A 71,909-nucleotide genomic window follows, 5' to 3' on the forward strand; every position below is an offset into this window, starting at 1 on the left:
ATCAAAAACTTTCATCGTAAAATCAATGCTAACGCATAGTAATTTACGTCGCTACACCGAATATGTAAATTTGCAATCCGACTTCGTAAATTGACAATAATTTTTAACGGTGTAAAAACTCGAAGTGTATATATCGTACAATACATAAAAAGCACATCCGCCGTACATCTGCAATATATGCAGGTATTCGACGAAGCGTTAGGGCACGTAATTTCGGTACAGAAACGACGAAAACAATAAAGAATATGTCCTGTAGTGAAATATTGTTCGGAAAGTTCGTGGTTGCCCATGGTAAAGTATATAGAGGCGAAAATAATTTGCTCGTAACTTTGGAGCGAAGACGAGCGCTCGCAGTCAGAGTACCACGTGCACATTTCGCACACTAGCTTGCAGATGGGGATGTGTGTGTGTGTGTGTGTGTGTGTGTGTGTGAATGCACGTACGTGTACAGACAGACGATATGTATAATATAAAACGCGGAAAGCCCCGCACGGACTTGGTACTTGTGGCTAAAGCGCCATTTTGTGTTTCATCGGCTCGTCTCGGGTGTACAAAGCGGCTCGCGTGCGGAGTAACTAATGAGAGTAATCACTTAATAAAGGCGGTGCAGATCGCGTGACCATCTTACCTCGGCGCTTTATAGGTAACTCGGAATCAATATTTGCTTTCAATGCCAAGTATTGGGGCCGCGGATACCTTTTTTACGCGTCCGTTTATTCCACGCCTTTTCTTTCATTCCAACCGCACAACAGAAATATCGCACGATACCTTGCTGCTTTCACGTAAGTTTAATCGCGAATTTCTAATACCAAATGCAGAATCGCTTCACCGCAAACGCCGCAAACGTACGACTGCGTCATATTCTGCAATTAGATTTCATCGATAGGTGCAGCGTGGCATACTTGATTATTACAATATGAGACGAGACGGCGATTCCGCTTCGTGCAACAAGTTGGTGAAAAATTTATTTCAAATAATTTTACGATCAGGTCTGAAATTTTTTCTAAATATCCGTAAAAATTTAAATGCAAATACGTTCCAAATTTCTATCTATGAGAATTCTAGAAACGATTCAGATACATGCACAGAAGAATTTTTTATTTGTTACAGTAACTAGAAGAACAGGTATCGTTAAAAAAACTGTATGAATATTGTTGGAATTGCGAAATACGCGGTACACGTAACCATTTTGCGCTATCGTCGATCCTTTTTTGGTAACTGCAACGCAAAATCAGTTTCTGAGGTTTACTCTACTTTTTTAGTTAAGCGAGGCTTTAACGTCAATTTATTGTTGCACAAGCATTAAATTTTCGCAAAAGTTACACGAAAATATAGTGATAGTGATGGTAACGAGAAAGAATAGTAACGGATACTAGAGTTTCCGGTAACAGCTACGAAACTAATTTTCATCTTGTACCTAGAACTATATTTTTCGATTGTGGTAAAAAATGAAAATAGTTAAGGACTGAGCGGTAAACGGAACTACAAATTTCTCTCAGTGTGTTATTTTATACGTTCGTGAAAAAACTGTTCTGAAAATTCGCGAAAATTTTCAAAACTAGACAACTTCCAAGTCTTTTTTTTTTTAAGTTTATTAGAAAGTGAGAAAAAAACCAGGATTATATTCACACGCCTTCTACGTAAACGATTTTGAAAAATTCTTCGTTAACGTTGAGATGAATATTTGATTGAGATGACTGGATTACAACAGCTGACTTCAGAGTCAACATCCAGGCCAAATGATACCTACCATAAAAGCTGTATTAGAACGAGTAACACATAATTGGATAACCAGTAGTAAAGTTGAGCAATAAAATAAGTACGTGCAATTTAGCTATTTTAAATTGAATTTTTAGTTTACAGTCATACTGATGTTAGTTGGTTGATATTATGACCAATGATGATGAGTCGACTGTAAAAGTTTCACAATAACTGTGGGACTCAACTACAACTGAAATCATTGAAAATTTTATCGAATCAACTATGCGCCCTAAAACAGCATAGAAAATATAATTGTAACTATTGAGGACATACTATTTTATGCCCTTAACTCTGATAGAAATCTTTTGGATTAGTAAACCACAATATAACAATGAGGACATAACGATTTTTCAAGAAACATGTAATTGCACATTTCTTAGTGTCGTGGCAATGATTGGAATTCTTGTACAATCGATTTTCGAATTACTTTACATCTGACGAATAACTATCGACAAAGCAAAAGTATGCACAGTAACTTTTCCCGGACGCACGATATCTAGTTAATTTTCAATTCGGTAAATTATGTGTATCGGTAGGTATACGAAAAACAAATTATACAGGAGTTAAGTGAATTTATTCCACGCTGGGGATCATAGACAAGTTTTATAATTCTTTGGTATGGGGACCGAGTTAATTAACCGTCGTAATTAAATTGTGTCGCGGAAGTTTTTTGCCGTCATCAAAAGATCGGTCGCTCCGAGCAGTGGCGTTCGAAGTTTCTTCGATCCTCATTTTGTTTCGTAGTTCATTTGTTTGTCGAGGTTTGAATTCCTCCTCCGGGGCTGCCGCGGACGCCGACGTACGAACCATTCGGAATTCGATCAGAAATACTTAAGATGGCGTCCACCTCCGACCGCCCCACCCTTGCCCCCCTTGCCGCCGCAACGGCCCATCTATGTTTCTCGGAACCAGGGCGTACATAAATTAATTTTTAATTGAAACAAATTTTACGAGCTAAGAAACTGCCGCCTGATACAGTGACGAGTAGTCCCTACAGTCCCTCTGTGCTGCGCCATACCGGAGCGGCATCTGTCAGCAAGAATCGGACTAATCACTTGAGCCCGCTCTTTTTCTTGCCCTTCAAAGTCGGTAACAGTGAGGATATTTTTTAGGCACGCTCGTACGGTAGCGAGTCGACGCTATTTCGTTGGTAAGAACGCATTCTAGATTGCAAAAGCCGATCACTTATCGATCGTTTCGAAAACATTGACGCCACGCAGGTCTGCTACCTTATCGGCCTATCGGGCCGTCTGACGACCTTGTCCTCCCCTGGTACTTTGCTGAAAGCGCAATCTACGTTATCGACGATCATCTGTCAGACTTTCGAAGTTGAGCATTGCTCACTATTAAATTTAAACCTGCGAATAGGATCGCGTTGAAAATTGAGGTGAGATTAGCGAGTTTTAATTAGTACTAGGAATTCTGTTTGTAAGCTTCATTTATTTAATCGGGAAGTTGTTGTAATGCAATTTACGAGAAAGGTAGGAAAGGAACAAATTATAGAACCAGATTAGATTTAATAAAATAAACTCATCAGGAACGTGGTAACGAAGAAACGAAACGATTTACGAATAAGATCTCTAACGACACGATACAATTTATAATAATTACGTTATGAAAGAAAGACGAATAAGGAAGCACAGCTCACATGAACCCGCTGAAGCTAACTCTTGGGGTGATTTGAGCGAGTTTATCACTCCAATCGCCGGGAACCGCTCGAGGCGTTCCGTGTCCGTGTAAGGGAATGTTCAATTGCGAGAGCCGTTATAGAGTATATAAAAAAAAATGTGCACAAATGGTATAACGTACCGCAAACAGTAAAATCGCGAGGCGTTTGTATAATCAGAAATGTGTAGAAAAACGACAATTAGATAACGACGCATTAATACAAAAATAGTAACTTGTACAAAGTCAAATGAGTATAACGGCAATAAGTTGTGTAATGAGTAAAAAAATGAGTAAAAAGAGAAAAAATGGTATAAGGACAATTGACACGTATTGCACGTAAAAAAATTAGGTAAAATAACGCTGCAATAAAGTGGCTTACAGGCTTCGACAATTTGGTAAGCTTAAATTCTAATTCGCGTAAAACAGTGAGGTGTTTCAATTATGATATAAAAACGACTCGTAAACTCGCATTTGCGACTGAATGTTTTTGCGAACACGCGGCGAATATGCGGTATACAGCGTACAGCTCAAATACGGTGGCATCCGTTAAATTGTACTGCATGCGACTGGACGATTAATCGGTGATACAAGGACCTTGATTAATTGCACAGCACAGAAACGCCTCGTGATGTATAGGAATCGAGATAAGACAGTCCTGTCGGACAGAAGCGAAGCGGAGTGCAGGGTGAATCGAATGAGACGTTAATTATGATAATACACAAGAAAATAAGCGTTAAGAACAATGCTAAGTGAGCAGGGGAAACAGGATACGATTAACTTACCCTTTTTGAGCGAGATGAGAGTTGCACCAAGATTTTTAATGCGTGAATTAGAATAAAAAATAGTATACACATATATTAACCCTGGGCTGGGTCGAAAATGTGCTCGTTTAATTTTCCGCGTGTTAATTCGTTTGAAAAATCAAAGAAAAGACGAAAGAATGTGAACTCACCGCGATTGTTTGAGTACAAAAGTTATTATATTTTATACTATACATCGGAATCTGAGCGGAAACGCTAGGAAAACGTGTTTTGGCTTGAATTTCAACAATTAAAAATAGCGCTACACGAAAAAACAAATTAGCATGGATTGTCGTCATCGAAACTCTAATGTTCAAGAAAAACCGGGTTTTGATCGTTTCTACTGAAAAAAGGGTAATTATTGGATCGCTTGGAGATGCGCAATTTCAAGGAGAGAAAAATCGAGGGTATTTATGAAAAATAAAGAAACGATTGTTTCTACTGCAAAAATACTATTGTTTTTATGCAAACAAAAGATTCAGATAGTTAAATATTAATTGACATACTTTAAGGCACCACCGAAAACTTGTAAATGTCATCTTTTACTCACGCGACTCGACAAGTTCGCATCGCTGTAGCTCAAGGACTAACCGGCAAAGGACGGCCAGACGACGCCTGCAGGATCATACCTGTACTAAGTTTTTTTAAAGACGGAAGCCGTGCTCTGCTCCTTTTCGGTTTGCCGGGAATCCCCAAGTGTAATTTCGCTTGAGACGAAATCGACCCAGTGCGACCGCGAAAGGTTAACGAGCTGGTATAACGATACTTGTCCGGCACTGAGGACGTTTCGCCTAAATCTGAGACGAGTGACAACACTCTAACAGTGGTCACCAGTACGAACCGTACAACGAAGAGGGGGAAACTCGTGACGACGTATTTATATACCTATACGTATGTTATTCAGCGATAGCTTGAGAGGCATCGGAATCCGTTACTTGTTTTGGTTAAAGCTGTCACTCAAAGTGAAATGAAAGTTCCGTCATTTTACTCGACATGAAATAACTTTCAATAACTGGCTGCAAGTATTGGAAACGATCGTAGAGCCATAAAAAAGTCGTAAGTGTGTCAACTACGTTTGTCAAATACTTCACAAGCTTCTTTTCCCCGAACACGAGGAAAGTCAGTACTTGACTGAGGTTATTTAATATGAAAAAAAAAAAAAAACAGCGATTATTTCTTCACAGTTTCGAAATGAATCTTTTTTCACTTTGAACGTAATTCCGTGCGAGGTTTAATTTAGTTTGCATCGAAGCGGCAACGCACGGCTCGGCACTCTTGGTGAAACAAGGAGTCAATTAGAGATCGAAATAGCGTACAGGTAGGTGATTAACGCTAATAGGACTATCGATCGGCGTATCATCCCGCGATCCAGATTCCGCAGAGTGAAGAGGATGCAGGACACCGCACGGTGACCCGATTCCCACAGCTCTTCCGCAGCGAGGCGAGGGTGGAACTTGAACCGGGAAACTTGGTCGCCGTGGCCCGAGGTTCAACAAGTTAACGGAGGAGGGTGTTACACACGGAGAGCGTCGACGAGTCGCGGCGAGTGGTTGCGGGGACGAGTGGAAGGGTGAGGGGAAGGGGTCGCGGGTCATGAATGAACTTTCATTCAAAGTTCCGTCCGCTAGTTGCCGTGCAGGTTGCGGGCATCCGGGCTGCGCAGGCGCAGATTTATTTTAAATCGATCGCGCGCTCGGCCGCGTTCGGCCCTCATCGGTCATTCAAAACTGCTCGATTCTCAACGGTCCGCAAAACCACCGACCCTCCGGACCCACGCAAAGATCCCACGAGCGGTTCGCGCACACGCGCCAATGTCAACACTTTTTACCCTGCATGCCAGGCCAAAAATCCTTGCATCCCGAAATCTGGCTCCGCTGCCGGGACGCGGACTCCGCCTCGCTCTCCATCTCCGGAATGCCGGGTCGATCTCGATGTGGATTTCGCATCGTTTCCCCTCTCCGGCCGCAATGAGCTCGATTCGCAGCCTTCGACTTCGGCCCTGGGAAGAAATTGCAGGCCTCAAGTTCGCTAATTTCAAGGCTCAATCGGGGGCGTTCGAGGCAATTCGAGGCAATTCGAGACGGCTTGGACTCGTCCGTTTCCGAGTCCGCGTTTTCCCTCCCCGAAGGTCGATATAATAACTGTTGGAATGCCGGGGCAGCGATTCGGAGGAAGTAAAATTCGGCAGGGTAGGCAGGCAGCGGAGGAGAGAGAAGAGCGCGCATCAGTCGTCAGAGTCGGCGGGTTCCGTTCGGGTCCGCCGCTCGGCCGCAAATATCGAATCGCGAATCTTCGCAAATTTTCGGTACGGCTCGCGCGAGTCCCGGGCTCAGTGTCGAGTGGGCTGCCTGGACCGCAGGCGCCTCTCCGTCAGCCTCGCGCAGCCTGCGAAAGCCTTGAGGTGATGCGATACCCTTGCTTTTCGAATAACCGTTGATCCCGGTATTTGCAGGGGTACGGTATAAACGTTGAGTCAAATTCCACGCCGCGACGCGATATTGCATCTCCGACGGCGAGTGAGTGACGACGGACGTTTCGCGGCGCACGCGATTACCTGTCGCGTTCACGAGTGTACGATAAAGAGGGAAATAAGCGAGTTGGAAGAAGACGCAGCCACATGTCGTGCCGAGTAAAGTGATCCGGGATCGGGATATAGTGAGGTTTTTTTCCCCTTAACCTACTCCGTAGTTCGCTCCAAGTTTTTCCCTTTTGTTTTCTTTAGTCTTCTTTATTTTTATTTATTTATTTATTTCTTTGTACGTTAATAATGAAAACGAAGGACGACCAGTGCACCGGTGAGAAGATGAAGACGGACGAAGAAGGAGGTCGCGCGGAAAACGGAAGGCTGCCAATATTCGAGGAAACGTGCTACACCGTAGCTCGGAATACGCTTAAGCTTCCGAATTAACCGCCGACGATCAAACATCGACGGAATAACAATACATACGTAGAGAATGAAAATTTGAGTGATTTATTATTATTGTTATCATTATTACCATTATTATCACCATTATCGTTATCGCAATTATTTTCTCGCGGGACGGACACAGCGAGAAAATTGATTTGATCTATCTACGCGTATTATTGTATATATCGTACGACGATGTTTACGTGTGATAAAATTAGCGTTTGCGATAATAAATCATCAAAGTTCACCGATTATTGTCATCGCGGTACGATAAAAAGCCGGAGATCGAGTAGCAATGTCGTTTGATTTCTGTACGTCTAGAAATCATTGATGTATACGTATTATACGGTATATTATAATGAATATCGGCGATGACTACTTCGCTAATTTTCACGCAATTGACGTTATTGCGAATCTAGACTCGTATAGGATATTACACGACAATTAGGGAATAATGATTATGACAGATTTAGTAGAAACAAATGAGCACGTTGGCACAGCATATGGACTATTCCAAGTGAGTATGTATACATATATACCAAGTACTGTAGTAACCATTTGTAATCATCGATTTCACACTCCGTTTCACCTTCTCATTCGAAACCTTATCCTAATCGCTTCGTGATCGTTTCAAAGTACCAGCGTCAAATCAAACTGCAGTTCGAGACCCTTAAGATTCACTTACAACGGTCGCAAAGAAGGGGTGAAAAATGGTTTGTCGGATGATTCGAAGGTACGTCGAACGGCCGTTGCATTATGCGTAATCGTAAATCGAGCCCACCTTTTCTCACGCCGGGCGTATAATTCGACATTTTGCATGATTGGAGGGGGGGAGGGGCGATTTGCATCAAGGGGGTGCGAAAAGGTTCCGTATACCGATTTGTTACAGGCGCGAGTCGTCGCAGGTGAAAATCAATCGGAGAATTAGTGAAATAGCGAAGAAGAAGAAATGCTTATGACGTAAGGACTATCGTTTAAATAGCAACGGCGAATAAGAGCGATAAGCGAATCGCTCTTATTTCATTCCCTCAACTATCGCACGTACAGCGGTGTGTATATGTATGTATTACATTTCAATACGGCAAGCCGCTATGCCGCAGTTCCTGCGGGGATGAAAACAAAAGGAGATCCGCAGCGTCAAACATTTAAATTAGAAACCTCCGCCACTATGCCGCGAATTACCTTTAAAGTAATATTTTCAGCTCCATTAAACACGCGTGTGCGTACATTAATGCACGCGTACACGCGGCCTCCTAATTTACGAATCCACACGAGTACCAACGCATGTCAACGTGCGTGTATAATTTATACGCTGACACCGTGCGTATCTATACATTTAAGCGTACGTGCAGTCCTGCGCACGAAATCTCACGCGAAGCTCGTCTGTAATAGATTGACTATTGCTGTATATTACACGTACCTAGGCTTGTACAGGTATACACAAAATTTACGCAGCGGGTGAAATTTCTATAAGCGTGTTTTAAAATTAACCCTGGCGAGTTTGACACGTGTTGAAAGTCTCCTGCCTTACCTTGCATACTTATATAAAACTTTGCGTAAAATTTCACGCTACATCCTTATCGCTAAATTTCCCCTTTGTTAATTCGCACGGAATTAAAACAAGCTTAAACACGCGTACGATTCACGGTATCGAAATATTTTTAATATCGTGTATATGATTATTGCAGGATCAAAGTTTATTAGGCTGAAGCTGCTCTAGCGCGTGCCTGAATCCGGCTAACAACGAAATGCGATTGAGGGTGAGTTGCTGAGCGAAGTATTTATATTTATTAAAATCTCAACGTCGATCCGCAGTAAGCGAAACGGTTTCGTTCGTATCGTGAAACTGACGGCAGATTACACCGGCTTCGTAATGCTCGGAGCTCTGTAACTCAACCATTTTTCCGCAACGTCGCCGCTGGCTTTGGAAAACGAATGACGTTATCAGGATCTCTACGGAATGATAACAATTCTCTCGTGATGTCTAATAAAACGGGTGATACGTTTCTAACGAAAAGTTTCGCAGATACCTCACTATGCAGGTCTCGCATTTCTGGACGCGCGGTACACGGAGGCACTGGATTTAGTAATAATGACGACGTAATAGTAAGTTTAATTAAAACGGAATGTAAAAAGTTTTGCTCTCCGTTATAATAATCTGCACGTATGAAAAGAGCAAAAAAAAAAAAAAAATGCAGTCCGTATCTAATTCAGAATTTAATTATCTCCCCTGGTGTGTACGTCACCTGCGCGTATAGGTATAATGTAAGTACTCGGACATGGATGTACCAGAGAGGAAATAATTACCGAAGCACTCGCGATTCAGAAAAGAGGACAGACGCGGGCTCCAGCGAAAGAACCGGAAATACGAAAGAACGTTGTACCTGGGGAATATAGCGCGTATACCTTTCGTCAGATTAGCCACTAATCTTGAGAGGTGGAGAGCACTTTTCTCGGCTAAAGTATACCATGTACATTATTACATGCACATAGGTATACCTGTAACTCGAATGCGGGGATAATGATACATAGGTACGTAAATTTCTATGTAGAGTGGATATATATTGACATTGTTCGTATACATCCAGCGAAATAACAAAGGCCGCGTTACGTTTCCACTGAAAGGGAAACACACCCCACAGTGAAAGATGAGGAATCAAGTTTCCATGTACCTACACCCGCATCCACCGGCAAACTTTTGAAGGTGGGAAAAAAGAAGTACCTGGGGGAAAAAACAAGGAAACGGTTATTGGCACCAGACCAGCAGCCAATTAACAATTACAAATCCGCTTTCGTTAGCCTGGTGCAGGTAGATGGAAAGCATGTATTGGCTACTTTGGCAAACTTCTCTATACCCTGTAACGAGGCAATGGCACGATAGTTGAAAACGAATTTAAAAGCGGTTTGAATTTCCTGACTTTTTCCTCAAAGACGGTGTTAAAATCAAGAGTTGAGCAAAGAAATATTATTAGTCAAGTATCGCGTTAAAGTTCGATTGAAAATAAAGCCAATTATGCTGCGAAAAATACCTAATACTGAAAATTATTAAAAAAGAACCACCGGAGCAAATATTTGTTCCGTGATTTCCTAAAAATATCATCGCAATATTTCCTGTGAATTCGTAGAAGTTTTTCACTAGAATCCCTTTGATTTTACCGATTTTTCATTTCCCAACAAGCCAAAGTTCAGCCGAAAGTTTACGACCAGGTCGCAAACCGTGCGTCGTTCCTGAACTTTGATCTGCACATCAGCCGTTGGGGATTCTCTTGTCTTATAAGTATGCAGATACACGGCTGTGGTATAAGGCACATATACGTCTCTTTTCCGTACAGGGGGAAAAAAAATTTTCAACCGAATTTCTTCAGGCTGTAGGTATGTACGCGCATACCTATATACACATATATGCGTACATATAAATATACGTATATACGTATATATATATATATACGAAAAAGCAAGAGAGTAAGTAAATATATACCAAAGTATCATTTGTACCGTTCAAAAATTCATCGTATAAAACATCTGCAGGGCAATACATAGGTACATATATGCAAGTACGGATAAATATATACAAGGGTTGTACGTATATACCTACGTATACCTGCCTATATAAGATATATTTTTCATCGTTCGAACGCGTAGTAAGGAAATTAATTTCCGCGCCGTCCTTTATCCGATATCTGCAGTCGTTAGGCATTTTGTCGGAGTATTTTCGCAAGTCCTCGGGATGATCTTCGGTGGGGTAAATTCTTCCTGGCTGGTCAACGAGGGCGGAACCTTTAAAGCTCTCACGAGACATCCGGGCATCGACTTATCGCCGTCTATCGCGCTCCTAAATCAAATAATTTTATTTTTCTCGGCCCCCTCCTCCCCCGCGACACCAAAGAAAAACCATTCGAGGTAAATCCGTAACAAAATATACGAGGCAGCCCAGGTTTCGGCGGACCACCTCTGCAGCCGTTTTCCCCCTTTGGACGACCCAGCCTCCCGCGGACCCATGTGCGTGACTGCTATAGCTGTATCTCTGCCGCCACCGTTGCCCGAGGGTACAGTCACCCAAAAAAATACACTTTTATTATTTTTCCGATATCCCCTGAGCGTCGTGCCCCGCCCCTCCTCTGCCCGTTAACCCAATTTCAGATTAATTAAATGAGATTCTGTACTGTGGCTGAATACACGCACGTATACCTGCTAATACATATTATATATACATATACACATATATGTATATGTATTTATACATGGGTGGAACGCGTTCCAAAAACTGAGAAACAAGATGTTCGTTCGGCAGCTCCCGTGCAGCATCTACGTGTTGTATCAATATTACGTAAGTGTAAATGTCGGTATTGTATACATAGATTGTAATGATACGTTAGACTATGTGAAAAAAAAAACGACTACTTTTTTTTCTCAATATTCAAGACGAAAATCTTCTTCGAAATGACGAAAAAATGATACGGTCCAAGTTTTGGCTCGCAATATTAATATTCAGAGGCGCCTCGTCTCGATTTTTCATTTCTTACTTGAATAACAAGGGAAAACTTTTTTTTTTGAACTTTGGAATTTTACAACTCGTCAACGCATTAGTGTACCGATAAGACCGGAACGTGTTTTTGTAGGGAATTGAACTCTGTACAAAAAAGGTCTCCTATCAATTTATGGTAAATCTACTCTTTCGAAATTTACTTAAGGTCCTTTGTTGACCTTTGACAACAAATAACTTTTGAAAAAGTAGATTTATCGTAAAATGGTAACAGATCTTTTTTTTGTAGAGCGTTCGATACCCTATAAAAATACGGTCAGGTGTTGTCGGTACACTACTGCGTTGACCAGTTATAAAATTCCAAAGTTAAAAAAAAAAAATTTCCCACGTTACGTAAATGGGAAATTGAAAATCGCGATCATGCACCTCTAAATATTAATATTAAGAGCTGAAACATGGACAGTATCTTTTTTTCGTCCTTTCGAACAATATCCACGACTTGAAATTAGAAAAAAAAATCGTCGATTTTTTTTATACAGTATATATATTATATATAGATACGTATATGTAAATACGTATAATAACGCATATTCAACAATTTGAAAGGCAAGAAAAACTTTGCCTCGATTTGTTGGCCTTATACTTTTCTTTCAACGTTAAGAATAAGACTTATACATATAGTAACGCCCTACCCTTGTTATTTCCTTTCACCCCCGCAAAAAACTTGTGTTTTATACCATACATATTATTGGATTTATTTTCCTTTCCTTTTGCCGTTGTACCTATATGTAGAATGCGTGCAGTGTAAGATAAATATACGTTCCATTTAAATTTTACGTCGAAAAATATATTATTCCATTCCGAATGCCACGACTAACTTTTTTTTATTTATACATGATATCACGGCAAATCGAATATTACGTTATCCTAAGATAAGTTCGACCCCGAAGTAAAATGATTAAGTACATTTGCTTCCTCTCTTTTTTCGTGTATAAAAAAATAAAATCGCTGTTTAACCGAGATTGCGTGATTAAATTTTTTGCGGGAATATCGAGTAAAGAAAAATTGGATACATTCAATTTCCGTCTGTGAAATCTACTGAATTCTCTCATGAATATGAAATGCAATGCAACACCTATACTTCGATCTTTCGTAAATTCAATTAGATTTTACAATTCCGGGTACAACCAGGGATATAATTTTATCGGTTCAACTTAACAACGCACTGTTTCATTACTAATCGACAAGGGTTGAATCTGCGACTGTAATTTTTCCATCAATTCCCGAGCGCTCATTGTAAAGCCGTTGTATATTATTTACCAGAAATAATACGTATGTGACACTCGAATAATTACAGGAGAATAGCAGTCGAGTTTAAGTAACTGGATCAATTTCACCAAAGTATTGAAAATCTGAAAAATTTAATAACGAGACGAACCAATACCATTTTTCACAGTGAATATCTGTGGAAACGAACGAATTGACATTTTCCAACAGCGTAGCTCAGTTGCCGTAAAATCCCAAATAGGTCCGGAGATCAATATCGATTATCGATCCTCTGATCCGTCGGAGAAGAGATCTTCTCGCAGGGATATTTCAATTTTGGAGGAAAGATGCGGGTAATCGTACACCAAGAAAAGTCCTGCTTCTCCGATGATCATGGCGTAGGAAAAAGGGATGCGGTGAAAGAAATAAGAAATTGAAACTAGTTTCAGTAATCCGAAACCTCTGGTTGAAATAATTTTTGTTATCGACGCGAAACCAATTTTTAATTTTCTTTCAAAAACCTCGACGTTCTCGAAAAAAAAGTACCGAGGCGCAGCTTATTTTCTCAACAGTTGCAGCAAATTACTTTCCGATCCTTCCCAGCGGTTTTCTATTTTCTTTTCGTTTCGTTTAAAAACCCTTTCGAAATCGTTCGTAACATCTTTCTCAAATTTCTGAGGAACCGATGAAACCTCTCGATCTTAGAACGCAGCAGTTATACGCGTATAACTTGAAGGGTCGTTAATTATACTCCCTGGCGTACTACATTGCCGGTTGAGCGCGGTTGTTTGCGAGGAAAACATAGCCGGAAGACCAGTTCACAGGTGTTCTCGTATGGTCAAAGTATGAAGTTACACCGTAATTAGGAAATGTCCGAGACACTCGACCCCGAGGCCGAGATAGTTTGGTACCATCGACACGAGGCACTAACCTTCGTTAGAAACTCTCCTCGTCGTTTCCGGAAGGCATCGGAAGGTTTCCTGCTGCTGCCCAATTCTCTCAACTGTGTTCGAGACGACACGTAGAATACGGGAGCCTTGATTTCTTGTCGAATTCCGAAGATTGAATAGTGCTGGAACGTTAAAAAGCAACGAAATGCTAAGATAAAAACTCGCTGTTTTACAACTTCGTAATGAATTTGAACAAGGTGCAAGTTTGTAAGGTACAAATACGGTCCGCTTTGTTACGGTTTACCAAATTTCACACAATCCTCAAGCATGGCAAAATAAAAATTTTCCATAAAATTGCATCGTTACATTAACGTTTCGAATTTCAAACCTAACATAATTCACCATACATATGACAATCGTTACTTTTGGGTTGAAAATCGCAATGCGAAAATGAAAAAAGGTTAATTCTACTTCTAAATGTTTTTCTCCGGACTGAAGGTCACAACTTTGATTTTTTGTTTGTTTCTTAAATCGTTATGCACATTCTCCAGTAATACGTCAAAATTTTCTCATGCACACAAATGTCGCGTCTCCGAAAGTTAAAATTTTTTTCATATTCTCAGTTACATCCAAACGAAAAAGCTTCAAGCGTGAGAAACATATTTTCAAGAAGAGAAGTGGGTCCGATATGCTCTCTACAATATTAAAGTATCCCGACCCCAATAAGGAATGGCTGCGCATCTTGCGGAAGATGTCAAAAAAATTTCGCGAACAGAGAAATTCACCATACTTGAGTATCTTCGCCGGAAAAGCAGCGATAAAATATGAAATGTGCGAAAGTGTTTCTACAACGACGCATCGAATTTAATGTAGTAATATTTGCTCAAATAAAAATAATATCGATAACATGCAACTGTTATTTGATGATATTCGGGGTTTCGTCGAATGTTTTTATTTTTTCAATGTTTCGTCGCAACAGTATCCAGTCATCCATTTTGCGAAAATACTTGCTTCGAGCTTTAAAAACCTTTCAGTAGTATTAAAAATATGCACAGTTGCCAAAGTTTTACACATACGATATTCATTTTGTTCTTGAAATTTTTCCAATCGATTAAAGAGGAATTGGGCGTTTGTTTTAAATTTTTTTTTTATCAAGTTTCTCATCTCCTCAAGGTTTTTCGTGACAAAGTCCACTGCAAAACACGAAAGACTTGTCCCTCTGATCAAATGACACGATGCTAAACCAAGTCGAACCACCCAGCACCATCAACTACTCTGCAGGATGAAAGATTTTTTCAGCCTTGTTCCACGTAGTTCCGATTGAAAATTATCCCCTAGCCAAAGTTTTTCGGGCGCGTTCTTCTCTCAGGGTAGCAGATGATAAAGGAAAAAAAAAAGCACGACACTCACGCACGTACACAGAGAGATCCAAGGGGCGAGGGGGTGGAAAAGGGGCATCCAGTGTCTGCCAGCCAACCTATATTCTCATTTTTTTTCTACCGCCGCGCCGCTGCCGGCGTTATTTAAGCCTCGGCCCGATTCCACGGTTCCTGGTTCTTTGGATGGCTGGCTTGTTCGTTCGGCCGTTTACCTCAAATTTTTATTATTATCATTGTTATTATTGTTATGTTTTTTTTTTTTTTTTGCTTCGTTTTGTTTTTTCCATCTTTCATTTCTCTTCTACACTGTTTTCCCCTCCTTCGATGCATACGTACACAGGCACGTTTGGTATACGTGTAAAGAGCCTCGCATGGCGAAAGGTATGTATAGAAGTTTTCACGAGCACTAGAGTATCTGCAGTGGAAAAACGAGAAGTTAAAATCGACCGAAAAACCTTTTACTATCCATCTGCCATCGCCTAACCGCGTACATTCAGCCGAGGTGGAACCTGCGGGTTGCGACTCTTTTTGGTCTGAAACTAGTTCCGAATTTCCGAATACCACTGCAGGGTTATTCAATACAGCTGTTATAGACTGTTATTCTTTACTCAGGTTTTATGTGCTTCGGACGATGTTGTTCGCACTACAAAATAAATTATTATTATCAATTACTTTGAAATCTGTGAGAATGCAACCGCGACTATTTAGTTGGTTTACAGTATGTAGATTGCGTAATACTTTGCGTTGATCGATTGGATGATTGAAACTAGAACAGGAAACAGAAGCAAGAAACGTTTCCAAGGCGGTGTTTTTGAATGACCGGTGTTGCCAACATTGTCCCAAAGAAATTCACTTGCGACACAATGATACTTTGTTAATTCGGAATAGAGGCACGAAGAAAACACGCATTTTAACGTTTCAATAACACTTCTTATCTTCGTTTCCCTTGAATTTCTCGTCGCGATATCAATCCGGGTTTAAAATTCACGCGAGTCCACGAGGGTTCGTTGATTAAAAGATGCCCGCGTTCCAGGGTGTGAAGTTGGTCTCATCGAAGGTCACTCGATAAGAAAATTATACGCGAGAGTCGAGTGCAGGGACGAGAATTCGCAAAGGTTATGTTCAATCCGACGAGATGTCACAGGTGAAACGATTCTAAATTTTTTCACAGTGCCGAGCTCGAGATGGCAAAAATCAAGTGTTATTTTGAAACTGATCTCAAAGCATGAAACGGAACCGGAACCGTACACGGAACGAAGGAAAAAACACTCACCGAATAAAACGAAACAAAATAAAGTTAAGAAAAAAAAGAAATAAGTAGTAAAAAGAACGAATAGACGAATCGAAACGCTAACGATACTCGGACGAGATCCCATAAGACGATTTTGCGTCCCGCGATTGGATCTTTCATGGCCGGCTCGACTGATTGGTTGTTCGGGGAACGACCGAGTCGGTTTCAGCTTCCGCACATCCGGCCCCATTTTCGGCCCCGACTTCGTCCCTTGACTCCAACCCGGACCTTCGCGTCGAGGGATTTCGGTAATTTACCTTCCCAGAGTGCGCAGCTAGAGGCAAACACTTTGCGAAATTAACGATGAACTCTGATAGGGAAACGCGCGGAGAATCAGTGATTCGAAGCGCGTTTCGCATCGCGCTAAATGCTCAAAGCATTCGGTCTCATCTGAACGACATATTTCGTTGAAACGGTATTTGCATGTAAATTATTCGTATAATTATAGGAAAGAAATATAAGCTGTTTGTGCAATTCTTCTACGGACTGACTAGACGACGTTTTCACTTTGAGAAATTACTAATGATGTCAGGAATAATAACAAAAGAGAAAAGTAAATTTCCTGCCAAAACTGCCAACAGAATTGATTTGTTAACCAGGTTCTGTCGGATTATCACGGCAGTTCGACCGAGTCGTTTTCTTTCGGAACGCAAAATTGCCATCACCTCGATTTCGTTCTCCGTGCAGATATGAATGCGTACCAATATCTTGAGAAGTCGGAATCGAAATAATCAATCGCTCGTACATTTGTAACGTAAACCTAGATAATACATCCTCCTCGAACGCGGGAATAGCCGAGAAACTGCAGCACAACGCGACAGATATCCGATATTCCAAGTAGGAAGTTCGCGTTGAACTGTGTGCATCGTGTACCTCGTATGGATTATTCCTACATGAAAACGGGATGTAGTAGATGACAAAAGGAGAGAATAAAATCATAAATCGTAGCAGACGTTTGTAGATCACTGCAGCTGTACTCGAACGTTCGACAGGCGGTTACAAGAATCGGGCACGCTGCAATTCGGATGGAAAATTTAATATTAGCAACGTTTTCAAATCGATGCAGTTACGTGGGCAGTTATAACAAGGTGTATACACGATACATCGGAAGTCTTGGCCAAACGGCCAGTTGTCCTCGGGGGACAAAAATTTCCAAACAGTCAGACTTTTAGACGTAGATGTGGGTACCTAAGGTGTACATACGTCACCTACCGCTCGCAGAACGCTAGCCGCATCGTCGGCGAAAGTCGAGAGTCGCGGAAAGGACTCTTGAGATGAAATTTATTATTTCATCTGCCCGCTGTGCGGCAATGATATACCGCCGCTGCCGCAGTGAGAAGGTAGTCGCGAAGTCGAGTCGATTGGGGGGAGGGGCAAAAGTAAAATGACCAAGTTTTTATAAATATCAAACGAATGGTACTTTCATGATTGTATTTTAAACTTTCACACCTTCTGTTTTTATACTTCAAATCTAGGTTTGCCCCGACAAAAATTATTTCTCAGTGCGTGGTACTAACAGCCTTGAGCCAAAAAAAATCTACCAAATCGCTCCGATCTGATTTTTCAGTCAAAAATTCATATAACAGGCAAAAGTACTGTTTAAGTAACTTTTGTGAGATTATTAAAAATCGCTCGTCTACAGTAAATTATTGCGATTTCGTAATCCCTGAACAGCCAGTGAAACTTCAAGGTTTTTATCGATGTCATGTATGTATTTAAAAGTAATGTAAACTCAACAATGAACAATTTTAGACAATCAATTTTGAAGGTTCGGTTTCATGAAGCAGTATATTGCAAGCAATTTTTTTTATACTCAATTAATTCATTATTATTTTATATTGTTGAGATAGTTTTAAAAAGGCCATAGGAGAAAAGCAGAGTAAAAATGCTTCTCGCGAATATCTCAATGATATTTTATAGTAGAATATTGCATGAGTAGGTACTAATAAAATACTAACATTCTGAAAGTATCAGACTTCAATCTCAATTGTATATGGAACAAGGAAAACAAAACAATAATAATAATAATAATAATAATAATAATAATAATAATTAAAAAAAATACAAAATAAGTTTTCCTAGGGATTGACTGTACCAATTTATTTGAAAATTTAATATGTTATTGAAAAAGTCAAGAGTTTCTACAGATACAATGGACAAATTTTGAGCGTATTAAATTTGTGATACAAAATTATATTCAATGAAATTTTTATTTCTTAGGTACTGTGAAACTTTTTGAGCATAAAGATCAGTGACCTAGAAATCTGTCCATTGTGTCTATAAAATCTCTTGACCCTCTCAATAACAGATTAAATTTTCAATAAAATCGGTTATACCAATGATGTAAAACAAAATTCTTTAATTTTTTTTTTTTTTTTGCAATTTTTCTTCCTCAAAAACCTATTACAAAAACTCAACAACATGATAAATTTTGAATCAAATCAATTATGTCAATACTGAGAGAAAAATTGTTTCATTTTGTGTTTATAATTTTTCTACTTCAAAAACACCTAGGTTAAGGTCCGATACTTTTAGGGCCGTAGTATTTTAATAGTACGCATACAGGAATTGATTCTGCGACTGTTAATTTTCCTCCCTAACCAGTTACGTTGGCAATGAATTACAATTGAAGAATTTCAGCCCATAGCGTGCCGCCCAGAAAGTGATAGGAAAAATTATCTGTCGCAGAATTAATTTCCGTAATGGCCGTTACTTTATTGGTGTGCAATGTTGTTAGGTGCTGTTAGAATAGTAAAATAATATTTGTCGCAATATTGCTGATTTGTCTGAAAGTCGAAGAAAAGTAATTACACACATTCGAGACTTTTTTGGGGGAGGGGGCGCGCCTGCGTGCAATAGGAGCGAGGAGAGGTTTGGCGAATTCAGGGAAAGTACATACGTTATATACATATGGTAAGGTGTAAGTTGTATAAAGGGATGAAAATTTCTCACCAAACTGGGAAGCAGGAAACGCGTTTCACGCTGTTTCACCTTTCCGTCGCTAACTTAGCGCCATTTCAATTTCAAAGGACTTGCTGGTTAATATCTGTGTCGTTTTGTCTCTTTTTCCAACTAATTACATATCCATATTCAACGACGTTTATACGTATACAGTGAGCTTCTTCATCTACGCAACGATGCGCGCACTTTTTCGAGCAACCGGAGTTGAAGCTTTTACGATTCGGTTGAGTCACGGCCATCCCAAAACTTGTAAAAACAAATGATATTCTACGTAATCGAAACAGTGGCAGGATACGATGTTCAACCTGAACATGAGCTGTAACTTCGGTTGTGTGAATAAGACGCACGAATCGTTCCACAGATAAAGAAACTCAGTGTACGTGGCTGGCAATGTGGGTCGTATGTTTCTAGGGTTCGTATAACATTCGTGTAACGATACAGATGCATCAGGATATACTTTTTACGGGGGCATTATGTGTATGTATGATGTGCCCACTGGTTACGGACGTTGGAAAAGATCCTCTCTTTTATTTTCATTCAGAAGACGAAGGAAGAAGAAGGAAAAAATTGTACTACTTTTTTCGAGCCTGTGGTAGACCCATGTCACAACTCTTCGATACAAAAAGAAAAAGAACAAGATGATGAAGAAGAAGAAGAAGAAGAAGGAGAAGAAGAAGAAGAAGAAGAAGAAGAAGAATAGAAAGCGAAACAAAGTGATATAAAAAAAAAAAAAAATAATGAATTACAATTTCCCATTTCGACCGTGGACGGTTTGATAAATGATTGTTATTGCAGAGACGGGATGAAAAAAAGTATTTCAAATCTAGAAGTATTCGCGGAACTCGACACGTTGTACGTACTATCCGCGATCATAATTGAGAATAACCCGCGGAAAATTGGAATCGTATTAATAAAATTGGGTTAGGAAGTATCGATTGGCTTCATTCTATAAATAAAGACGAGATTTCCGGATGAAGTTACTCGGGACCGTGTTATAAATCATGTATGTATACGGAATTTCCCTGCACTGTCAACCCCGGTTAAAATAAATCTTTCTCTCTAATTAGCACATATATTCACATCGGATGAGCCGGTACGCACGTAAACTCTCCATTCAAATCAATTTATTCACGAGTTGTACGCCTGGCGAATTAACCCGCGTTTAAAAACAATAACCGTCTGAAATAAAATACGCAACAGATGCGTAAGACCTGTTTCTAATTTTACTGATCAATTGCAGTTTCGTTGATCAACAAGTTAACTACGTTGGGCATGATTTCATTTCAAGTTTACATCAGGCAGAACCGCGGAATATCTAAAACACCGCAAAACTTATTATTCTTGCCAAAGTTGCTACGGTGGCAATTTCTACATCACGAATAACGCCTACGATTTCATTTCTCACATTCAGCTTCGTGTCGTGATCAATACTCATTTCATTTATCGTTAGATGATGTCTCGTTCCAAATTTACTGCTTCGAATCCCGGCGTAAAAACAAGTCTAGTCAAATTTAGAACAACGCTTATAACCAAGAAGAAACTATTGGGATGGAGATTTTTTTGTAGATGTATAAAAAAAAAAAACAACCTCCTGACATTATCAAGTTTTCGGGTGAGAAATTGCTGAAATTTTCTATCGACTTCTAGGCCACAAGTATGGTAAAAATAAACTTGTAATAAATTCTAGTGCAGGTTGAAAAATTATGCGCCTCAAGGCTGCAGAGGGGATCAATCTTTTATCGTAGCGACGTTTTTGCCCTTGGAAATCACCTGCTTGCAATAATTAATAAGGAAGAACTGCGGTATAATCGCGTAGAAACAATTTCCCAGCCGTAAATTCTACCTGTTTCTACAACAGAGTCATGTTCTCGGCTCTTGGTTCTTCACTCTCCACTCTCATCTCGGTATATTCACCCTGGAATGTACTTACGGTACGTCAATTTCCCGCGGGACCCAGGCTGGCTTTTACCGGGCTAATAAATAAGGCGACGTGAAATATTGCGGTGAAACACATTAGCGGGACCGGAAGTGCCCGAAATTCGAACTGCATCACAGGTGCAGGGCCGAGGGCCGTGGCCGACCGGAGATTTTTAAATTTGCGGTATGGCCGGATACTCGAAGCCTGCATCTTGCACACTTCGGTGTTAAACTCTTGCTAAAACCTCTGCATCCACTGCGAGGAAGCACGTGCGACACACCATATCCCACCATCCCATAAAGACGCCCGTAAAACATTTTCCCATCACGAATCTTGTACGATACATGCACACGGCTTTTAAGCTAACCTCGTGATAAACTGCAGCTGCAATCTAACATGACGTAAAAATTTGACGCCCCTGAACTTTGAACAAAGTTAGGTAGCTGGTATTATTCCACATTTCCACAGCTGCGTCGGAGAGTTTCCCTGATTGAATATCTTGGGGGACTGTAATTGTACCTGGGCGATACTGTAATTGAATCAGTCAGTTATCTTCATCTCTGTGTATTTCCCATCACTTTAAACACCTCGTTTAACTTACACTAACGCTAAATTTTCACCCCACGAAAAGCTCGTATTCGCGTTTTAATTTGGCCTGCAGTAGCAGATACGCGCCGAGCTTACCGTTCACGTTTATTGAATTCTTGCAGTGATAAAGATCCGGCTTTTCGGCGCAATAATTAACACGGAACTGCACGAACCGCGATATTTCGTCTACGCATAATCCAATTCGAGGGACGAATGTCGCGCGGAAATACGCACGGTTACAATGGAACCGATCCACCTGTTTTTACCTGATCCTAAAAGGCGTGCGGAAACTTTTCCCTGCTCGTCGGCGAAAGGAAATACTTATTACAAATTACGAGTGCAGAAAAACGAGAACGGGATGTTACGTTGCAGTTTCAGCACCCAAGAAACTTATTTCACTGCTGAAAATTGCTCTGTACATGACAATGAAATTATTAAACGCTGTATTAGTTTTATACTCCGAGAATGTAATCATGCAGTTGTGAAATAAAATATGTTCACATTACGGCTTGAAATAATCGTGACACATTAATTGTTCGGATTGAAACGAGAGTTATTGTATACGAATATTACGAACCTCCGATATTTCTTACGCTTTTGCGATCACGAATTAATGCCTGTAATATATTCCGCGAGTTAATGATTTCTGTTCTACTACATGGAAAGCAAATTTTCTATAAAGCAAAGTATCGCTTCTGCTCTATCTTGATAAATTTTATCACGTGCCAAACGACGTCGATGTGATGAATTCAACACGGCGTCACGAAGCAGGTACACGTTTATCGCATTACCGAAATTACGCATAGATCGAGTGCGCGAACTCTGGTGTTTTTTCTGCAAATAACCGTGATTCAAAATCTGCGCCTACCGGCTCGATTCAGATTTCAAATCAGCTTGCTGCGATATCAGGAATAGATTCGTTTCTATAACGACCGTGTACAAGTATTGGACATACGTGTTTTACACGCATTTTCACAAACACTATATTATTCTGACCGATACAGCTGCAGATCTGTGTGCGGTTGAAACCATTATCGAATATCAACCGCTGATCCGAACGATAAAATTTATATTTTATACATATGAAAATTCTCTCTAGTTTTGCGTAATTGCGTATCTCGTAATTTCGCGTATCGGAGCCGGGCTAAAATTCCGCCAAAAATCGAGTTTAACGTTTACAACGAGTACAGTGACGCCGTTTCACTCCACACTGCACGTTCAACGAATTAACAAGCGAAAATTATACGTTCACCAAAGAAACGCGATCGGTTTTCATGCAAGAACTCGAGACTGATCGAGTTATTGTCAAACGAACGATGTATGTGTAGGAAAAGAGGAGCGAAGATAAAACAGAGGAAACCGGTAACAGTACTCCCAAAAGCCGGGTATAAAATGTTACAGAGGTACGGAAAAAGCCAAGTTTCCAGTTTCAACGACCCGTGGAGTTTTTCATTTTTCAATTTCCCCCAAAAGCACCCGAGAGAATCTGGGGCGGTACGTTTTGCCCGCCATGCTCGACCGTAAACAAAAATGACACGAAGTACAAGGGGTACTCCGCGTAACTTATTGCGCGCTAACTTCCCGCTCTCCCATGCTTTAAGGTGCTCCTACACGTCCTTGCGTAAGGCCGAGCAATCGCCTTCGTCCAACTTCGCGGTTCGTAGGAAATTAGTTTCATTCACAGGGCACAAAGTTATGAAAAGACAAGAACTAATTTCAGATTATGTAAACGCCAGAGTTTCAGGATTTCAAAGATTTCGCTACGATTTAAGGACGCGAAACGATCTTTAAGGATTTCATTCGATTAACCGTTATTTCATCAAATTCTTCTACATCTTTTCGTTGAAAAAGGAAACTCCGCCATGATTGTGAGAGATTTCGTACGTTTCAAAGCTTTTAAAAAAAAGTTTCATGTATTTCATACTCTCGCGGAGAGATATTTCAGAAATCTTATACAATAAACAAATATAATTCGGCTCTGTTTTCGAAGCCTTCAACCGGAGAGGAGTTGAAAGTAGTTTAAACGCGCTTTCAAACATCCAACGATATATTTTAAGTGCGAATTTTGAAATATTCCTCCGACGGTTGTGGATCAGATTTCAACCGTGGTTAACCCGAGTTCGCGGAGAGTAGCAACTGCGCAAACTGTAACACGTCCGAAGCGGCGAAGTGGCCCTGGTTTCGGCCTCGTGAGCCTCCCCCTCGTGCCTTCGCTGACGAGTACGTGTTTCGTATATTTGCATTTAGTTGTGTACATCGGCCGTTTCCACTTCCAAGATCGCGAAAGCGGCGGAGAGAGAGAGAAAGAGAGAGAGAGAGAGGGTGCGACTCTCGTCAAGTTGGTTGTTCGTAGGGGAGCTTCGGGAGAGGGGTGGAAGGATCGAGACTTAAAAGCGATTCTCTCGGTTAATTGTTCGTTAAACAATGAAGGAGGCCGCGAACGGTGAATGAGAAATGGGGCGATGCCAGTTTTCGTATACATTATAATTATTTCAACGCCGTGTTTCGAACCGCCCTTCGGTTCTTACCCGAATAAATCATTGGAGGTTTGTCCTCATCGGACATCGTCAGGTGAAAATTTCGAGTACGCCGCATCGCGCCGCTAGCGCTGCTTTGCCGAACAATGTACAATCAGTGTATGCAGGATATGATTAGAAGCTGGTTTCGGTTTTTGGAACGCGGGTCGTGTTTTCCCGAATTCACAAATTGACTGGAATGAGTTGATTTGATTTTTGTTTTTTTTTTTGTTTTTTTTTTTTTCCACTGTCATTATATCAACGAACTCGTAGCCCGTTCACTGATCAAATTGCTCGATGTACGCATACTGATAGCGTACATTCTGTTCGTTTAAAGTTATTTGGAAATCAGTTTAGTACGGCTCACAAAGCGGTGTTTGATACAGCGATTTCAGGTTTGTTTCAATGAATTAAAATGAGTTTATACCTCCAAAGTCACAGAGACATGTTTTAAAAGTAACTGTAGTATTCATTTCTATCGCCTCAATCAAGCTAATTTGTAACTTCTGTACAGCTCGCTATTCGAAGCGAAAATTTCCAGCGATATTTGTAAATTGAAGAAATTTTTGAGAGTTCAAAATTTCCAAGGCTATATAATTACTTTTATACGTGTATTATATCGAACGAAACCTACGACATTTATGATTCGAATGAATTTTCCCTTCTTGATAAAAACGAACCTTGTAAAAAAACATTTTGAAACCATGAAGCCATCTTCTGTAATTTTGTTTTGATTTACCGTCCTTTGCATATGACAGAAGCCGAGAGACAGTAGGGTAAAATAATAAGTTTAATTTTCTAAATTCAACGCTCAAAATAGTACCAGAATTCATGGATCACAACAGAAGAGAGAACATATTACGCGAAATTTGAATCTTTGAATCTTTTCAAAAGTAAGGCTCATCAAAGTTCGTGTTCAAAGAAAGAAGATTAGGCGATAATTATTTGGGGGGGGGGGATTTGAAGACTGGACGCTGCATCGATTTAACGACTAAACAATTTCGGCTGAGCACCGCGGCAGGTTTTTGACATGAAAGTAAAGGAAGAAGCGAATGAATGCTGCTGGAAAATTCATGAGAACCCGAGTCAAAGATGCAAGTAAACCCGCTAAGCCGCGTACATCGGAGACGAATCTAGAGGGTTGTATTAAGGGAGGGCTAGGTGGTGTAAAGACAAAGTTTGAACGAGGGAACTCTTCCGCAAGTTTTCACCCAAAATTATCTAAATATGAAATGATGCCCCCGGTGTGCTTGGGTACAAGGGTCTAAGCTACATGCTTTCTTCTATGTATTATAAGGTACCTACCGAGTGGAAATATGTATCAGCAGGGTGTTAAAACGGGGACGCGAAGCTTTTACTGCAGCCTGAAGCATGCGGGATGAGTGCGATAAGATGGTCAAGCGAAAGTTACCGCTTGGAGTATGTTTTTTTCTTTTTTTTTTTTTTTTCTTTCACGAACGATAAAAATTGGTAGACGTATATCCGATGGTAAATATGCATGTGTTGCATGTATTATTCAGCGCGGTAAGCATTTTTCCAATCAACCGTTCGACGTACCTCGAAGCCAAACAAAGCCAATTATCGCCATCGCGCACCTACACCCTTAAATGAGAATTCCTTGAATTATACTGTAATAATTTATATGTACGTAGAATTGTGGCTCGATCAATATATTGCTCAGCTCGGAGAAGAGTCGTGGACGAAAATTAAACGACGAAGGATTTTGACGCTGGTCTATATACGTAGGCATTTCAGAATATTATACCCTACAACTTACTCGCGTATTTCATTATTTACAGGGTTATTCGATTTTATAACTCTGTCATAGTCGACGACAAGTTTACTAGTTACAGTTCTTGAAATTGATCTGAACCGAATTCCCGCGGGTGTTATAAATAAATTACGAGAATGCAAAATGGTCGTCCTTAATCCGATCGATTTTTCACTTTTAGCGACTGCAGGTCACGCAGGTCGTAAAGTATATCAGTTCTTTTTTTTTTTTCATTCCAATACACTTCACACGATGAACTGTGTTTCTGTAACGTGTAGTTTTGTATACACTATATATATATATATATATATATATATATATATATATATATATGTATACTGGAGTATTTCATACAAATTTGTTCGGGTGCGAAAAAGCAACTTTTACCTACCGTCGTGTATTTTTATTTTATATGTGGACTGGAATTCAATGCGAAATGTGCAGGGATACCAAATCCTTTCATATAATAACATTGACACTGCAGCTTAGCCAGTTATTCACAGAAAATAACATGAATTTCGTATTGTAGTTGCAGATACACGCGTACAACATTTTGTTCGAATATTCTGAACTTGGTAAACGGAATATTCTTGCTTTAATGCAAGTGTTGGGATTTTAACTTAGTTGCGTGAATTTAACTATGAAATTCTTTGCCGATTTCCCATGAAAATGGTGAAGATGCAGAATATTCTTCACTGATTGTGAACCGGAACTTTATTCTTAATCGGTTGAAATACCAGTGATATTTATTATACTAAAAATTCCGGGGAACGATACGTTTTATACGCGAATGAGTGAAACGAAAAAGAGTATGAGGCTCAATTTCCATTCTCTGCAATTGATATGTATATGGAACATTGCAATTAGTTAGGCTGCATATAACGGTATGTCGGTGTGCTGAATTTGATTCACCAATCCTCTCGTTTAATTGGACCATTTTCAACCGGTGATCTGACAATATTCGTATACAATATTCGAGTGGACGTACATTGGTCATTAAACGCGGGGTGAATTGTTAGAAATACGAAATTGATTCGCCCTCGGAAGACAGTCGTCTGTGAACCCCCCAAAGCAAACCTCCGATAATTTCTATTTCGAGACACTAATTCTGGTATTTCAATTAATTTTAGACTCGAGAATTAAAAGCATTTTACTTGATTTGTAATTCTAGCTTCTACTCAGTGGCGGGTAAATTCGAGTTTTAAATTTGAATCTAATTCTTTTTCCGTATTCCCTGTCGATGTCGAATAGAATTAAAGAAGTTCGATGATCGGATCGACGGTAGTAATGAATTCCAAGGTCCAGTGTTTGCGACTTTGCTGTCAGCTTCCTGCACGATTTCGTATTCATAAATTTCACGCTCAGACAGAGTAAAAAATATTCAGTGAGAGCTAAAGTAAATTTTCTCACTTCAAAAATAATCCACAATTTCTCGAATATATCTATACGTACCTTAGTAGAACCAATTGGGAAATTCTTGAAATGTAACGAACGTACAAGTAAATATGAAGAATGGATTTATATTTATCCACCGTTTCAAGGTAGACACTGTACGTACACTCGGTGGCAATGATTCTGAGACCTCTAGTTCTTTGTCGAATCGGCTGTTGGCAACGTAGAATAAGCATGCAGCGCCACCGCCGGCCGGTCACGAAATAAGCTCAATCTTTGAAAACATAACGTTATCCATGCCCGTCGAATTTTATACTTTTTTTAATATTACGTTTACAACGAATCTAACCCAAAAATACAAAATTCAACGGTCATGGATCATGTTATTTTTACAAAGATTGAGACTGTTTCACGGATGGCCGGCGGTCACGCTGCGGTTTGAATCTGCATTGCCGACGTAACCGACCGGTCGATAAAATTAGCCGTCTTCGCGATCGCTGCGGTCACATGTACCGAATTCAATCGAGGGAGCGATCTTTTTTTCTTATATCTATATATCGTAAATGTGTATTTAATCTTGAGAAACGATACGTAATGAACCGCCCTAGGCCGACATCAGAATTAATTTGATATTCGTGTGCATCAGAGATGTAAGGAATGATCACGTGGGTGATGGTCGGGCTGCTTCTGGCTGCGGAAACGACCTGCGGCAGAAACGTCCAATCCGGGAATGGAAATGAAGACTCGAAACAAAAGAGCAGCGGTGTGAAGGCGACTACCGCTGATGACGAGGAGATATATCGTACGTGGAGAGTATATATATATATGCACATACATACAATTTTATAACATACACGAATAGAATATAGTACGTATATAACAGAGGGGTACATATTTATTGTTCGCGGGCTCGTGGATTTGTGTACACGTGACGAGAACGGGTCCGAGTAAACTCGCTGGTTAAATATCATCACGGAGCCGGCAATGATCCGTCGCGCGCCACAAATTCGCGACGTTATTATACCAAGCGGCGTACGTGCAATCGTCGTGAATCGGAGATAATTGATTAATTTCACTTGGCTCCGCGCACGGTCTCTGTACAGCTGCGTTTACAACCAGCGATTGAAGTTGCGCGAATGTTTAGGACGCCTAAAGCTCGATCCCGCGAAATCAGGTGGACAGCGAAAAAAAAAAAAAAATAGAGAATGAAGGATGGAGGCCCGAAGAAAAAGAGAGAGAAGAACGGTAAGGGGCAAATAAAAAAGAAAGAAAGGAGAAAAAAAAGAAACGGTAATGAGAAAACAGAAAAAGAGCAGAAAGTTCGCAATATTCTGCGGGGGCTGGCCGAAACAAAAGAGTACCTCCGGGGTATTTGGTACATTTCGAAACAACTTAATTTACCGGTATTAACTTTCTTTCGCTTCGTTTATACCCCCGGTTTTGCTGCGCCCGCGGAGAAGAGCGCTGTTATTCGGTCCGTTGCAGGTTTTTTTCTATTTTTCATTTTTTTCTTTCTCTTTTAAAAAAAAAAATTCCTAAAATATTTATACGTATATCTATATATATATATATATATATATATATATATATATATATATAAGGGTGGTCCTTGTTTAGGGGGTTGACGAATTTTTACAGCCCCATCACTGAAATCAATTTCAAATCATTTAAAAAGAGTCGCCAAATTTTTTCAGATTCTTACAACAAGTCTGAGATAGCCCGCATTGTGATCGAAGTTTCTTATGGAAATGACGTGAGAAAAACTTTTTTTCGCATTACATATTTTATCGTGAAAGTAATAATGTTCCAAAAAATCTGTAACTGCGAGGTTTTAGTCGGCATTAGTGATGCTATATGAAAAAAAATACACATCATCGTACGTGGCAATGTAGACGATTGCACTTCCTCTAAATAAAAAAAAAAGTCAGGTTTCGAGGTTGTGCAATTCGTCTAGATTGTATCGTACGATGATGTGCATTTTTTCCCAGATAGTAGCACTAATTCTCACCAAAACCTCGCGGTTACAGATTATTTGGAACATTATTAATCTTGCAATAAAATATATATTGAGAAAAAAAGTTTTACCCATGTTAATTTCCATAAGAAACTTCGATCACAATGCGGACTATCTTAGATTCGATGTAAAAATCTGAAAAAATTAGGCGATTGTTTTCGAATTATTTGAAGTTGATTTGGGGGATGGTCTGGCAAAAATTCGTCAATACCCTGAATAAGGACCACCTTAATATACATATATATATATATATACATATATGTACGATGCACGTCAAGTAAAATTTCGCGGATTTTTTTCTCGCATTTTCCTGCTACACACACACACGCGCGCACGCACGCACTTTGTATATTATTCCGAGAAATGTTTTTTACCAAGCTCCAAGTGTCACGCGGTTTCGTATGACAAGGGGTTGATGGCGGTTCCGTCACCGAGTTTTTCATACAGACTTATTGGTTTCACATCCTTATAGGTACAATGAGCGTATAACAGAATAATACAAGCGAGTTGAAATAACGCCGTATATATAATATAAACCTTCGAAATGCACAGCGACGCCGGCGCTCAGATAGGATTAACGTATTATCTCTATGGCCGTACAAAATCGTTTTGTTCATATCGTCGAGCTCTGGCGAAGCTAGGCGACCTACCTGCTCACAAACAGATCATTGCCTTTAGGTCTAGCAGCTGCGTACCGCGGTAATTTTACTTCATTACCGCTCACGGTATATACACATACACGCCCTATACATGTATACCTCGACGTGCAGAGAGTGCTCGAAATAACATTGTTTAATTTTCTGTTCGTTACCTAGGCCTGACCTGCTACACCTGCGTCAACGTCAGCGACAACCAGGTACGTATACGTGGTATATCATTTTTGAACATTCGATCTTGCCTATGATGGATGAATTTTGTAGATCAACAACAGACTCCGAGAATATGAACTGCAAATTTTGTGTTGCCAAGCCGTTTGCCTGCAGTTGACGGGTTTCAGATAAAGGAAAGAGGAAATGTGGACGAACAGATGCTGATCGAGTATCTCCGATCACTGTTTCAAGTCCATGCGAGATGTTAATTATTGTCAACTGCACAAATTCAATCGCACTGAAATTTTACAAACCCGACGAAATGACGCGAAATTAAAGACGAGCAGATCAAAGTTCCGGGGGGTTACAAATTATTTAATAAGCGATGAAATCACGATGAGAATTATGTACGCATAATACGTGCAGAGCGTGGATCTGAGGACACACTTCCTTTTTTCGTGACAAAATGTTATTCATATTGAAAAGGGTTCCCGGTGGACCCTTCTCACGATAGATGCTGCAGGGGGATAAAAAATGATACCTGCACGCATCGCATATACATAGATATAATAATCACTAGAGATAATGACGATATTACCTAATAAGCCTTTTGTAACCGAAGCTGCTGCCGCGGGACGGTGGAAAGATTGAGAAAATATAACCTAAAGGCGGTCGATGGGCGTTTTTTTCTTTTCTTTTTTTAAATCTCCTCTCAAAAAAGCTTCCTGCACCGCAGCGTTTTTGCCGGGAATGAGAAAGAAAACAAAACCCGGTCCCTAAAGCCCTGCAGAGGCCAAGGGCTTCTCGATCGAACGACCTCTGCAAACTGTAATTCCCATTTCAACCCCACTGCAAGATACGCGTTCGAGTTTCTCAATGTATTATTGAGGGGTAGTCAAAATTCAGCCTAAAAGGAACGATCAATCTTATCAAATGACCGAAGTTCCATTCTCTCGGCACCCGGGTGTAGAAATTTTTCCACGAACTTAGAGCGGCGTGACCAAGTCCTCGACACCCTGAATAATTCTTTATACCGTTCGTATAGCAAATTCCCAACAAAAGTATTGAACAAAAGAAACGGTACTTTTGAAACGACGAATTTCGATGGATTTCACTTGGAATTCTCAAATTTCAGAGCTTCAACTTTACAACGTGCGGCTTCTCTGCGATACGATTTCAGGTATCTGAGAAAAAGTGAAGAAAGTCCAGGCTACTCACCGTGAGTTAGAAGTGACGAAAAAAGAACTTGGAATACCCAATGAATTGCTACGAAAAACACGTCGTTGATTGGAAATTATATTCATTACCTTAGCCAAAATCACGATACGTGTGCACGTGCATGGTTAGAATATTGATCGTTCCACGGAGACGATTCGAAGTATAATTAATGTACTTGTTGTAGAAAATCGGTTGGGGGACGAATTTCCTTTTCTAACGACAAAATCAGATACGCGTGCGGTGGGAGATCCTTCGTTCAAAGTTCGGAATTTTTACACGGCAGAAAAATACATCAAAGATGCTGTGCAAAAGAGAAAAATGAAAAATGAAAAATGAAAAATGAATGAGATTACCGCAATGATATACGTCAGATTTGCGTATATGTAAATGCGCGTGTGTTTCCGTAATATCGTCTATCTTGCGGCCAAACTATCCCCCCAGCCGGAAGTGACGTTCCGCGTTCTGCTGTTTTAATCAATAGGAGAACGTAAGAGGGTTGGACGCGGAGCCGCGGAGTTGGAAGCGACCTGGGGGCCGGGGTTGACCTGGGAGCGACCTGGAGCTGCGCGATGTCAGGGACGGGGGTGGAATACTATTGTAACCGTATTAAGTCTCGTTGCACGGCACGAGCCACCGAGGGAAGTCTTTTACATCCATCCAGTTCGAAGTGCTGTAACCGCGGGGCGCAATTTATAATAAATGCATGCATTCCAGGCAGCATTGCACCCAGATTTGCATCCTGCACTTTGGATGCTTCGGATGCTGCCAAGAATAAAGTACGGCGTATTCGTTTGATTTTTGCCGGAAAAACTGAGCAATGAAAAGGAAAAGGGTTCGGAAGAACGGAGACCACGATTGTTGTTTCGAATGTTATTCCTTCACTGTTCGAAGTACAATGGTCCAGTCGTTTTATGTAACATGAATATACTTGTGTCAAACACCAGACGTTTGAAAAACCATGACCATTTGATACAATCGAACTAAACTTACGACCTGTTGCCCTGTATCTTTATTTACTACGATATTTATACCTTAACGATATACAATTGAAATTTATAAGTTATTTCCATTTCGGTTCGGAACAAAGGTAGCCAAATGTTTCAAGCGACTTCATAGTGTTATCCATTTTTATTCTCTGCAGAGTCGGAGTATTATGACGAGTTAGGTCGATTTTTGTACATCACAATTCGTATAACGCATCGATTGATTTATATCAATGCTACTTGAAACTAACTCCATGCCGCTGTACGTAATTTTCGTGCAAACATTCTTGCAAATACAGTAAATAAGTCGCTTTAATTCCTTCCGATTGCAATTATCTCGTTATAACTCAGCGATGCCTCAAGGCTATAATACGATCGTAAGGATTGATTAGCGAAGAAGACGCGGTAACTTCGAACCGTGAGAGTTCAGATTACCGCACGTGGCGAGTTTTTTATAATGTACGTAACACGAGCACGCGAAACACAGACTCCGTATTATCCATTAACGCGAAATTATGCCACGTGCTGAGGTGTACAATGTAGATTGAAATTGATTTTCCACCATCGGTGAAGCGTACACCGCGCAATTTCAAGCTCAGCTCCGGGCGCTTTTTCACCTGATTGCAGTTCTTTGTCTTCTTCTCGTTAGAGGCAGCAACACATACAAGAATCCCAAAGTTTCAATGACCCGTATTATTGCAAAAGAGACAAAGTAACGCCTGCTCTCCACAAGCAGTGTAATTTATGGATCAATTATTGGCAACAAATTTAAATTCCGATCGTCCAGCAGTACACAAATATTTTTCAGAGATTAAGGTATATAATATTGAAATGAATTCACGCTGATACAAACTGAGACTGAGTGGAATGATTGAATAAATTGAATTAACTAATTCCCTTGTTAGAAGCTTACTGAAATCTGTGTATTTTAAACCAGAAGCAAGCTGTGGAAAATTCCGTGCAAAATATCACGACGGTGAACATGCGTTTTTCCTCAACTTGGGATTAACTGAGACGATCAGCGGAAAAGTTAAATGCAACATCGTGAGATCATGCGATTCGAATATTATGAAAACAGAGGATTTTCCAAACAATAAAGATATTATTGATGATTGCAGTTATGCGCGTAATGAAAACTTTCTCGATCCTATGTGCGTGTAATATGTACATGTAGTACATTTTTCGGTTGTTATGATAAGGAAATAACAAAAACAAACAATAAACATAAAAAGAGAAACAAAAGAGTGTAGGGAAACGAAAATAAAGGACTGCGAACAATGCGAGGGAAAAGAACAACAAGAAGGAAAAGCTCAGCGGTTGTATTGTCCTTGAAAAGGGTGGTACAACGCTGCGATATTACATCACGTATACCTTATACGCTTGTCTCACGTAGCTCTATACACACACACACACACACACACACACACACATAATATATGTACGTAGTATGTCTGTATGTAAAGGTATACGTACTAGCGTAAAGGGGAACAATTTTTGAAGAAACCGTTATACACACTGGGCCTTGGTACAGCATCGAAATATATTCGTACACGCGTATCATTTCCGGTAAACATATCATACAATATACACAACTCGCATACGTCTGAATATCCTCATCTTCTCGGCACGATTACAGGTATTGTGGCCAGTTAGGATCCCTGAAACCTATACATAATACAGGGTGTTTCCGAGTAAGCGTCGGATTATGTTGGGTTGCCTACCACCGAGGAGAACAAATATCGGTAAAACAGACTACCAAGTCATTATCACTTTGGTAAAGTCAATTCATACGATCACTTTAACGTGGCTCTGGAGTTCGATCACTGAACCCTTTGTCGTAGGTCATAAACAACGAAACAACTGTTTGGCCAAATCCACACAACTTGGCAACACGGGCGGTTCCAGCTTACTTGAGAAAATTTTATATCGCGCTACCTGCCGGTAACTCGTACCGATATTTGTTCTCCTCAGTGGTAGGCAACCCAAAATACTGGGTTGTTTACTCGGAGACACCATACTTATGTATATGTACGACGTTTCATACACTCCAAAGGAACAACGAACTCTTTTGATGCATTATACGGATACGTAGAGAACATGCTTTGTGTGCTGTAAAAAGAATTTAAAGTCTGTGCATCTGCCTGGTAATCAGGAATCGATTCCCTAGCTTCTGCTATCTTTAGAGAGGACCAAACGGGGAAGAGGAAATAAGAGAAAAACAGAGAGACGAGGGAGGGGGGGGTGGAAGCTTCTTTGACGATTCTATTTTCATAAATTTTTTCCTTCTCTTATTTTACAGATGTGCAACGAATGGGCGATAGACACTCCGTGCCCAACGGCGGGCCGGGATTTTTGCCGATCTTTGCACGTTCTAGACAGTCGTGGAAACAGCGTACTGGTGAGGAGAATTTATCGGTTTTTCCGGAACTATAACCGTCGAGTTGCTGAGTTTTGGCATGCTTTATCTTTTGATCATTACTAGCACACTGAGGTCCCCCAGCCTCCGAACAGTTTGACGGTTTTCGAATTAATCTATTACATTATCTTTTTTTGTACAAGGTCTCGTAATTTTCAGAAAATTTTACTTTCGCTAATGACAGTTTATATGAGAAATTTAAACTTCGTTCTGAGTTTCAGTCTGCTTTTGAATTTTGAATAGTTCGGAAAAAAGAGCTCCTATTGAATCGGAAGATTTTAATCAGTCATTACAGATGTCGTAGAGCTTTGATTAGGGAGTCGCTGATCACATGAACTTGAGCTCCGCGACTCAAATTATTTGTAAATAATAGATCAACGTAGATTGAGAAACAGGAGTAAATTACAATTAGACAGAAGCGGACGTTTTTCAGTATACCCAATTTAATTCTTCATTCCAAGATTATCACTTGGAGGAGAGATTCTTCAAAAGTGCTCAAAAAACGCTTTCAAACCAATTTTTGTCACAGTATTTTTTTTCGGATTCCATTTTACTCTACATTGAACTTATCAGGTTTCATCTCGGAATTGCAAAGTCATTTTTTTTCACGCACACACGGCGAGCCATACAAGTTTTGATGATCGCATAAAACGCAAGACTTAACTTGTGAAACCCATTCTCCTATGAATTTTGGAAATTTCCCCAATTTTTGCCCGACGAACTGTTTCCGCTGTTTTGAACTTTAGTCATACGAAGATCGGACCCGTAATCATTGATCCCAAAAACTTTTGAGGAGGTTATTCTTGCATTTAGAATAATTAAGGCACAAGGTTTTAGCATTTTTCATCTTTTCAGCACTAAGTTCTCAGCATCATGCCTTCCTCTCGACATGTTTGCGCTATGCAACACGCACAGTGATTTTTTGATACGTACGAAAATCGTTACGTAATTACGAAATTGACGTAATGCCAAATTTGTTTTAAAGGTGAGCAAGAGCTGTGCAACGAGCGACGAGTGCGGCCCAGCATCGGTGGGATGCGTACCGATCGACACCCAGAAGGTACGAAATAGCGAATTTGTCCAAAAATCGACTAATCGATCGATCAATAAATTCGGTTATTTCGTTCCAGATATGTATTAGCTGCTGCGATGTTAGCTACTGCAACGTCGAGTCGCCAACGAACGCGACAAATGCTATTTTCTCAAGGAAGAGACGTACGAAATCGAAACCTAAACGTAAACCGCCACGGAATAGCGCCAACGGTAAAACAGGAAGCGGCGTACCCTCGTGCAGTCCTGTGTATCTCTTGGCCGCGTCACTTCTATATGCATATCACTCATGAAACGGAAGACGAATGTAATTAAATCAATTCAACCGTGAACAAATTAAAGAAGATTGACAACTATATTATATTATAAATATAACGATTTCTAATGCCGTTTCAAAAAGTAATTAAGTTACACTATGCGAATCAAGGTTACCTTAATCGATTGAAAGAATATTATTATAATAATAAAAATAATAATAATAATAATAATAATAATAATAATAATAATAGTAATAATGATAATTATAATAATAATTCTATATCTTGGAAGAACGCCGAATCAATGAATGTCTACAAGAATTATAAACGAGCGGCATCGATGCGATGGAAAGATAAATAGACGAAAGTTAGAGAGAGAGAGAGCTAGATAAGAGAGAGAAACATGCAGATAATTCTTTCGACGAAAATGTAGAATGACAGGGAAAAGAATTCAAATTATTAACAATTAAAAAGAAATGTACCTAATGCTAATTATTATACCATTGACTCGCCTACTAAAAAAAAATTTCATTGCTATTATACATGATATATTATATTATAAAGATATAGACATATTAAAATTGTTACCGCATAATGTAAAACTGTTGGTAATAAAATAAAACAGATTATACTTGTAACGCCTTTCACTGTACGTGTGCCACGATGTTCTGCGACTCAGTCGGCGATAAACTCAACAGTTAATTTTCAGCTAAGCTAGTACCAGCCATTACCTATTTTCCGTTAACGATAGGTGTAAGTTACATCGTGCAAGGTTATGCAGCCGTAACGCGAGAAAATGTATTCAAATCGGGGAGATTACGATATACATAAATTTCCCGAATTAGGTACTATTAATATTACTATCGCCTTGATTTTTCAACAATGTGCTCCTGATCGGAGCTATGAAGTACATTTTCTTTTTGACATTCAACGATTTAAACATAATAAAATGGCATTTGCAACAGAGCTTGATCTAAGTTTGAAGAAAATGGTTTTCTCTTTTTAACAACAAAAAATAATGAAAAAATCAACTAATTTGCAATTGCAATCAATATTCAAACATGGCAATCGCCGTTCTGTAAAATTTGCATCGTCGAACGGTCAAAGGGGATCGTGTTTTTTTTCACATTTTTCTAGGGTTAAATCTGATTATTGCCGAAAAGTACCGCACAGCGGCTATTTTACGAAAGTTGACTCACACCGTGCAACGTATACCCGTAATTAAAAAATTTCCGGAAAAATTTTGTCCCCCTCAACTGTCGAATTCTTGGGAAGCTCCGTCGACAGGTGTGTTCTCGAATTGTTTATGTTTACATCGCGAAGAATCGCGAGATATATAATCAATGTATACCAAATTAGAAACAAGATCGTGGTGAGCGAACTGCACTCATTTCACATCCCACGAAATAGTAAACAAAAACGATCGACCTGAACGACATTCTTGATATACAATTGATGTTAATTTTCTTTCAGAAATAAAAAAAACATTTTTTTTTTGATAAAAATAATATGACCGACTTTGAATCAATTAAATAATATCACTGCTGTAAAGAGTAAAAAAAAAATTTTACCCATGATTTGATGATTCAAATTAAAATTTTTGCTGTCGGCGACAAAGTTTAATTAATAATGTAATGCAATTTTGAGTACAAACTTCGATACAAACCTTGTAAGGCTTGAAAACTACCACTTTTAGATAAGTAATACGGTAGATAACGCAACTTTGATTGTGGGAACGCCGTCTCCTATGCTGCTAAAACGCGCTTGCAAAACGCTCCCTTCTTACCACCCCTATAGGAAAGTAGCGCAATCATATAAACCGGCATGCGTTTATTACAAACCACATATTTCTTACACATGAGAGACGATATTGGATAAAAATTGTATTTGCTTCGGAATAATAATTGACGGTAGTTTTGTGTAATCGAAATTTATCGCCGACTACAAAAAGTTCAATTTGATTCATCAAATTATGATTGAAAAAAATTCTTTTTCTCGTTTCAGAGCATAGCCATATTGTTTAATTATTTTGAAGTTAGTCATATTTTACTGTCAATAATTGTTTTATTTGACACTTTTAAGTTTCTTTTTTTTGGCTATATACCTGTAGATATATATTTCAATATCGGCAAAAAAAAAAAAAGATGCGGCTATGATGGAATGCGAATTGAGCTTTTCCAGAACTGGCTATAAATGGACTAGTACCATTCTGAAAATATCATCTGGCCAGCAGCAGAGCACAAGCTTTCAGATTAGAATAAAAATTCGGCGAATCTGTTATTATGCGTAATAGACATGAAATTATTGAAAATAACAGTAACATTAACCATAAGCAATACCAGTATCATTTTTAAATTTTAACGGGACCACCAAGGGAGCAAGCGTTTTCAGATAAAAAACAACCATCCAAATCGGTGCATCCGTTAAGGGGTTGTGCAAGAACGGACATGACTAATAAAAAAAAAAAACAAAACATACGCCACGAATTAATAACCCTAGTCCTTTCGTACAGTCTGGCAAAAAATAGATCATTTTGTTTCGTTTGACTGAGTCTTATAGTCCGATCGAACACTTCTGTATATTAGCTAGTCATAAACCCACAAAGAAGTGACCCACGGAATAAATAATTACGGGTATCTATTAATTCATTTCCAAACTCGATCCAGCAGATGATCTAGGCTGTCTGAGATTTCAATTGAAACTTGATTGTTCGTTTCTTCTTTTATTTGGTAACCTGAGAACGTCTGAGTCAGAGCTGGAAGTTGACAAATTCAAAACCGGTCCGAAAACAAATGAAATGTTAGAGAAGACGGTGGCTAGTTGTTACAATTTCCACACTCTGATCTTTAGAATTTTTTAAAATAAAATTTGATTCAATTCAAATACGGGGCACTGTAGATGCATTCTTTACGCACCTGCGGAAAATTCGTGGCTGTTCCAAAGCAAGTCTGAATAGGGCTTTTACAGTTGTCAAAAAAAAAATTGCCGAGTTGTCCCAAGTGTGTTAAATGACGAAAACGGGTAACAAATTATGAATAATTTGTTTTTGCACCTTCGTTTGCTTGCTTTCGTTTTGATGTGAGAAACACGGGGTTTTCAATGTGTACATTTTAAAGCAATAATATTTTTCTTCGTTGTATTTTTTCCTGGAAACCACGAAACAGTCGACCTAGACACAAGGCACCTCGAAAACGATGAAAACTTCGACTCACGCTTCGTAAATCCCCAAAAAAACACTTGACTCGGACTCAGAAGACTACGGTAAAGTCGAAATGAGGCAAAATGTCGCGAAATTATCAAAAATCTGCATATCTTGCTGACCCGTCATTCAAGTATCGTAAATATGTACGTATATCAATCGAAAGCGACAAGAATCACCTTTCCGATTATCTTATTGCAAAATATCCCAATGCAGCCAAGAAAATGAGAAAAACATAATTATAAGATGGAAAATAGTTACTTACCAGGTCCAATTTTAGTTTCTCAATCACTGCGAAGCCGCATATGATGCAACGTTCTAATCAACAACATTCATTTGTTTCAAACACTGAACTACAACTTCAATCGCAGAGTATTCTACTCCGTGACTTCAATCTATGGCACCGCTCGTCCCGACATCTAGCGGCGACAACTAGTACTCACGACAACGCGGACCCTGCGTCATGCGTCACGGTAAGCGAATCGCACTCTCGAAAGCAGCGCCGTAGAGTAAGGCAAAGATAAAATTCTAGCGATGCGACGGTGAGTGGAAGGTCGGAGAAATTGCCGAGCGGTGGCGCTAGAGTCGGGAGATTAATTCCTCAGTCTTGCGCAGTGGTCGATTCTGTGATCTATGTTAAAATGGAGGATAAAAGTCAGGTTGTAGAACCGAAGGGTAAAAAAGAGGATGTTCTCGACAAGGATGCCAAGTCTAAGAGGTAAGTGACGCTCGTTCGGGAGTCGAATAAACCCCCGAACTCAATCTCACTTAACGCTTAATCGTCAGCCCGCTTTCACTGTCACATATTGACGCTGCAAGGCCAGACCGGCCCCTTCCTGCACGCCTGCATGCCTCGCAGCCACATGACGGACACATTTGATTCTTCCTTGTTTCTCGTGGCCACCAACGACGCCCTGATCGACGATGACACTCCGCTGACAATTTGCCCCCCAGTCGCCTCTTTGTAAATGCCGAATTATACCTGAACGGACTTCGTTTAACCCTCGGTTTGTCGGCAGACCGCCCATCCTCGTTTTGACAGCGGCAAATATGGGCCGCTAGCGATTCTATCCGTGCTTAATTCCTATTTGCTATCATTTATCCTTCACCCCGTGTTCGCTTCGGCATTCGGCGTTATCAGTTATTCAACGTCACCGGGAAACGATTGATTTTCAACGCCCATCGCTGCTCCGCCGCTGATGATTATAGTCGCTTTCCACACTGCTTGTAAAGATTACCTGCATCGTAGATTTCCGAGGACCCAGGTTTACATTCATCTTTTCGTGTCCTGTGTTTTGTCACGTAATTCCAATTCTTGCATCCAACTTCTCAATGTCTCCAACTTACGTTCGTTCCGAGAGAGTGCTGCTGTAGACGCGTTAACGTGAACGAATTAAAATAATCGCGACAAAAGCTATCGTAATCGTAGGAAAACTTGAACGTAAGAGATTTAAATTCATTGGAATCCGCTGCAGATTTTTCGACTTCGTCACTGACTTCCGCTTTTCTTCTATTATCGCATGAGTAGCTCGCCGACGCCTAATCGCGGTCTTGAATAGTAATTCCGCGACCCTTCTGAATTCCGTGGGCTTATATACGGCCCTATTCTTCCGTACTTACCATCCCATAGCGAATTTCATTTGGCGAAAACGGCGACGGTGCCCGAAAGATAGAGAGCCGGGAAACTCGATGTAATCAAATAATTTGCCACTCAATACAGCACCGTCTCATCTTGCGGCGCGGCGGCAAATAGGAATAAGGATAATTCTTCCATATCGCGGGTTATGTTACGGCAGTTGTACGTATGTATGTACATTGTCTATGCCTATCTGCAAATTGACCGTCAAATTTGGGACCGTATCGCACGATATTACGTATCGTAGCAGCACTCTGGCATTTATTCTGCCGTAGATACCTTGCAATGAATCGTAGTGTGTGATGCATAACAACATAGAAAGCGAGGGGATCGCTAGCGGTGGCGGGACTAACGTAATGATAATTTGGTTTGCACAAAAAACAATGATGAAACTAGCTCGAAAAGACGAAATCGTAGAAAGAAGAACATGCAAGCTGCAAACGCGCCGGAAAAGGTGGGACAGAACAACGCCGGGGAAACGGAAGAATCAGAAATGCCGGGGGGTTGCAACATCTCGATAAAGGACATTCAGATGGCCATGGAGGTCTTTAATATGCAGCAGAAACCGGCCAAAACCCAGGAGGAGGCTCTTCAGAAGCCCTATCAGTTCTGGAGCACTCAACCCGTCCCGAAAATGGGTATGTGATAACAAATTTCTTCACTTCTACTTTTTCGTAGACGAAAACACGTATTCGTAAGGAAAATGTGACAAATTGTTGGTAAAAATCAGCGGTGATTTGTATATTGTACGTTTCTTATTTTCAGACGAGAAGATCGTATGCAACGAGCCAATCGAGGCCGACAAGGCCGACATCAGAGCGAAACCCTACTCGTTACCCGCTGGTTTTCAGTGGGACACACTGGCCCTTGACGATCCCTTGGTTTTGGCCGAATTGTACTCCCTACTATCGGAAAACTACGTCGAGGATGACGACGCTATGTTTAGGTTCGATTACCCGCCGAATTTCATTAAATGGTTAGTATTATTTCGACGCTGAGTGCAGACGGTCTTCTGTGACTTCGTTTTAATTGAATATTTCCCATTTTCAGGGCGCTCCAGCCGCCCGGGTGGCGGAAAGAGTGGCACTGTGGTGTTCGTGTTAGTAAAAGCGGACGCCTCGTTGGTTTCATATCAGCAATCCCGGCCACTCTTCGCGTCTACAATCAGTAAGATCATTCGGTACTACAAATGTAAACACGTAGCGCTGGTTACGGTTGTTTTAAGCATCGGCAATTAATATTTGTCTCTGCTTTCATGTCAGCTCCCAACGAATGGTGGAAATCAACTTCTTGTGTGTTCACAAGAAGCTCAGGTCGAAGCGAGTAGCTCCTGTACTAATTCGCGAAATTACACGGAGGGTCAACCTCCAAGGTATATTCCAAGCCGTGTATACAGCCGGCGTGGTTTTACCTAAACCAGTCAGTACTTGCAGGTAATAGACGAGCTAGAGAGAGAATTGACAGTTTTTTCTTACATTTAGTGATTCTGGCTAATGATTGAATTGCAGGTACTGGCACCGGTCTCTTAACCCAAAGAAATTGATAGAAGTGAAGTTTTCGCACTTATCGCGCAACATGACAATGCAACGTACCCTGAAACTGTACAAATTGCCCGAGACCACCAAGGTCACGGGGTTCAGAAAAATGCTATACACTGACGTTACACAGGCCCATGAGCTTCTCGGACGTGTAGGTAGAATTCTGGACGTGGATTCAATTTTCAAGTCCACAGAATCGAATCTCACTGTAGTAATCTGATATTACAGTTTGCTTCACTTTTTTGATATCAGTTCTGGCTAGATGAAAAAAATCTGACAGTACGTGTTATTGATCGTTGCAGTACCTCGAGAAATTTGATTTGGCGCCGGTATTCTCACTTGAAGAATTCCAACATTGGTTTCTACCGCAAAACGGTATCGTCGACAGTTTCGTTGTCGAAAATGACGGAAAAGTTACGGACATGGTCAGCTACTACACGCTACCCAGCACAGTGATGCACCATCAAACACACAAAATTCTGAAAGCCGCTTACAGCTTTTACAACGTATCCAGCGCCACTCCGTGGCTCGAATTGATAACCGATGCCCTGATCTCCGCACGCAATGTAAGGTTCTTTATACCGTTTAACTCCGTTCAAATAAAGATCATTACGACCATATCTTTAATCGTTTAAATGAAGAAATTCAAAAAGATGTTTCTCGTGAGGATCAGATTCATTCGCTATAAGCATTTGAAAGAAGTCTTAGTTAACACACCTGAGAAATAAAGACAAGTAAATTTTACGTATTCTTTTACAGCTTGGCTTCGACGTATTCAATGCTTTGGACCTGATGGACAACAAAGAGTTCTTGGAGCCTCTGAAATTCGGTATTGGTGATGGAAATTTACAATACTATTTGTATAATTGGCGCTGTCCAAGTATGCCGCCAGGCAAAATTGGATTGGTACTGCAGTAGAAAGAGAAGAGAGTCAAATTTTGGAGGCCTATAAAATACTTTGTTACCGAAGTAAAGTGTAGCACCAGATTCGTCGTCGGTCGGTCAACAATCAGCAGGTGGTCGGCGTATGCCTGTAGAAACATTGAGAGTGCCGTTTATAGATAAAACCGTACGGTGGAATTTTTTCATTTTTTTTTTTTGGACCTTTCTCTTCTTTCCTTACGTAATTTGTTCATACCCGATAATAGCTTTGCCAGGCTTAGCTTTTGAATGAACAATTTTTTACCAACAGTTTAAAATAATTTTTTGAAGCGTAATTTATAAAAATATTAAAGAAAAATATCATTTTCTTGCGATAATAAATAAATATATATATATATATATATATATATATATATATATAATTATATACATATATATATATATGTGTGTGTGTGTGTGTCTAGAAAGCGATCCCGATTCGTATATACTATTTACGTGTCTACATATGACATATATGTATGATCATCGTCACGATGAAATAAAAATATAGTTTTCTAATTTTCAACGAACCATAATAAATTAGTATATGTATACAATACGTGCAGTAACAATCGTGGAGATGGCATTCGATCACCTTATGACGCGTAAGGTTTGGCCGCTTGTAATATATACTTGAGTATTAGACAATGTAGATAATTATCTTGATTGATAAGAAAAATTAATAATGAGATGAATAATTCCTAATGTTTCCAAACGTCATTGTACAATCGTTTCAACTCAGTCATTTAATACGTCCGGAATCTAAATGATGCAACAATGTAACAATTCATCGTTCCTAGGAATGTGGGCGTATTATAATTTTTAAAAAATATATTGAAAAATCAAAATAAATAGAACGTTTTAAACAAAGAATCACCGTAATTTATTTGCAGGTTTGAAATTGGAAATCTCCAAATTAAAATTAAAAGATTTCAAACATTCTAGTTATTTACTAATCAATTTAAATTTTTATTCCATACGTCTCAAATACAGTACGTATACAATACATATTACCGTATTGTTCTGGATATAATTTGAGATTTTTTGTCGTTAACAGCTAAAAACTGTCCACGTCTTATACGCAGACCCATCTTATGCGCGGGTCAGTAAGAAAAATACTCTGATCAATACGGTAATAATAGTTATCATTATGTGCAAGTAGAATTATGCAATTTCGTCGAGAATACCATCATAGAAAATGTGTAATTATTAGTCTAAATTCATTCGTGCATACATCATATACGTATTTTCATTTTTATCAATATATAATTTAAAATTTGACTTAGGATATACGTGTGCACGAGTGGTTGGCGGCAGCGAACGTACGTTTCCCGCAGAGCATTATAGATAACGTGTTACAACATCTTATTATTTATATTGACAAAATTGATCAGCTAAACTTTAACGAAATTAAGAATAAATGAAAAACTACTAAAAATGTGCTACTCGATACCAATCCAAATCCGGAAGATTGTCGTAGCTGATGACTCGGCAGTTTTCTATCAGTTCCAAATCTGACTCGGATATCGAAGTGACCTCCTTAAATTTAGCACCATCTCTATCGACATCGCCGAGTTCCAAAAGCCGATGACCAACATCATCGCTCAAGGCGTTCGCCTGCGTCTCGCTGGGACTCTCTATCATATTAATTTCGATCTGGTCATCTCTGCCACCGGTTCTGCGAATCGCCTGCAGCTAAGTTTCAGGGACGGAAAATATTGGCTTGAGAAACAATTTTTTTTCTTTTAGCCTTCTTTAACTAATTGTGAGACTTTTTACTTGAACAAAGTCCGTGGACTTGTTATTCGTACTCTGCGGGGAATCTTCGATCACGATCGTTTCCGGCACGAACCTTTGGTCCGTTTCGGTACTCGATCTCACCTTTAACCATCAATTTTCATTTTTATTCATGCCTATGTGTTTGTGTGTATATATGTATTTATGCGATTGCGTTACGCAGTATCGCTAATTCATTGGTATATTTTAATTAATGTATACGTAGGTATTTGCTAAGTCTTGTCAGGTACTAACGCGTCGCCAAGTGTTAACAAGATTTTCTCAACCACGTGTTGATTCTTAGCAAAGAAAGGTAAGTCTCGTTGTCTGATTCGGCATTAGAATCGACTCTCGTTTCAGGATTTGGCAAATTTTCCTGAATCTCACTCTCCTGCCCGTGGCATTTGCTCACCTCAAAACCGCTTGTTGTCATCGTATGGTTTAACGAAGGTTCGTTTTTCCGCCCAAGTATCTTCACTTCCTTTTTCTGTAATCGTTGATCGGGAGCCAAAACAGAGGTATACTGCGAACCCGGATACTGATCATAGCTGTAGCTGCCGAGCATGTTGAAATCCTTGTAAGCATCCCCGTGTCCAAGAACCTTGACCGCCTCATTAGTCCCGGATTTACCGAACTGGACAATCTTCTCCTGACCGAGCGCAGTCGTCTTGCCGTGATTCTTTGGGCCCAGTATCTTCACTTCCGGTTTAATAATCGCCGCCGTATTGAGAAGCAAATCATTACCGTTCTCAAAGTCGGGGAACCGCGGTGCTTTCGAGGCGACATCCATGAGCTGGCTTTTAGGGATCGCATGATCGTTGGACGAGAGAATGGCGGCGATGCTGTGGTCGCTTGTGGAGTTGTTCGACTGTTTAAAGCTCGTGAAGCTGTTGCTGAGGATCGACGTGTTTCTCTGAATCAATGGGTTCATTGAATCCGTCTGTAGATCTCGGCCAACCGTCTTGTTCATTGCAGTCTGCAGGGCGTCGTCCTGCAGAGCCAGAATCGGCTGAACCGAGAGGCCGTTAATGGGACTACAGAAATCTTTATTGTAGTCGTAAATTTTCTCCTGATCGAACACCGTCGACGTTATGATCGTTCCGTTCGTTGGTCGGACCGGCTCCAGCTGATGCAGACTCTTACCGCCCACGATATCGATGTCCTTTTCATCGAGGATCTCGATCCCCTCCATCGGGACGCTTTTTAGAGGACGTCCCGACCCGCCTCCGGCGTTTAGCACGGTTATCTGGCCGCTCGTATCCTCGACTTCCATGCCCTGGTTGTTCGCGCTGCAGCCGCGCATGTTCACGACCGATAACGCCTCGGCCTCTTCGCCGTCGAGTATCGTCACGTCGTGGGAATTCTGAGCCATCAGATCACGCGCCTCGCTGTTCGTCATCACCTCGTAACGTCCGTCTTCCGTCGCTCGCACAAATTGAATTCCACCCTGAGCTGCCAATTCCAGCAAATCGTTGCAATCTTCTTGCGAATTTTTATCCACGCCCTCGCTTCGCTGCACCTCACGCTGGTCTATGCATGAGAATTCGGACTCGATTGGCTCGATCAGACTCTCTGCAGTTGGCCAGGAAACAAAGATATATTGTATGATCAAAAGAAGTAAAGCAATTATGTTCTACGCGTCTGGATTCGCGTAATTCTTCGCATGTACCTTGCTCCTGACCGGGGCCCGGTGGCTCGACGATGAAGCTGGAGCTGCCGTCGGGCCCGATGTGTTGGGTAACGGTGGCGACGACAGGTACTTTGATTTGCACGGCTTTGATACCGTCGAGTTCAGCTAAAGTGGGGCTGAGGGTCATTTTTCCAGCCATACGCAAGTCCTCAGCAGTAGCCGGTGTCAGCATCTGTGCGTGGATTTTCTTGTTTCAATTTTCATTGTTTGGTTTGGTTTTTGCAACTTACGTTTTTCTATTTCTAATATCTATTTTCTACGGTGATACGTGTTATTGGCAATTTGATGAACAAATTACGATCTAAGTTTCTAACTCTCTACTGCTAAGCATGGATCAGTATGATGTATGCATGTAGAAATGAAGTACCGGCAGTGTGTGAGTAATCTCCGACGCCGAAATAAAAGAGAATTAACGAATCTGCACAGCTACTGTATTTTTCAAATTGAAAATACGATACTCAACAGAACTCATTCTATTCCAAGGAACAGAATCAAAGAAATGTTGCATTCCAAGATTTTTGGGTGAGCATTGATCAGGGTGTTCGTTTCGAGACAGTCAAATTAAAATGTAACGATTTAAAATAAAATCCATGTATTTTCCGAAAAAACAGATGAAATGATTATAAAAATAAAATTTTAAAAATTTAAACACTTTAAATGTCGCCGTTTCACGACTTTTTGCTATTAAAACCTGAATTGTACGATTCCGTGGAAATCCTTGAAAGTGATGGAGATCAAGTCCGTTTCCTGAGAACAGTTCCAATGGGTATGAATGATGTAAGTTTTTATAGCGTCAAGGTCATCGTGAAAGGATGAGAGCATAAAATGAGTGTGGCATGCCAAATTTTCGAGTTCTAAACCTCACCAGTTGTAACTCGGTTGAAACTTTTTCAAATGATGGTAGCACTTATAAAACACATCCAGCTTTTGTCTCTCCTTTTCACGAAAAAGTTTTGGAGTGACGAATATTCGAACCTTTTCATAGGTATATCATCCACTTTTACGATCCTCATAAAATTTTCAGAAATTGCATTTTTTCCGATCATTCGATATCACTACTATTACGGAATAATTGGAAATTTTCAACGACTCAAAAATTCCGCAATAATTCTTGAATATTCAATTTATGTTAACTACCATGCCAGCCCATGAAAGAATTATTTGTTTCTTATTTTTCGGAGCATTTGAAATGTTTTAAATGTTTTAAATGTTCAAAATGCTATCAAAATAGAAGAAAAATTATCCCATAGTGAGATTGATCTTATAAGCTGATCGTATTAAAAATGACGATTTAAGAGAATTGTTTGAGAAATTCATAAAAAGACGATTTACGAGAAGTTTTGCAGAATCATTATTCCGAGACATTTGCAAAAAATAAAGTGGAAAAAACTGGAGGTGATTTGAGCTGCTCCTAACACCTAAAGAAGTTTGAACCAAATTAAAAACGGTGGGGCTTAAGGGTGGGGGTCAAAACTTGGAAGGGTCAACATTGCGAATGGCCGATGTATCGAAATTTCAAACATGCGAAAATAAAATAACGAAAGTTGAACTGTTCGAAATCTTGATTTTTGAAAGTGTCACTGATTAGTAGGTATTCTCAGCCATTCGAAATATTGATCCGTCCAAGTTTTGACCTCGAGACAGATTTAAAAGTCGGCGAATTGGGATGTAAGCCTCATAGGTACGGGTGCGTGTTTAAGGACTTCTTGCAAGGCAAAAACTCAAGAAACATTCCAGGTAAGCTTAAAAGACGTCTATCAATAAAAATGCTGTTGAAACTATGTATTAAGCGTTTAGTTGACAATTGGGCATTTTAGTTGTAAGCGATACTAAGAACTATGCTACAGTTAAATACTTGAAGTATATAGAATCAAACCAAAAAGTTGTTTTTTGACATAGACTACGAGCATCTACGAAATAAGTAGATTGATGATACCTTGCAAATACTGGTTATAAAGAGCACCACAACACTTGAAACGTGTAGAGAAAGAGGCAACGTTTATTTAATTACTTGTTTGCAATTAGCGGCACTCCCGACTTTAACGAGGACCGGAATTCCTTTGGCTGGTTTGAAGAGGGCAAACGGCGTTTGCCCTTCTGAGATAGCGTTCTCCATCGCCTTCGTATCAATTTTATCTACAATCAGGCTGCCCGAGTGTAATCCATCCTTTTTCGAATAAAGAAACAGACAAATATAAGGATTTGGCTACGTGCTAGTTATGCTCGCCGTCGGCGTACGAGCTACAAAAGCCAAGAGCTATCGAAAATATAAGCATTATTTTGCACAAATATACCAACGGGCTTTAAATTCTCTTTATCGTCTACTGCGTCGATGATCTGCACCTGACGTTCCCCGTTCGGCATGGGTACAAGGCTTACGGTTTTGCTAGAAGAAAAACAGCAGTTTGGAAATCGGTCCGCGGTAGAGATAACTACCTTGCGGATAGTCAAATTCTCAGAAGGTTTAAGGTATAAAAGAGATGTCGTACTTTTTCTGACCATCTTCAGAACCGGCGGCGTCCTGTAGGACAGCGGGAGCGTTCTGCTGGCGATATTTTATCCCGTGCTTGTACTCCTCGTGGGATCTTAGTGAAAATCGACGGGGGAATTGTTTGCCGCATATGCCGCATACGTACGGCATTTTTTCCGCGTGGGCGTGAGCCTTTACTTTGTGGCACATCAGGTTCGACATCTGATTGAAACCCTTGCCGCAAATCTCGCATTTGTACGGTCGCTCGTTTGTGTGCGTGAAAACGTGGTTTCGCAAGTTTCCTAAGACGGGACGAAGCATTCCGAATTCTATTATTGATTCTTATAATCGCGGGTTAAGAGGCAAAATAATTAACTGTCGGTACCTAATATACATAATGCATACATAAAGTACGTGTATATCATTTCTCTTATGTTTCATTATTGATCTCAATCAAAGCTTCAGTTTTCTTTATTGCAAAATTGATTCGCATGTTTTTTTTCTTTGCCACTCTCGATAGTTCTTTTGCCTGAGCATTGCAGATAATGTTTCAGTAGCTCAATTAAATTTTAGCTGCGTCAACTTGTTTCAATTAAATTCTTAAATTTTTTTGAGTTATGAAAAGCGATCAGTTATTTTGCATTATTGATTACTGTTCGGCAAATGGTTCACCATTTTCTCTACTCGAAAGTGTCTGAAACTTTGGCTCATCAAATAAAAAATACATCCCTTTCGTTTTACACATTTCTGAGAAACCTGATCACCTCTACCGTTTCTGTTATTTTATTCGTATATTCAAATTTACTGCGGAAGTGACCATAATTTTTTTTCACGTTCATACAAAAATTCAAAAAAAATACGAACATAGTCACCAATCTGCATCTAGGCGTCCGATGATAAACAACTGTAGCCGGGGTTCTCATGTTACATAATATTTTAACGTGAAATTCGTAATATTCATGGATAGATCGGATAATAGGATGGATAAATGGTACAGGTAGATAGGATTATTACCTTTTTGGTGAAAACCCTTTCCACACAAATGACATTTATGGGGTTTATGTTCGGAGTGAGTCTTGCGGTGGGAAATCAAGGTGGATACTCTAAAACGTTGAAGAAATAAAAGGATTAGAAAGGAACGAATTTCCGTTACGTAGAATTGTCGATAAATCGTTAGCGTTCAACGCGTATATTTAAATGACCACCACCTGTTGAACGTCTTTTTGCAAAACTCGCAAACGTAGGGACGGGCATCGCTGTGAATCGCACGGTGTTGACTCAGGGTGGATAATTGCCTAAACGCTTTGCCGCAAGCTTCGCACTTAAAATTTCGCTCGTCCGTGTGAGTCGGCAAGTGTCGCATCAAGGTGTACTGGTGCCGAAATTCTTTGGAGCCTATTTTTCGATTAAGTTTGATTGTTTTGTCTAAACTTATTTTTTACGCGTGATACGTATGTTGGTGTAACAAATAGATATTCACCTATCGATTTGCTCCAATATTCAATGTGCGCATAAACGATATCGATTGATTTTGGTATACTTACAGATTCCACATTCCCAGATTTTTAGGGTTTTCCCGTCTCTCTTGAGATACTTGACAAAATGTAATCTCGATCGAGGGTCGTCCTTGTCGACGAGCCGCGGAGCGGATGGGACCTCGTTCATCGGGTGAGAATACATCACGACGTTGTTATCCTCAGTAGCGTTTTGCTCCAAAATCTTAATGATAAGATAGCAAGGTTAGAAACCTTTTGAAATGCTTTTAAACTATTATTTTCGATACAGGTTTATTAATTATTCTAATTTAGTATACGATTTGCTAATGATATAACGCTTGATCGTTGATAGCTTATGTTGTACCTTGTATTTTATCGTGTCTTTTGCCAGCAGTTTCGTTATCGATCCGTCAACGTTTATCACCTCGGATCCGATTGCTGCATCGAGGTCCAAACAATCTCCCTAAAAATGTCAATAAATTTTGATTTTTGTCTTCAATTTTTCCAATTTCTTTACATTTTGTAGTTTAAACTGAATTTTGGTTATTATTTGTGATATACCATATCAAAAATGTGATCAACATTGTAAATCTGGTCCCCTTACTTGCATGAGTTGATTGCTGGATCCTGGTTCGCCTGACATCATCGAAATATCACTACGCCCATCAGGGCCAACGGTTTCCTCCTTAACGTATACTTCGTAAACGCTGAAAATATATGAAATATCTTTTTTCATAACAAAAATAGTAAATAAACGCCGCGAAATCTACCAGCTCAACTCGTTGTTGAGCAACAGATATGATAAACGGAATAATCACCTGATAACTTCATCTTGAACCTGACGCGGAAACTGTTGTTGAGGATCGTCGTACGGAGCGTCCCCTGCAACAGACAGAACGAAAATGTATCATCAAGAATTATATTTTCAACAAATTATTGCGTCGAATTTTTCATTAACTTAATAATAAATTGCGGACTCTTGGATTTACAGAATCAATAATCCTCGATAATTTCGTTCGCTATCTAAAAGATAAAAAAGAAAGTCAGTTAATACTTCTGCTGCTTATAAACCAGTTTTTTTTTTTTTATACATATCATTCGCAATTATTTTGTTCTATTATTCATTTCCAATTACGATAAAACCATCACTCTATGAAGTTCCGCACGATGTTTGTGTACTTTATCGTTGACTGAAGACTGTTAAAAACGGTTACTCTAATGGGGTTCTGTGGGTCTTGTGGGATTGCGTGTTAAACAGCTCCCGCCGCTAAAAAAGCTGCCGAATCGCTAACACGGCTTTTTATGGCCGCAAGTCCATCCAGGCCCACTTACAATTAGCCACCAACTGCTGGTCACAAAAATTTGCCCAGGAGTAACCGTTTGTAAATTTACGTCAACGTCATGTGCGAAAATTTGGTAAAACGTTTACAAAAATTGAAATATCCGTGTTAAATATGAGAAAAGTATTGTTTTAGACCGAAAAAATGACTTAAGAGTGACTAAGGACAATTAATTATTTGCACAGCAAATAAACGAAAAATGCTACTTCAATGTTATTCATTTAATCAGAAGTAGACCTCTTTTCAATTATGTCGCTATATACGGGTTTTCCTTGGTTTTTACGTATTTGTCCACAATACAAAAATGTACCACTGCATAGCACATGATATTTGGCAATTTAATATGAATGTATTATCCTTTCGGGCGAAACATTTCGATAGAGAATTAATGAAAAATGTGATCACAATTGATTTACCGAAGTTAATCTAATGCTGATTTTCTTGCTATAAATACTGCAATGCCGGTCTACTCAACAAACAAAATTTTATCTAGTGGATACATTATGGGAAAAAAATTGAGCAACCAAGTTTTTTATGGATGTAACTCAATTGCGAAGGAAAAAGTGACTAGAGTGACCATTTCGTGCAAAAAGTCACAAAAAGTGACTTAGAGTTAAAATAAGGAAATAACAGTGAAAAAGTGACCAACTGCCAGCCCTGAAATATTCAATGTTTGGTTGCACACAGCAAACGTGGCATTTTCAAAAAAACCAATTATGGTTTATAAAGATAAATTGCTTCCAGATGTTCGTAGAGTTCTAGTCCAATTTAGATGATCCGTACTTTTTACGGTAAAACTGTAATTGAGAATAAAAAAATCTACGACATATGTCCGAGACGGTTTGTTTCAAATGGGTTACAAAACTGCTTAATAAATCACAAAGCATCTTCCAAATAAGTATAAGTTACTGCGATAATCCATTAAATTTAAAAATATCCAAGAGGTGTTAAGAAAATGGACCCAGTTACGAATGAATGTCCATCCGAACCAAGTTATCAATTTATACATCGGGACATTTTCCTATCATATTTCCGTGCATGTAAGCGTGCTTACGTCAAGTTGAAAAAAATGCTAAGCTGCTGTTACCGAACCTACTGAAGTTGATTCAGACACGAAGAGGTGTGGTGTCATTTTAAAATCGACGAAAGACCGACCGGTTTTGGAGAAAAGAAACTAATGCGGTAGGCATTAGTGCATAGGTTGATCGTGACCTACGCCTTTGGCCATTGTTGCTCATGGCGGGGATACGAATCGGGAATGAACGCGACATTGAATAGTAAGGGTCTAGCTGTCGGTTCGTAGAAATACAGATCGCAAGGGCAGGATGAATGCACCGCGACGATCAAAATTCATTTTTTAAACAAAACTAATCAACCCAATCGTAAACAAGCCAGCAAGAGATACCCACTACTCCGATTTTCCTCGTTATAGTAAATAAACGAAAACCGCCATATTGGCAGTTCATTTCACAAAAATAAATGCAGCAATGGTAACTAGAAGAGCAGGTTCGCGATCCGGATTATCGAACGGTCGTAGAGATCAGGCAAATGGTACGAAAAATATCAACTCACATGTGTAGCTCTGTAGTAAATTATTGTGACTCATTTTATTGATATTGCAAATATCAGTTCGGTCTCACCAGGGTAGTCTGCGCGTCTTGCTACAAAACTGTGCCAACACAACCCTGAAGTTGGCCGTTCGTCATTGGCGCGATCCGCGCGATCTACGCCCCCGGTGGTCGATTTATTTAACACAGCGTGTGTTTGTCATAAAATAAGTCGCGAAGGGTTGTTGACCTACGACTTACGCCAAGGTTCATAACTAGATGACCAAACTCTGCAAATACTCCGATAAAGACCAATTACCCCGAAAAAACTAAATTATCGGCGCTTTCATCGGTACAGATATTACATAAGCTGCAATCAATCAATGATATCATGTATCACGGCTGCAATCGTGGAAATCAGATAAAGCCAATGAGTAATTTCCGTCATCAAATATCACAGCGTTTTGTATGGTTTTAGTCCCTACGTCCAAGAGTTCATTGGCGAGTTTGTTGACGAGGTAAATATGTAGTCTATAGGTAAAATACGAGACGACTTCGCTGGTTGTCAATCAGTTGTCAATCTTCGCCTAAGATCGGAGGCGGAGGCGCGGTTCGTTGATTTGTGTCGATAAGGTAGGATGGGCGAAAACCATGCACGCATTTACCGGCCGAAGATACGAAGGTAGCCCGCAGACTGAGTGGAAGAATAGTCAATCTCAACGAACGTCAGTGAATTTCGATTCTATTATTTCTCCGTGTTTCCACTTTTGGACTTCCACTTTAACCTCCGAGGTTATGTCCGTACAGTGGTCCGTGGGCCATACATCAGTTGAATTTGTGCTACCGAGAACATCTGTGCTTTCTAATTAGTAATAATAATAACAATAATAATAAATATTGCGCGAATAGTAATATACGAATATGTGTACGGTGAATTGAACGTAACGTTGTTGAGAAAATATCGTGGATAAAAATATAACAAATAACGTGAAATATGAGCAAAGCTACGCAAAACCTGATAATAATAAAAATTTCTCATCATAATTCGCCTTTGACACATGAGCTGTTGCGCCACATATAGGGTACCTGTTTAATAATAAATCAAGGTTCGAACTATTCACCGACTGTGGATAAAAATTCGATGATATTTTGCAATACTTTTAGAAACTCAGTCTTGTTCCAATGTAACCAGCTATAGTTGGTCCATCACCAACTGTTATTATTATTGCACGCTTCACTGCTGTCATTATTATTGTTATTGTCATTTCGCAATTTACATATTATAATCGTATGCTAATTGATTCTTCGCATATCTACATACCACTGCATTATACTTTGACATTTTTACCTTAGTCTAACGCTGCGATATGAGTGGAGCGGTCTCTTTGTACGATGGGACCGAAAAGAAAGAGGCGACTTCTAAGAACAATACTTTGGAAAATGGCGGGGGTGTCACAAAAAAGTTATCGAGAGGCATTTCAAGAGCGACCGAAAATGCTGCGATAGTTTCTCACGCTCGCTCCCAACTCACCCCTCTGGGAGCTGTCGATACGCCAGAATTCACATTCTCCTTACCAGATCTTTCTGTATACCCAGGTCTGTTTGTCACTGATCAAAATCGACTAAACAGCATGATGATAGCAAACACATATATAATAATCAACTGCAGCGATCTTATTTTTTAAAGCTTGTACAAATGTCAGGAGAATTACTTTTGTTATGTCTGACAGATGATTTCCGTGAATTTCTGGAGAGAGATTTGATAGAAGGAGGCTGCCTAACATCTTTGGAGTCTGCGGGACGGTTGAATTGGTGGTGCGGAGTCAATGGAAAAAATGGAGGATCCAGAGTTCTCTGGCCGTTGGCTACATCGGGCGATGGAAACTGCCTTCTGCATGCAGCATCGCTCGGGATGTGGGGCTTTCATGACAGATTATTGACCCTTAGAGACGCGTTGCATACGACATTAGCTAAAGGAGAATGTCGACACGCCCTTTATAGGTATAAAAATATTATTTTCCGTCAGTTGTCATATTTAAAAATAACAAGGGCCAGGCGCTCATATTAGTTTGTAAAAAAACTCATTGACGTAGTAATAATATAATTTCATTAACAATGCACACGTAGCAATAGTAATTTTGCACATTAGGTAATGCCTTGTTTGATTGATCTACGTATCATTGTATAAGGCGATGGAAATGGAGGCAAATGGGACTGAATGCAGTCGCTGGCTTGGCTTATTCCGCAGCTGAATGGGCTAACGAATGGCAGAGCCTTGTGGACATGGCATCTGCACATCCTCGTAATCCAACCGCTAATTCGTACCAAAGTTTGGAAGAGGTAAACGCAATAATCACGTTCACAATACAGAAAGAAGTCCAATTATCTCTATATCATCGATAGCATCAGTGTGTTAACCGATTCTAGGGAAGACAGAAAATTCTACAATTATTGCTGACAATAAGAAAATTCGTCTAAAACTGAAATTGCCTGAGTATTTACTAAAAAATCACATATTTTTAGGTCCATGTATTAGCATTAGCGCACGTACTGTGTCGGCCAATAATAGTGATAGCTGAAACGATGCTGAGGGATGCAGAAGGGGTTGCCTTAGCACCTATTCCGTTTGGCGGAGTTTATTTACCATTTGAAGTTCCACCGTCTCGATGTCATCGAACCCCGTTACTATTGGCATACCATTCTGCTCATTTTTCACCTCTCGTTACCGTTGACGGATCCAGTAGTGAAAACGGTGGCGGGGAAGGGGTCAGCATTCCTCTAGTGGATCCAGATTCAGGGCAGCTCTTACCAGTTTTGTTTTCTGTAGACCCCGGTCCACACTGGGATTCCAGTAATGCTTCTGAAACTCTACCACCTTCACATCCCGAAGTGGTTAGTACTTGGAAATTTGAAATGTCTTAGTGTTTCATTGTACTACGGCAACTTGTTTGTATAAGCATATTTGGTTTTTAAGGAAGACGTGGTTTTACTTCGAGAATACTTGGACTGCGATTATCAGCTGTTGACTGCTGAGGAACTCGAAAGGTATTATGTCATTTATGTAGCCGTGATGCCTTAAAGATGTTCAGCAGCTACCATTTAAGTAACTACTTGATAGTGTTGTAGATTATGTTAAAACTCAATGCTTCCTCAAAATATTAGGGATTCTGAAACTGATAATCCATCATCGAACAAAAGCCGAGCAGCAAAGCAGTTACTTGGAGTTGCCAAACAGTTTGGGTCAATTGGTAAATCTGTAAGTCGGAGACTATGGTCAATGGCGAAAAGGCCAAAGAGTCCACCTTCTGCTTCAGGGGCTTCTGGTGCTCTTTGTGTTCAAATAAGAAGTAAACGGCATCAATACGCTGATCAAATGCTTCAAAATTATCTACAATGTGCGAGTGCAAGGTGTGTTATATCAGTGTAAATAATTACTGCTCAAATTACTTTACAGAGTTTGTTAGCAATTAATAGTTTTGCCTAATCAATGCCTAAATTATTTGCTAGTGCGGCGTAATAGTAATTGTAGAATGTTAATGCAGGTATTTACGTGAACAGCGGGTTTCGGATACTGGAAGTGAAATGAATTACGGAGCTGGAAAGTCTAAGTTTTACGCTGCGAGCGACAGAGGTAGCCATGTCAGTGTCAGCAAGCTACTTCCAACGAACCCGAACAGCAAAGATCGCACTCTTTATCTATCTCGGTAACGGAACTAGATAGTACCGAATTATTAAAAAATATGCATTGCTGGCTAATTATTATTTAACTGATGACAATTCTTACAGATCGACGTTCTACAACAATCAACCATTTATTGGGGATGTAAGATCTGAAAAATGGAATAACAGTATCGCGATTGAGGTTAGCTACTGTATTTATTATATATGTAATAAAGTTCGTCGCTGAGGCACATTGGAGACTATGTTTATATATATATATGGCATGTTTGAATTCACTTTTCTTTTATTTATTATACTAATTAATATTCGGTATAACTTTGGAGCGGATATCCTTGTATCTATTGTAAATATCCGTTGATTGAATAGGTAAATGCCATCAGGGTTCCCTTGTAATTCAAGACAAGTGGATTAATCGTAAACTGTTCTGTTTTTCAGGATGAACGGACTGTAAGACCGTGCCGTAACGGGGATTGTCAGTTTTTTGGCTCTGCTGAAAATCAGTACTACTGTTCAAAGTGCTCGGTGGAGCAACCTTACCGCTAACTTGCAGTGCTTACTCCGATGACAATAATTTATGTCTTGCTAATAAGTATATATCAGCGTATTACACAAAATCAAGGTACAGATGATAACACTAGTCTCCCAAATCGGAAATCCTAACCAATCGCAGCTATAACATTATACGTATAAACGTATATTTGTAACATACATAGGTATATAAGTACGTGAGGTCATTTTTCGTTCCATATTTTTCTCACTATATTTATTGTTAATATTTATATTTTTGGCAGCTCATCAATCGTACAGGATCAGTATAGGCGTGTTATTCATAAAATGATCGAATTTAAAGTGGAAATTAAATAAGAAAATGACGAATTTTAATATTTGTCATGTCAAGTTCGAGAATTTCTTGAAACTCTACAGTTGATCCTTTTTAGTATTGTGTTTCTTTTCTGTATTGAAAGTATAAGTCTTCAACAACCTCCATTCATCTCGCGACATCCTGGTGACAATAAATTCATTCATTCATCAACTAGAAATTATAATCTCTAAACTCATAGATATTATAGTATTTAAGCCCACCTTGAGTATTGGATAGCCGTTAGTAATTTGATATTGCATATATCTACATTTATATAATTCGATGAAGATCGTGATTTTATTTTCGTAGTCTCAACTGTTTTAAGCTTAATTGATTTAAGTTTTTGCTAAGTGAAATCCATTTTCTCGTTCGAATTTCGCTTTATGCGCCCCGATATAACCTATAATCTGTAAAGAATATAAATATTATTGAATGACATTGTTATATGCGCATTATTTATGTGCCTTGCATAACGCTGCATAAAGCCACAGTTTTATTACCATAGCGCAAGCGTCAGTACAAATTTTGTGTTCTGTTTAAAATTTTAAGCTTACTCATACTGCAAAACTTTGGCGCTGAGTAGAGATATGCTTTCTGTGGTACTGACATTTTTGTAGCTCTGAGCATTAAAAGTAAAACTTATTATGGAAATGAAAGACAAATCAATGTATAGAACAAGAAAAAAAAAAATTAATAGGATGTAATATAGAGCTGAAGTCAAACGTTCGATTGCATATCCTCGAACATTTTGCAAACGAATTGGATTAAAATCAAACCAAAATTGGAGTGATCTGCTCTTACTAAAAATTACAAGAAAGAAAATAATAATTTTGTATACGCATAAGTTTGTTTATGGAAAAAAAAAACTTATCTACACTAAACGTGTTCAACTTGATCAGTAGCCTAACTTGTAAATTTATTGAATTGAAGCTGAAGAGATGAATATCGATTCAAACACGGAATTAAAAACCTGCTCGGCTTACATGCACAAATGTTCTTTGAACTAGTCAAATATCGCAATTGAAGTGACTTTTACTCGAAAAAGTGTCATCCATATACTTACCTTCGCACGTGTAACTTGTACAGGTTTTTTTTTCCTCGAAGATACAAAAAATCGGTATCTATATATAATTATAGACTGCAATAGGTTGTGCATTGCGAACCAAAATCAATATTTAAAAACAATCTTTCGTCATTACGGTGTATTACCGTGTATGAGACGTATTCTAAAGGCTAAGGACACGAAGATTCATATTTTCTTATCATTATCACACAGTTCGTGTGACGATTAATGTAGGTTTAGAAAACACATCCAGACGGAAGAAAATTATTGAGGAGAATAGCGATAGGTTCGATATACATCGTGTAATATATATTCTCTCATAATAAGCTCTCAAGCTTTAGTATTAACGTAATTTTAAGTGTGGTATCACTAATATAAATTCTAGGGTGGCCTTTATTTGGGGTTGAAAAAAATTTTCTCAGAGTGGCTCCAAATGTATTTTGTCAAAATCTCTTTAAAAGATCAGCTCTCTATTTCAATAAGAAGGGTTGGGACAAGAACTAACTATTGCTCATTTAAATAACATGTGTTTTGCTGATGTATTTACTTCAAATTTTTTGTCATCATGTTCTGGGTGTCAAAAGAATCTGGGACTTGGCATGTCTCTCGAATTACACCCTCTGTAAGCCTCTGCAAAAAACTGGAAGTCGCCTGCATGTTGCATTATTACGCTTTAAACAATCAGTTTTTTGGTATCTCCTGATTTTAACGTCTAGATCGTGATAATAAAAATAAATCATAGTATACGAAGAAAATGATTATTTACATCAAATACAATCGTTTTAAGCGTAATAATGAAATATGCAAGAGACTTTTGGTTTTTTCCATAGGCTTACAGAGAGTATTATTCGAGAGATGTACCAAGTTCCAGATGCTTCTAGCACCCAGAAAGTGATAATAAAAAATCGAAGGTGGCAACATCATAAAAACGCATGTCATTTAAAAGGACTGAAGTTAGTCCCCAGAAGAACACCCTCCCATTGAGATGAAGATCTGACCATTTACACAGACTTAAAAAAATATTTTTTGAGCCAATTGGGTGGCGTCTGCTGAAAAATTCGCCCGTGCTCTAAATAAAGACCACTCCGATAAATACACGAGTATAAAGATCGATGTATTTTTGAATCAAAGCAATATTTTAACGCTTTTAAATATAAGTTTCTAAATTATTCTTCGTACATATGTTATTGTCTCTGATACTACAGATTCTTATCAGTTTTGTTGTTAACAATATTGCGTGTGTATTTCCTTTTTGTTTTTCGATTGCACCTCTTTGTTCGTGTTTGCGGTGTCGATTTTGTTTTTTCACGGATTGAATTTATTGCTGCTAATTAATAATCGTTAGGCTTACGGAATTGAATCAAGCTTCTCGTCCCTCGAATTTCCAATAGTTTCGTTACACTCGCTATTCTGCACATACGTACCGTTGTTATCAAAGCCTTGATCAATCCATACATTAAGATTTCGTCATAAGTACCCTTGAACCAAAAGCACATACTTCGAGCGGAACATTGAAGCTTGAAAACTGCATATTTCTTGAAAAGTATATTTATAACAATGATTGTCCTGTGATTATTCTACACATTGTATACATACATATGTACTCGAATCCGTTGGTACGTAAAATTTAATTTCATACACAATTGTTCAAGCAAAAAACCCTGTCTGTAAGAAATAAAGAATATTTTTATATAACACCGATATTAAAATATTGACTATACGTCGCAGATCCATTTACGATGACTGTGGTGCCTTTTAAAGTTTCAATTTTCAAGTTTCCCCGCTTGTCCGTTTCCAGCGGAGGAGAGGCAGTTTTCATATTAGCACCCCGGATATGAAAAATTGAATTTCCTCTAATTCCCCACATTTTGAAGCTTAGAGAATCTGCATCCCTGATCATTTTCATATCGATTCCTGAACTTGTGTCTACGATAAGATTTTAAGTAAAATGATCGAACTGTTCCAGATTACGAATTATTTTCAAAATATAAATATTTTGTTCCTCAATTATAACTCGAAAACAGAAAACTTGGTCCCGAAATTTTCGATGCAATATTGGTTTGACTTGGTATTCCACTACAATTTTTTTTTTTTTTGTCATAATATTGACTTTTAGTTATTCGAAAATATAAAGGCTTTTTTTACCCAAAACTTTTACTTTCGCAAATAACTGGGAAGATCGGTAAGTCCTAGGTAATTCGGACCGGCGGATTCTTTTATGCTTGTCTCGCATTGTCTTACTTACGCGACTTATACGTGCGTAAGAAATTGTTGGTAGAAGAAAGTCGAAAGTCGAAAAAACATTTTTTTCGAAAGGGGGAGGGGGGTTGAGTAATTAATCAACGTTCCCGTAACAGCGATCGTTCGGGGAGATGATTTGTCGGACTGCATCGATTTGCAGCCACGAGCTGAGCCGGACGCGTTACTCGCGAAGCGGCGGAGAGTGCCTGAATAATAAATATTACAAGGGTTCCGCGATTTTCTGCGGGGAGGTATAGAAAAGTAAGGGTGCCGGGGCTACGGTCAGCCGGAATGACGTAAAGGGCTCCAGTGGCCTAATTGTACCTTGTAGGATGATGTCGGGTCGGCGGGTAGAAGCCGAAGGCGCTGCCTGCTGCCCTGAGTGCGGTAAAATATACCACGGGCTCCAATTCGTCTCCGGGGTCCCACACCCGTAAAAACTAATGTTACACGACGCTACAGCCCCGCACGTGCCTCGCCGTCTTGAGAACCCCTCTTCGCCCACCCCAAATTGCTTTCACACTAGAGACGTTGTTATATCCGAACCCATATTCATAGATCACCTCCTCGTATCTATGACACAAAGAATTTACGGTGAATCGTTGACTGTAATTCATCGACCAAGAAATATGTGGAAAAACTATTGAAAATTGACAATGTTGATTTTTTTTTTTTTCATACGTTGATATTTTATTTTTTCGAAAAAACGATGGATCCTTATTCTAGAATGTTTAAAGTGTGTTTCGTGGTGTTTTGGTTAGTGTGACAACGAAGGGTTGAGTACACGGAGGGGATAAAAGAGCAGATTCCACTTAAAATTGTAGGAAAATAGCGATATGTCAGGTTTATTGGTAAAATATACTTCGTAAAATGGGGAATTTAAGATGGAAAAAGTGAGAATCACTGTATGCTGAGTAAAATCTGCTATATTTACAATAAAAAATATAGTCGACGTGGGTATTTTTTACCAAAGAGCTTGATGTATCCCTCTTTTCCTGCACTTTTGAGTAAATACTGCTTTTTTTCACGTTTCTCCGTGTATGTTCCAACGTCTGTAGTACTGCAGGGGTTTTCAATTCTAGCAATGTATGTTTATTCGACTGGAATGCGTGTATATTCATTGAAACAGTTTGTTATACCAGATCTTGGTATAATAAATTATAAATTCGTTTGCTTGCTAAAATAAAGTATAATACATAATAAATTCGAATTGTCGGTATTGATGCAGAGAATCGCATATCCATCACGAATATATGATCTAGGAACTGCACGGGAAATCGTTCAATAATTCATGGCGTCTTGGACAAAGTTGATGGATAACGCTTACGAACAAAAATAAAACTTCTCTGTAGAGACCACAAATTTACATGAATAACTTCCCGTATCTTTGATAAATCGCAACATTTTTTGAAAATACCTCTATGCAGGATTTCATAGTGAAAACTCATGTCACACGGGCTTATTAGATTATGTAATGTAGTAATTTAAACCAACTCACGCGTAGCTGATACCGTCAAAATGTTTAATTGTCAAAAAGTTATTACTTCGAATCGTGAATCCTCCATTGTTATTTTCTGTAATGCACATAAACGTTCGATATAAACGAGTAATTTGCGATTTTTTAACACACAAAATTGTGCAGCGCATGTATAGATGAATTGTTTTCAATATGGTTTCGAGTTTATCAATAAGATTCAATCTCAAAGAATGACTGTTTAGTAGTTTGTCAAAATCAACCGAAAATTCACTGTCGAAACTTGACCGTTTTACGTATACGAGTGTATAATGAACAGCCTGCAGCCATGATTGTATCTGCGCTAGATGATTGTTCATTTTGAAATCTATAGGTCCAATCTCCAGATACGTGTCTTCCTACAGAAGTTGCAAAATGGATCCGACAATAGCTCGCATTGGAAGAGTTACTCTTTGCTTTATTTAGAAGTGCAGAGGGATAGAAGAAGAAAAAGCTGCGAAGTTTTCATCGCGATTACTACTTTTTTTTTTTCTTCAAGCGAGAATAACGAATTTCACATTGCCCGTATCTGGATCACGTCAAGGTGTATAGATTATTGATGACGAACAGCGTGCCAATGGTTATTTGAATAACGAATGAAATTCTGGTAGGGCAGTGCGGCTTTGAACCTTGAGGATAAGGTTCTCGACGAGAGAAAGACGGTTATGAGCTGTTAATATTAATATGCCTCGGAATGAAGAGAGCTCTTTATTAATTTTCACAAAGTTTGCCTTACTACCGACACTTAGCGCGTCGAGTTTCAGTCGGCAGGTACATCGCGGTCTCACTGAGATTTCGTCAAGTGTCAAATTATCCTGTGATCTCGGCCCACTGATCCAATAAAATCGAACTTAACCAGCAAAATTGACGATTACGAGTGGCCGTATGAGAATTGAGTATTGATGAGATCCAATTATACTTATGACGTAATTATTGAAAATTCGTTGACGTCATTGATGCGGCCTAAGTAAATAAATCGCTAATTTGGCGGTCTGTAGGGAGAAAAATATCTTTTGGCGAACGAATGATGACTCGAAATAAGTATGTTATTTCATTTATAGAAATAGTTAATTACTTCTATCAAGTATACATATAACGAACTTCTCGAATTGAAGAAATTTTTATTGATTTTATAAGATAAGATTATTCAATGGTGTCTCTATAGTAAGTAATGGACACTTTTTTGGGGACCATTAGACAGAAGCATTGTATAACGTTTACCAAACTGTTTTTAATTTGAAAAATTAATTTCTTGCGTAAGGAATCTGATGAAAAATTATTTCGAGTCTAGTAAAAGATATTTTCGACACTTGAAAATAAAACATTCCGTTGAATAAAAGAACAGTGTCCTTATAAATGTTTTCTTCGTTTTGCCATTTCAGACGTCTAACGCTTAAGAAAATTCCGAACACCGAACGTTATCAGCCCTCACATGTGCAGTCGAAACGCTTCACAGCATTCGGCATTTCGACCGTTCGAAGTTTCGGCCATTTGGAACTTTGACCCACACACCCTTGTTTTCCCACCACGATACCTTCCGGTTAAAACACAGCCCAGCTTCTATTTTATCAAACAATTTCCGTGCTCATTAGCGGAGATGACCATACTAATCAACAAAATAATTCCGGACACATACTGAGCGCGGGAAAAAGGGGCATCGTCAGCACGTGGAGACGGTCAGAAGGGGTGTATTTTCTACCTTGGGAAAAGCATACAGGGTTTCGTTGGTATTTGGGTTGACACAAGTGGAGGATATTTTTCCGAGACAATTTCGGTCGGCCGGTGTTTACCAGGGCCCTCGTTTCGAGGCCGCTGAAAATAATTGAGACTTATAAGGCGGGGCTTACCTTTCCACATTTTATTTACCGTTTTCTTTCCCTTTCCTTTCTCTCTTCCTTCTCTGTTTTCTTTAATTCGTCTTCCTCCATGCTCGTTTTTCAGATTCCAACGCAACGAGTGTCTCCGCCGCGCCGTTTCGAGCGAATCGAAAGCTCATTAAGCTCTAATACCGGTCTAATTTCGGAGAGCCGCCGCTTCGTCGGCGAGCTTCCAGCCTTCCAGCCACCTAGCCCCGCCTCGTCGCAATATAATACCATTTGAGTGTGTAATTTGCGGCTTGTAATACCCCGTCAGTCGTTTGTTACTCGGGGCTGGAGAAATTGGGAAGGGTGTCAGCGGTGGAGTAACTATGCGACCGCCACCTTGTCCCGACGAGAAGGGTTGCCGCCGCGGCGGCTTATGCGGGCAGGAGGAAGAGGACCCGAGACACGTGCATCTTCACCCCCATTCGCCCCACTCAGACCCCGTACTTTAAGGGTTGGCCGAGTTGTTTGCGGCTAGGCGAAAATTCCGCTTGTGTGGAAATAGCGGCGCGCCAGGTTCAGCTTTTATCGGAGCTGCCCGGGGGCGAATCCTAATTCCAGCTTTGTCGGATGAGCCGGAACGGATATCTTCGTATCGATAATTGACTCACCACGATAATCTGTCACAACTGATTGACGTAGTTGCTAAATTCGATATGCGTCACTAGACTTTCATAGTATCGATCGAAGCACGAAATTGCGATTTTTTGCAAATTTTTCAAGTCGTTCTTGAGCGACATACCTACTTGAAGACTCACATGGCGATAAAGTTACGCGTCTTAATGACCATTCCGGTAAACATGAAAGCAGTTTTTTTCGACTGGTGAACCTCCATTTTTTTTTTTTTTAAAGAAAAGCTGAAATTTTTATTTTACCTCCGATAACGGACCTTTGATTTTTATGAAAAACGGGAAGAATGTTTTGCAGCCAAGCCAAGCGAAAGTTAAAACCCGTCCGGAAGCGGTTATAACTGTGTAAATAAAAAAAAAATGTTGTGGGAAAGTGACTTGATAGTTCGCAACTTGCATTTCGTCGTTATTTGGGAAAGAACATTCTGGATTTTAGAAATAATTATGCAAGCAATCATTACTGACAAAATACTGTGCTAACTTTTAAAATTTGTAATTATTATTTATTAAATGTATTTTTTGTATCGACACACTGTGTTTTTCAAATCACTTCTTGACTCCAACTTTGTCATGTTCACCTCAGATGATACAACGAGAATTTTGGATACTCGGAATAGGCTTCGTCTTCTCAGATCGTTCGAACGAAGATCCTGCTGTGTTAATGTATTATACTAATTTTATACTTCTTCGAAAACACGCAACAGCAATACCAGAATTCTTTAAATATTGTCTGTCAGTTTTTCCACGAAATCGTGGAGCTGCTGATGTATAATTCTACCCATTACATTTTCCTTCTCAAATTTTACAGTTGATCAGGTTTTCAAAAATTCACTGTCTATATTTCACAATGGTACTAAAATAATAATATATTCGTTCACACTCGAATATCTGAGAACCTGTCATCGAAATTTCGACAGAGGACAATGAAAATTAATCGGAATCGGAATTCACGACTTCAGCTACAAAATTTTCCCTAATTTTTTGAAAAAAATAAAGATGCTTTATTGAAACTATAGTGATATTTGCAAGTCATTTTTCGCAGAGAAAAGTTTAGTATTAGCGTGTTGAAATTTTTTATTTTTCTGCATATTCATCGTGTGTGAAGATCGTAATAATGGGACGAAAACATTTTGCTCGAGGATGGCTTGAAGAGATTGAAAAAATTGTAGCTTCTTATTTCGATCGATAATACGACACAAAAAATCAGGGTCCAAATTGAAAGGAGTGAGGGTCCCATAAGCACTTGTCTAGAAAAATTTGCGAGACATACAAGCCTGTACAATGATTTTTTACTCCGTTTGTATATGGTTTGGAAATATGTCAAGCGTTTCAAAACGATTTTTCACCTGCAGTGATTAATTGTACTTCAAAAAATGAGCGTACACGGGGAAAAACTGCTTTCATACAAGTAAATAATAATACAAGTAAATATGTTTACTTGTTCTCGTTGGATTGTTTTATATAATAAGTTATTTGTTTTCATCCAAATAAGACGTAAGATGATCTAATAAATTCACTACCATCAATGTAATGTTTGTTTGATTCGAGTTTTTTCGTCTAATTTAATAATTTTTATTTACATCACGTAAATATTTTGGGGATTCAAAACGCCTTAGTTACTCAAATATTCGTTAGTCGATACTTATTTGTTGTTGAAGAATAAAATTGAATAAAACAGCCATTGCATTCGTCTTAGTAAAGGTTATCCCTGGTTAAGAGGGGCCAAATGCCCCTGTTTCGGGATTTTCAAACCATCCGTTTAGAAATGTTTCTTAGGTCGTAAAATGGCCAGCGGTTCGTAACTCAATAACTCCCTCCCCCCTTTCGGGGGGGTTAAGAAATGACATGTCATGTATTCCATTTTTATCCCGAGACTCAACACACGGACTCTTAAGAAAAAAATCATAGGTAACCATTACTGAAAGGCCTCTGATGTAAATTAATTTAGGTAGGAAGGGACGCTCCCCAGGTCCGAAAAAAAATCCTTAAAAGTTAACAATCGTCATATTTCGAAATCTAATCGATGTAATAAAAACTTTTACTTTGTCATTCCATTGCTTCATGTGTATTTCACGCACACGAATGATTTCAGATTATTTTTAGTGGTGCGTCAAGTCGGAAATGACGATTTTTGCACTTTTTTTTGCAATTTTTTTTCACTGTCTGACCACTTTTTGAGGAAAAGTTGTCTAAATAGCATTGGAATACCGAGATTTCCTTTTTAAATATCAATATATCTAATATCCAATCTCGCTATCCTGTACATAGTGAAAGCTTTGAGTTGGTGAAATGTCGCATTTCATGACTAAAAATAATAAATCGTAACAATTTTTTATTTTTTTCTGTTTAATTTATCAACAACTCAAAGTTCGATCCTCCGAGTAAAATATGGTACTGGGGATAATTATGATAATAATATATAAAATTGAAAAAAGGTTCTATTCTTGTACGAAAATCGTTATTTCTGGAATGAAAGAAAGGAAAGCGAGGAAAAATAATGAAAATACACGAAAGTTTTTATGGAATGAAAGTCGCGACGAAGGTATCACATCGTTCTTTCACACCAGACGTATAATATTGCCGGAAGTAACGATAGAATCGGATTGTCCGCCTCTCCGTCGCACTGTTTGCGCGATACGAGAGCGTGATGCATTTGTGGGTGTTGTAATTTTTTGCTCTCGGAAAAGCAGGTTATACGGCGCAGTTGTTCGACAACGTAAAGCTGCCAAGCTCGCTCGCGCAGACTTCCAGCCGCGGAAGATATGAGCATGAAAATGCAAGAAAGAGTTGCTACCGTCGGAGGCAAGTTTCTCACCTTGTAATGCCAATAAACGTTGACGGAGAGCCAAGGAGAACGAGAGAATCCGGAAGAAGAAAAATAAATATTCGAGAGTTGGAGAAGTTGTAGTCTAGCGCGACTGTAAATTTGTTGCCGTGAATTATTACCGGGAAAAAGGGAAACTGCGGGTTTAAGGTGCGCTGGGATATCGGAAATTATTCTGCTTTCTTATTTTTGCACCAACTTTCACGCTTGAATACGGCTTACTTTCTGCGACTGTTACTTTTTTTTTCCAATCAACTCAAATATGACAGCAAGGTATCGCTTTATTCTTAGTCATTTTCACTTACCTCCGTTTGGTTTTTCTCGGCTGTTGGGTCTCGAGCTTTTTCTTTCGTCTGTAGTTATCCCCATAGCTTCTGTTCCTTGCATTCTTGTTTAATTTAATTATTTTCTGGCATTAATGTTTCACAAATTTGACGAGAAGTCACGGTTTTTAGTCTAGTCCAAATAGGTCTGAATTAAAAATCTTCGGAATGTGGCTGAATTTTTATGTACATGGGTTTTTGACTCCCACGATCTCAAATCTGAAAGTTTTGTGCTGCATTGTTATCGATAGATGAAAAATGATTTGACCATCGTGTAAAGCAGAAAGTTCTACATCGAATTATGTCCTCATATGTTGGAAACGGAATCGGATTAACAAATTGTGAAAAAAGAAATTCTACTTATCGAAGGCATCTGGGGAATTTTGGTGAAATGATTTTTTTTTTCTTAATTTGATAATCCGACTCCGTTTCCGACATAGGAGTACATAATTCGATGTAGAAATTTCTGCTTCACACGATGGTCAAATCATTTTTCATCTATCGATAGCAGTTTTTGAGGAATACCCCAAAAACGTCAAATTTTGCTGTTTTTCCGAAACGCCGACTATGCAGCTCAAAAATGACTTCAGATTTCAGTTCCCGACGGTCGAAAACTGCCATACACAAAACATACAGCCGTGTTCCGAATATTTTTAAATCAAACCTATTCTGACAGGACTATTGAGGCGAATTTTATCCACCCGTTTCGTTATTATCATCTGGTTGATACTCTGTTTTGCATTCTGCTAACTGAGGTGTTGAATCTATCGAATGTATAACGTGCGTGAATACCCTGAAGTAAACTTCAAGAATGAATCATTGACCGTGAAATTTTAACTATTTGCAAAACTAATCCTGAACTGAAAAAAATTGGAGGTTCCAATATTTCCGATATTTGAATAACGGGCGTAAAAATACACCAGTTCGAAGAAAACAATTCGCTTGTAAAGTCGCGATCAATTTTACTTCAACAGGCAAATATTAGTAATTTACGCTATTCTTCCTGTACAAGCTCTCCGAAATAACGAATGCTTACAATGCTTTCAACTCCGGTACACCTGCGACAATTTATCGGAAACCGTACAGTACTTGCGCCAGGTCGACGACGACTCAGAGCAGCCCTTATTCCGAGGTGAAATATTGTGCAGCTACTATTTAAGCGGATCGATTGATGTAAGCGTACGTATCGGAGCGTATAATCAAATCGCAACACTTGTTGATAGCATTGAGCCTGGTTCGTAGAAAGAGGAACTCAATCGTTCGGGTAGGAGTGATATCACCGAGCACCTCGTGTCCCCGTGATATATCGCGCAGTGTTCCACTACCCGCAGTGATGTAATTTGGACTCGAAAGGCAAAATATGATACTGTCATAAGATAAGTCTCATCGGCAGCACGGTCACGATTCACGCAAGTTGGATATGTTTTTATTACAATTCGAGTCGAATGACATTTAAAAAAGAGATTCCAACGGGTTGGAGAAATTTTTTCTCCTCCATGAATCGGGACTCGGAGTCCCAGAGGTGTTGAAGTTGTTATATCCAGACGCCTGGTTAAGCTTACGACGTCGCGTCGTCGGCGGCAGGCTAGCATAATTTGAGAGGTAATTTCGTTTAAGTAGTTAGTCGAAGTCGGCCGAGAGTCGCTCTAATTACTTTTCAAAAATTAGAACGATTACCCTAGGGTAATAGGGAAAGGCAGAGTTTTTAATTGATTAAGCTCCAACTGCAGAGATACGCGGTGTATTAACATCTCGTAATGATATCAAATGCACGATTTGCTGCTCGCCAATTCCCAATAATTATTTGACAAAAATCGCGATCACTTTTATCAGGCGTTCCTTGCGAGGAAGGCCCTATTTTGCGGGGGCATAAGTGGGGCCCCGATTCTCAATCATTCGTAAATTATACTGCATCTTGGTGAAAATTATTTTTAACTAATTGTTACACGTCACGGCAAACTAGAATCGAAAATTTCTCATGAATTCTGCTGCCAAACATAACTCCTGAAAAGTCACGGCTACGAAAATTCTTCTGCTTGTGACATTCTTCCAAGTTTTATCATTGTTGTTTTCTTAAACTTTCGGTGACACCCTGTTTTTATCGTTGTTACGAATTCTTTGGAAAATTTTTTACACGCTTAGGGCAATTTGTATCAGACATCAAGAATTACTCGGTATATAAATTATTAGACAGAAATGTGGCCAGCATGTCGTCTTCATAAATTTAATGATTTTTGAGGTGGTAATTTTTGGTTAAATGTTCTGTAACTTTGCTTGAATTTTTTCTAGTTCGATGACCCGTACATATTTGGACTCTATTGTAGATAAAAATCTGTAAATTGTGAAATATTTGGAATCGCGCAAGGAATTCGCTTTTTCGTACAATCTAGATTTTCGTTTTTCCGATTTTCTCGAGATACACTGCACATTTAATAATTGTCAAGAATATGAAATAGGGGTGAAATTTTCCGACGAATCTATTGCCGCTATTTATTTTGTAGAATTATTCTCACATTGCGGAAAAACTCAATATCTGAAACATGTCCAGAACATCTCAAAATTGTCCAAAAAGTCTTCCTTCGCCCAAATAAAGACATTTCGCGTCAATGTTATCATTTTAAAGTGAACGGGTTAAACCAACTACACGACTAATGGACCGCACATACGGGAGACAATATTTTCCCCAGAAAATAGGGTATTACCATCAATTTTTCCGGTCTCGATATAATACATATATGGTCATCAATAATACGAGCGTCACACGCACGTGGCGTCGTAGATACGAGGGTGTGACGTTACACGTTGCCGTAAGAAATGGGAGAGTAAAGCGTCAACGTGCAGTAAATAACAATACGGTTAACAGCCAAGGCATGAAAGTGATTTCAGGGGCTGAGGGGACGGGGGATGGTATTCTTTTGAAACAGCCGAATGCCTAATGGCACGGTTATACGCGCCCCGG

General features: G+C 39.4%; 4 protein-coding genes across 8 annotated transcripts; 3 read left to right on the top strand and 1 right to left on the bottom strand.

The window, feature by feature from the left end:
- Positions 1-6,523: 6,523 nt before the first annotated feature.
- LOC124221632 (ly6/PLAUR domain-containing protein 6B) lies at positions 6,524-36,977 on the top strand. Of its 2 annotated transcripts, none has more exons than XM_046631818.2 (6): positions 6,524-7,658; positions 28,239-28,394; positions 30,422-30,462; positions 34,916-35,014; positions 36,018-36,092; positions 36,163-36,977. In XM_046631818.2, exons 2-6 carry the CDS (start codon positions 28,250-28,252, stop codon positions 36,373-36,375), a joined length of 573 nt encoding a protein of 190 aa, XP_046487774.1. In that variant the 5' UTR covers positions 6,524-7,658; positions 28,239-28,249; the 3' UTR covers positions 36,376-36,977. The 2 variants fall into 2 exon arrangements, with proteins under 2 accessions (XP_046487774.1, XP_068993316.1); XM_069137215.1 differs by having other exon boundaries at positions 6,529-7,654.
- Positions 36,978-40,106: 3,129 nt separating this feature from the next.
- Nmt (N-myristoyl transferase) lies at positions 40,107-45,069 on the top strand. Of its 2 annotated transcripts, none has more exons than XM_046630866.2 (8): positions 40,107-40,256; positions 41,592-41,812; positions 41,940-42,150; positions 42,225-42,341; positions 42,437-42,607; positions 42,683-42,863; positions 43,015-43,278; positions 43,472-45,069. In XM_046630866.2, exons 1-8 carry the CDS (start codon positions 40,180-40,182, stop codon positions 43,628-43,630), a joined length of 1,401 nt encoding a protein of 466 aa, XP_046486822.1. In that variant the 5' UTR covers positions 40,107-40,179; the 3' UTR covers positions 43,631-45,069. The 2 variants fall into 2 exon arrangements, with proteins under 2 accessions (XP_046486822.1, XP_046486821.1); XM_046630865.2 differs by having other exon boundaries at positions 40,133-40,256; positions 41,571-41,812.
- LOC124221143 (uncharacterized) lies at positions 44,690-54,074 on the bottom strand. Its single transcript, XM_046630860.2, has 11 exons — positions 53,978-54,074; positions 51,884-51,947; positions 51,670-51,772; positions 51,430-51,528; positions 51,114-51,288; positions 50,778-50,964; positions 50,584-50,672; positions 49,618-49,871; positions 49,111-49,266; positions 47,079-47,271; positions 44,690-46,981 (listed from the first exon to the last, which is right to left on the bottom strand). The coding sequence occupies exons 1-11, from the start codon at positions 54,009-54,011 to the stop codon at positions 45,678-45,680; spliced, it is 2,658 nt and encodes an 885-aa protein (XP_046486816.1). The 5' UTR covers positions 54,012-54,074; the 3' UTR covers positions 44,690-45,677.
- Positions 54,075-54,576: 502 nt separating this feature from the next.
- Positions 54,577-59,276, top strand: LOC124221144 (OTU domain-containing protein 7B). Of its 3 annotated transcripts, none has more exons than XM_046630864.2 (10): positions 54,577-54,677; positions 55,306-55,548; positions 55,683-55,953; positions 56,142-56,292; positions 56,476-56,844; positions 56,927-56,997; positions 57,115-57,360; positions 57,495-57,656; positions 57,739-57,814; positions 58,069-59,276. In XM_046630864.2, the coding sequence occupies exons 2-10, from the start codon at positions 55,320-55,322 to the stop codon at positions 58,174-58,176; spliced, it is 1,683 nt and encodes a 560-aa protein (XP_046486820.1). In that variant the 5' UTR covers positions 54,577-54,677; positions 55,306-55,319; the 3' UTR covers positions 58,177-59,276. The 3 variants fall into 3 exon arrangements, with proteins under 3 accessions (XP_046486820.1, XP_046486817.1, XP_046486819.1); XM_046630861.2 differs by lacking the exon at positions 54,577-54,677 and adding an exon at positions 54,685-55,058; XM_046630863.2 differs by lacking the exon at positions 54,577-54,677 and adding an exon at positions 54,685-55,034.
- The last annotated feature ends 12,633 nt before the right edge of the window (positions 59,277-71,909 follow it).

This window comes from Neodiprion pinetum, chromosome 6, assembly GCF_021155775.2.
Source record: "Neodiprion pinetum isolate iyNeoPine1 chromosome 6, iyNeoPine1.2, whole genome shotgun sequence".
NCBI classification, from domain to species: domain Eukaryota; kingdom Metazoa; phylum Arthropoda; class Insecta; order Hymenoptera; family Diprionidae; genus Neodiprion; species Neodiprion pinetum.

What these genes read in the sequence shown, in the direction of transcription:
- LOC124221632 (XM_046631818.2), top strand. Translation starts at nt 28,250, where the DNA reads ATGATCACGTGGGTGATGGTCGGGCTGCTTCTGGCTGCGGAAACGACC. An exon ending in TCAACGTCAGCGACAACCAG is followed by an intron (nt 30,463 to 34,915) that starts GTACGTATACGT and finishes CTTATTTTACAG; the next exon opens with ATGTGCAACGAATGGGCGAT. An exon ending in GTCGTGGAAACAGCGTACTG is followed by an intron (nt 35,015 to 36,017) that starts GTGAGGAGAATT and finishes TTTGTTTTAAAG; the next exon opens with GTGAGCAAGAGCTGTGCAAC.
- Nmt (XM_046630865.2), top strand. Translation starts at nt 40,180, where the DNA reads ATGGAGGATAAAAGTCAGGTTGTAGAACCGAAGGGTAAAAAAGAGGAT. An exon ending in TCAACCCGTCCCGAAAATGG is followed by an intron (nt 41,813 to 41,939) that starts GTATGTGATAAC and finishes TCTTATTTTCAG; the next exon opens with ACGAGAAGATCGTATGCAAC. An exon ending in CCGCCGAATTTCATTAAATG is followed by an intron (nt 42,151 to 42,224) that starts GTTAGTATTATT and finishes TCCCATTTTCAG; the next exon opens with GGCGCTCCAGCCGCCCGGGT.
- LOC124221143 (XM_046630860.2), bottom strand. Translation starts at nt 54,011, where the DNA reads ATGAGTCACAATAATTTACTACAGAGCTACACAT. An exon ending in TTTACTACAGAGCTACACAT is followed by an intron (nt 51,948 to 53,977) that starts GTGAGTTGATAT and finishes TGTCTGTTGCAG; the next exon opens with GGGACGCTCCGTACGACGAT. An exon ending in CCAGCAATCAACTCATGCAA is followed by an intron (nt 51,529 to 51,669) that starts GTAAGGGGACCA and finishes TGACATTTTTAG; the next exon opens with GGAGATTGTTTGGACCTCGA.
- LOC124221144 (XM_046630864.2), top strand. Translation starts at nt 55,320, where the DNA reads ATGAGTGGAGCGGTCTCTTTGTACGATGGGACCGAAAAGAAAGAGGCG. An exon ending in CACCTTCACATCCCGAAGTG is followed by an intron (nt 56,845 to 56,926) that starts GTTAGTACTTGG and finishes TTGGTTTTTAAG; the next exon opens with GAAGACGTGGTTTTACTTCG. An exon ending in ATAACAGTATCGCGATTGAG is followed by an intron (nt 57,815 to 58,068) that starts GTTAGCTACTGT and finishes TCTGTTTTTCAG; the next exon opens with GATGAACGGACTGTAAGACC.